The following is a 71,631-nucleotide window of genomic DNA, read 5'->3' as shown; positions in this document are numbered from 1 at the left end:
AAATTCCTCTGCCAAGCACGCAATAGGTTTTTCCTTGCGTATTGCAAGAGCTTCAAAAGGCTTCGAAGGGGGAGATTCTCCAGCAAGGCTGCCAATAACTCGCCATATTTTCGTTATCGGTGAGAACACAGTCAAACTAGCACAGAATGAGGCCCATTGCGACCTGTACAGCTTTTTCTTGTGCCGTCTAATAGCAGAATTCAGCCTATTGAAGGTCGTCTTCAGTTGCCTGTCGTCCTTCTTCCGCACGAGTTGGCGCTCCACCCTTCTCGCTGCGCAAAGGTTCCTGGGTTTTAAATCCGGGGCCGGAAAATGATCAGGTAACTTGACCGCCGTAGTTGCTGCTAGCTTACTAGAAATCATTTTGTCAACAACATCACCAGAAACACGTTCTAGGTGCTTTCTGTACTTGGCCCAGTTGTCCACGTTGCTAATTTTAGGACCGTGCATACGAAAGTCGGCAGCAAACACAAAAATCGGATAGTGATCACTTCCCATGCGGTCAGGCGCTCTTGACCAACTCACGCGGACGTCAGGTGAATGCAGTGTCACGTCTATAGCTGTCGCTGAGGCTGGAGGCCGGAAAAAAGTGGGGCTTCCGTCATTGGCAACACACAGGTCCAAACTGTCAATAACCTCTACAAGTTTGCGTCCACGGGAATCCGTGTTCCTGTCACCCCAAACGGCATGATGGGCATTCAAATCACCGCAGATGATTCTAGGTGCTGGGCAGCGGTCGCAGAGCTGCTGTAGAAACAAATCTAATGCTACCTTCTTCCGCGGAGACACGTACACGGATGCAATAGAAAGGGCTCGAGAGCCGAGCTGTATTCTTGCAGCCGCTACCTCAATGTCATCCGTGCAAAGATCGGCAACGCTTAGAGAAACACGTGGAATTTCTCTCCTTATGTACAGCGCAGCACTTCCTGCAGGAAATGACTTTATGCTGCAGTTTTTATGGGCGACATATCCAGTCAAACATCTCCCGCTTGGCAGGCGAGCTTCTGACAGGGCCAATACTAGAACACAAGTCTCTTTCAAGAATAGTTTGAGTTCAGCTAACCGACTTAAAATCCCAGCGCAATTCCACTGCAATATAAACGGCACTTTTCGGTGCATATGAGATCCACGAGGTTTAGCCCCATCCATTTTAGTTCGCAAGGAAGTTTGCTGCGAAGGTGGAAAATAGGGACTCAAAAGAAAGCACCAGCTGTAGGAAGTTCTTCAGGTTACCAGGCGCCATCGTTGGAACATGTGAACGCAGGGCCCCAAACAAAACATGAAGAAGGTCAGACATACCTTGATTTTTGAGCTCCTTATTTTGCGCAACGCACTCACTTACAACATCGATAAAAGATGCCTACGGGGAGACACTCTTGGCCGCAGTAACCGGGTTTTTTGTCACTTGTGCATATGAGGGTCCCCCTTGCCGTGGAGTCTGGCTGTGATCCGGCCGCTCAAGAACATGGACACTTTTTGCTGGAGGTCGAACAGTCGACTCGCGCGCACTGGGCCTTGGCGTCTTGCTGGACTCAGGTCTCTTAGGGACATTGTTGGGCAACGCAACATCAGACTCCAATACTGGGAACTCGTCTAATCCAGGGACAGGCGTCTCAGTTGGTGGGGGTTTTGGACCAGCAATAAAGGACATCCGACGGTGCAGAGCGCTCACACGGAAGGGGCAGCCTCCGAAACTCGCTAGATGATCGCCACCGTAATTGGCGCAAGCAAAATCTGCCCTGCAGGTTTTAAAGTCGTGGTCGCCTCCGCACCGCTTACAGCGTCGATCCTTTGTGCAAACTTTGGCCACGTGCCCAAACCGTTGGCATCGAAAACACCGTGGAGGAGCTTCAGTGAAATCTGCAACTGCGTGTTTGGTGAATCCCAGATCAATTTTTTCGGGGCGCTCGGAGTTGAGAGCGAATGTCAACACGATAGAGTGGGTAGGTTTCGCAGCCCATTCTTTTCCTGGAGACTCCACACGACGCACAAGTCGTTTCACGTGCAGTACACCTTGTGGTATCAGATAATCAAGTAGGTTGCGTTCTGAATACCACTTTGGTACACCCTTAATAACACAGGTGTTCTTCATGTAGGAATGGGGCAACCGCACGTTAACTTTGATGCCAAACATCTGAGAGCTCTGCAGGAGCTTGTCAACCTGCTCTTCCCTCGAGACATCCAGCTGAAGAGCCCCGTGCATGATGAACCGACTTCGAACCGAAGCTGATCCCAGCAGTGATTGAATGGCCGCGAAAAGTAAGATGGGATTCTTCTCTCTTAAATCAACCCCCTTTTCTGTGGGCTCAACCACTACCGGGATCCCTACCATTCGTTGCTTGCGATGACTCACCAACTTGAAGCCCTCGTTGTCCACATCAGCCATATCGGCCACTGACTCGTCACCGTCCACGATTGTTGACTCAGCCCCACTAAGCGATGAGGTCTCACTGGACGGATGATCGAGTCCATGTTCTGGTCGCTCCACAGCCTGGAAAGCCATGGCCGCCTCTTCCGAGCCAGCCTCCTTTGAATGGCGTGGTCCCTTTAGGCTTGCCGGCGCCGGAGCAGCCGTGCTCTTCCCGTAGGGACAGTAGCGCTTTGAAGATGCTGCCGTACTCGAATATTCAAATAAAACTAGGTAAATTAGGAAAAATTAGCTAAGTAAACAGAGCTGAGGCGACAGGCGATCGAACGACGTCTTCGTCTCAACCTTAAACTGAAACAGCAGCAGCTGTATAACGAGTGGCTCTTCGAGTGTCAGGATTTCCGCGCCATTGCCTTTTCTTTGCTACACGAAAATTTGTTTTTAAGATGATGTAGCCTCATCGTCATTCTACCAATTCCCATAATTACGCTCGGAAGGCAAGAACCAGATCATAAAGTAGTGTTTAATGCACGAACCCCTTTGCCGCGGCATGGTGAGACCTGCATGCCTGTTTTCTTCGGTTTCTCTGAAATTACAAGGTTCCCCAAACAGTGCACACATTTCTCGCGTTGAGCTTGCTTATTCCTTTGATATTACAGTAGACGTTACATGAAAGCAACGCGAAAAATTGAGAACAGAAGCGCGAAAGAAGCGACTTTTTTCATTGAAATACACTGACTGCAGACACCGAACTTCCGGAACAAGCCACTGAACTTCCGGTGGCTTCACTTGCGCCCACTTCGGAAGGCGGGAATACGGCACGTAGCCCCCTAGTGGAGATCAGTGTTTCCCTCCAATTAACCCGGTCCTTTGCCAGCTGCGTCCACCCTATGTCTGCGAACTCCTTAATCTCATCTTCCCACCTAACTTTCTGCCGCCCCCTGCTACGCTTGCCTTCTCTTGGAATCCACTTGGTCACCTTTAAGGGCCAGTGGTTATCTTGCATTCGCATTACATGCCCTGCCCAAGCCAATTTCTTTCTCTTTATTTCGACTAGGATGTCATTAACCTCAATTTGTTCCCTCACCCACTCTGCCCGCCACCGGTCTCTTAACGTTACACCTATCATTTTGCTTTCCATGGCTCGCTGCGTTATCTTTAACTTAAGCTGAACCCTTTTCGATAGCCTCCACGTTTTTTCCCAGTAGGTGAGTACCAGTACACTTTTATCTTGGGGATATGTGTAAACTGCCATTCATTATCCGCCAGAACCTACCATATGCACTCCACCCCATTCTTATCCTTCTAGATATTTCCCTCTTACGATCCGGATCAGCTGTCAATACCTGCCCTAAATAGACGTATTCATTTAGGCTAATAGAAATTTCGCTGTAGAATGCGTAAAGGGCGCAAAAAATGAATGTGGCTTAACTCGGCTGACGCATGTCGTACGGACTGAAAGACAACCGAACCAGTGGCCGATGTCGCCGCGGAAACGTTGGCAGCGTCCTCTTCTCTTTTCCGCTTGATACACTCTTGTTGCCTGCGCCGCTGCTTCTCTAGGCACAGAGTCAGTTCTTCATCGGTTTCATAAACTCGATGAACCCACTTTCGCGACTTCACCCCAGCCAAATTATCCTAGCCGTAGGGATCGTTGGAACCAGTCCAGCGTCTCCATTGCTGGACATGGGGACATGGAGCATAAGCAACGATCCACTGGGCATAAGCAAGAGGCAAATGAGCAAAATGCCCCACACCCCCAGTACGGGGAGGGACTCTCATTACTGGGCGCAATGTCCTTTGCTGTCATCTAGGCTGGCTGACGGCGGTAGCCAGTCTTATTAGGGTCCGTGAATAATAGGTTTCACGGGATTCAAAATTTAGTGTACCTAAGCGCCCCGGTGTCTCACATTAATAAGCGAAAGCTGGCGCATTAGCGGCCGAAAGTTCTGGAGCCACAAGCCATTTTGACATTGCACAGACAACTGTCCGCTTGGGCGTCTCTACGTCACGAACATACTCGGCCTTCTGCTTGCGGCCTCTTTTCGACAGCTTTCCCTGCACGCTGCACGGGCTCGATGGCCCGCTTGCAGGAGGCTAATGAGACTGTCCAGTTAAAAGTCTAACCGTATACGTCGCCAAGACCCTCCCCTGGATTTTGAGTAAAGGATAGGCGTACCACTGGCTCATTTCGTCGGTTGACACTGAACCACGCTGTGAAAAAGAAGAAGCACTGCCGATTCCAAACATTTTGCTGCATCATGGAATGCCCCTTTCAATCCTTCCCGGCGCATTCCAGGGCCCGCAGTCTTAAACCAATTTAGACGGTCTAGTTAGGGCTAGTCTTGGCAACGCCGCCGCCGCGTCCATATCTCCTCTCATTCCCTCCTTTATCCCTTCCCTTAAAGGGGCAGGGACACCAAATTTTCTGGTTCTCCCTTCGGGACTTAGAACTTGCGTAGTAATTCCATAAGCATGGAACACGGGGTTAGAAGCATCAAAACGCATTTGAAAAAATTATTATCGTAATATTTGTAGTAGGCCATTTCGGTTTCGGTTCGTAGTTGCCAGATTTTTTTGCGACGTCAAAACCTGGCCGACATAGCTTGTTTTCTCACGTGGGCACAAAGAACTGTGACGTTTACCAGCAGGCACATCGTCTGCAATCATGTGCTACGCAGTGACACGCACAGACGGACCTTCCGCAAGCCATAACGTCATCCAGTGCCTCCGACTCTGAGCAGGACGAAGGGCCTGAATTTCGTTTTCCGCCGGATACGCACTTTGATGAAGATGACGAGGACGAGGAAGAAACTGCTGCAATTGCAATACATCGCATTTATGTGCCATCGTTTTTGATGCAAGAACAACAACATATCCGGACAACCATTTTGAGTTTGACCCGTTGGCCAGCGGTTCAGAAGAGTCAGGCCTCAGATCCGGATTGAGCCAGCGGCAGCTGGGCGCAGAGGCAACGTTAACTGTTAAGAAATAATGTGCTACGTATCGCTTTGCTGTGTTCTTAGAGAACTGTTTGAGTTCACAATATCACGGCTTTCAAGCAAGTGTTAGCTAGATCTTTCTGTCTTTGTATCAGCAGTCGCCACTCTAAAATCTGACGCAGAAACAACCAGTCCACGGACATGTATACGTACTATCACGATCACAATATTAGGGGTTGAATGTTCACAGGAAAAAAAAAATTATTGCGTCTTTACCTCCTGAGCACGGAATGTTTCATCCACATCCGAGCTATAATTACGCGACTGCGCCGAAAAAAAATGTTTTGCGCACACTCGCGTCCCGCGACCTTTTGATCGCGATAGTATGCTGTCGCATATGTATATTGCCACGGTGCCGCCCCATGGACGCGGATCGCGACATGATGTGCTGCAAGGAAATACCAAAAGAGGCTGCCCACGTGCCTGAAAATGCGGAATGCGTGACATCAAACACGACCTTACAGATTAGGTGTTTAAACATATATACACGCTCTCCAGATAGCGTATTTTGCGCTGTTGGATGACAGGCTTGCCCTCGCCGACGCGCAAGAGATGCATAGGTAACTGGACTTTATTTGCTCGGACACTCAAGAAATGTCCTGAGAACACCTCGCGTGCACTGCAAAACTTCTGTTTCACTCTTGGTATCAGTTACGGCACTTGCATCTGTTTAACATGCGTATAGCTACGTGATTCACAACTAGAGCTCATGTTCTCTTTCTGGCACCGACTACTAAGATTCAATTCATCCCGCACCATTCCAGGCTAGTTTCCAAGTTTCAGCCAGGTTTCTACAATTGTGACACTATTGCCAGCAAAGCTAAGAAACAGTCAAAATGCAGATTCCAACAAAACTTCATCACATGCGCTATTATTTTTTTTTGTCGTTATCGCATGTTACATCCAACCTACCACTTGTAGCCCCCGGGCACATACCTACCATTAAAATCAACACTGATGGAAGAAGGGATTTTCTGTTGTGTGACAATCTAGCAGGGTTCGTTTGGGTTCTGTCCATTACACCACAGCAATGTTTTTGCACCTGCTACAGGTACACTGCTTACCGGCAGTTTGTACAGTGGATCTGGTGTCGCCTGGGAAGAAGAAACCGCAGAGTTCTGCCAAGCTGTGTAGTGACTGAGATAAGGAATGCATTCCCTGCACAACAGTACTGCGGTTCTCGCTATCCTGAGTAGTACCTCCTACGTGAATGACACTGAACTGTGTCATATAAATTTGAAGTGTGTACAGTGATTTCTTCCACATCAAAATGCGGGGACGCCCTATGAACTGCATCTAAACATACATGCAAGCTGGGTGCCTTATTATTACTGCTCAAAGGGCGTTCAAGCACTATCCAATCTGGGCTGGCCTATACTTACATGTAACTTACATGTTAAATACTGCCTTGAATTATACGGCTGCATGAAATTCAAGCTTCAGAACTGGTTTTTTTTTGTTTGCTAAAATATAAGAGTATCCGTAATAAATATATATTCACGCACTCATTTGCGTGTGCAACAGTTCAAAGGAAATAACGAGAGTTTGCTGATGTGCCAAGCCAGCTTGCAAGGTGTGCACCAGGCTTACACATTCCACTAGTTTGACGGCATACGTCGCTACATAATGTGTCTCCACAATCTGTGAGCACCTTTTGCACTAAATCCTGGGAAGCGCTGCCCTTGGTTTATACCGTGCTAGTGCACCACAGCTTCAGTGCCTCTCATGGGATGAAATCAAGCCCAAAAACTTTGGCAAGATGCGTATGTATGTGTGTGTGTGGGTGTGTGTGTGTGTGTGTGTGTGTGTGTGTGTGTGTGTGTGTGTGTGTGTGTGTGTGTGTGTAGGGTTTTATAGCTCATAAGCAACCGAGGCTATCGTGTGCCAAACACGGGGTAGGTAATATCTCAGTGTTCTACCTGCAGACTACTTCTGAAAAAAAAATATTAATATTTGATAAGTCTATGATTACATTCTCTCCAGGCTGTCTGAAAATGGATGCGTTTGTTGTAAAATATTTTGAAATGCTTTTTCAGATTATTTTTAGTTTACTGCATAAAAATATATGGTTTACTGCAACCACTTCGCCACATTCATAAAGAGGCATGTCTTGTCCTCTGCATGGCAGAGATTGCTGGCTGTGTCAGTACCTTCTCAATAGCAGTGACAACCAAATGAGGCAGTGTCGGAAAACAAACCGTCTCCTATTACACTTTGTCTCTCACAAATGAGGCAGTGTCGGAAAACAAACCGTCTCCTATTACACTTTGTCTCTCACTATCGCTGGTCTTTGTGATTGTTGAGATAGAGGGAAAGAGACTACCCCATAAGTATTGACACTACAGAGGGAATCGGTGAAAAAAATTCGTTTCATTTTAATCTGTAAGGCAGCGCTTCACTTAAAGTGTTCAACAGACATGTCAGCAACTTGTACTATCATATATGCGACTGCTTCCTAAAAAGGGACAACTATGCAACAGGTGAACAAGCCCAGGTACAAAAACAGGGTTCATATTCGAAGTGCAGTGCAAATGGCAATGAACAGGAGCGGCTGGCCAAATTTGCGGCACCTAACCGAGATGAGAAGAGCAATAACAATACTTTGTTTCATGCAGCATATGCTTTGTATTTAACTAAAGAGCACTCGCCAAAAGCACAAAGCACCTCAGTGTTCATGATACTGGTAAAAGTACACTAAAGAGCAATGCACGCCATGCACTTCGAATGGCCAACAAATGAACGTGACAGCACACAACACAACATCCTGGAAGTCCTGTCCAAAACTGCAACTGTCAGGCAGCCACTATATGCAGTGTCTTCACAAGGCATTCCAAAAGGTGGCTTCCGCATCGTGTAAAGATGAACAAAAAGGTAGCTTGAAGAGCACACATCCTGAGCACATAGAGTACTAAAACCCTCAAAACACCCACCCACCCATTTCAATCTAACATTTGATGAAACAGCTACAAGAGTTCTCCAGACAGGAAATCGTTCACTGGAGAAAAATGTTTCGTGCAAATTATGCATCTAAATTTCCTAGAAAATGCAAAGGTCAGACAAAATGAGGCTTGGCAAAGTTGAAATGGGTTCATATTTGTGCAACACGGACGGACGAAGATAAAGGACAGAAGAGCTATAATACAAGTGCTGTTGTACTGAAGATTGTTTGAAATACGCAGCTAAATTATGTACACTATAACAGGAACAAAATATAAAAGAGCAAGCTTTGCAAGCATGTATGGCAACAGACATGGCCATTTAAATGAGTGCACTGTGCACAAATGGTTTGTTTGTCGTGGCGTTTTGACTTTTAAAGGTACTTCCAAATAAACTCAAAGCCAGAGAGCAGTATCGCAAATTAATTACGAGGCATATCTTGCCATCAATTTCAATTTCAGGAAGTGTCATAATGCAGCTCTCTGCATGATGTGTCATTAAGCACTACGCCAATAATCACACGGGGTTGCAAAACCAACACCACAAGAAGTTTGTTTTCTAGCACCTCCAACCAACAGTAACGAACAACGCATTTCATGTCAATAATGCTCATATAGCTGGATTTTTTTTCCTGTGGTTGCATTGTCAACCACCTAGCTGTGTCCACTACAGAATAAAAACCCATACATCCCATGTCCCTCCAATTAACCCGGTCCTGTGCCAGCTGCAGCCACCTTATCCCCGCTAACTTCTCAACCTCATCCACCCACCTCGGTCTTTGTTGTGGGCTCCTATGTTTTACTCCTTTTTCAAAATTTAGTGCATTGCCCTGTGGGACCACCAGTCACCTTGCCTTCACATTACGTGCCCTGCCCATGCCAATTTCTTCATCTCCGCTAGGATATCTTCCTGTCTGTTCACGTCATCCCTGTCATTTGCCTTCTCATATCTCTCTGCACTTTCCTGAGCTTAAACTGAAGCTTTTTCTTGGTTGGATTACACTGCACCCAAGGTCACTTCCCACACAAGTGGAAACGCTGAAACAGCCGTGCCCATTGTAACAATGTATGCCAGGTTGAGCACGTTACCCATGTTACTAAGTTCTGCTTGAAGTGTTGTTTACCTATGTTTTACTTTCTCGCGCAGGATGTATTCTGAACAATCTGATGGTGTCAATATTCACTTGAAATGACATTTAAGTTCTTTAATAGGTCCAACAACCTCCCATTCATCAAGTAACTATCACTCTTGTGACTGCAGACCCAACGCGTGCATTTTCATGAAATGCATTGCTTACAGCACATGCTAAATGACTGAAACTGTTCAGATAGGACACAACTCTAGTCCTTTTGTCAGCGAGCCTTCAATGTTATATAACCAGATTGTCTTCCTTAATCATTTTCAACTACTGCCAACCCTGCAATTGCACACCTGGCCCTAGTTAATCTTTTCCCACTTTATTCTTGTTTTGGCTCTTTGCTTATTTTAAATACTTTGCACATAATTTGTTTTTCAATACACCTTCATCCAAAGGACAGTGCTTGTATAATCTCTCTTCTGCCCTCAATTTTCCATACTGCCCACATATAAATGCAGCTATGACACACAAAGACACATGCTGTCCTTTGTGATAGCGACCAGCAGGCGTTTCCAAAAAAAGTAGTGTGGCTCGCAGATGCATAAGACGCATTCTTCTTGGCACAAATTAGATGATGAAAGGTAAGCGGACAAGTGCTCGTTCAGCTAAGCCACACTACTACCAGCATAACACACACATGCTTTTACGTAACATGCAAACATCTAGAAAAACCAGCTGACAGGCACAACGGTACATTGAATGAACATGTGGCACATCATCTGAGTGAATGTTTACATGTGGAACTTGCAGAAGCTGGACTAAACAAGACCGTGCTTGTTCACAAGCATGACACAGAACTCATCAGGCACCACAAGCTGTACAAAAATGCAGAGCACAATGTCACAAGGCAGCTGCTGTAAACACAACTTGACAAACCAAAAAAGAAATGCAAACCAGTAACAAATGGGTATCACGCATGATTTGCAAAGTCAAACAAGCATCATTGAGCAACATGATGGAAACCTTTTATGTATTAGCCCAACATCACTGATGCTTCTGCACCTATCATGGCTTGCGTTTTATCTCTTCACCTAACCTACTGTCCTGCAACTCACACCACCTATATTACAAGAGCTCTGCCTTAAACTATTAATAACTGGCTTTTCACATCATTTTCATTTGAGCTCACAATTGGGCCGATCAGAGTCCCTCTTTAGAGTCCCTCCAGCAATGCGGACAATGTAGGAACTGAAAGCAGCGCAAATATGTAGGTTGCGTTGTAAAGTGTAACCTATGTTCACGTATCGTGAAACTTTGTCAACACTGCAAATTTTGTCTTTTTTTTCTTTTGCAGCTGTTTGTTTCTAGGCTCTTTAGTAGAAGGTTTATGAGCCTGGCTGCTGTATCTGTGTTCTTCGAATAAAGGTTCTACTGTGAGAAGCACTCATGTTGTGTCATCCTTTATCTCGTTTTCACCTGTTTTATGTTTCTAAGGTCACCTGCACACTACAAGGCATGCGTCTACCCACACCATGAAATCGAAGGCTGGAAAGAAGCACATGGGTACGAACAAATCATGTGGGAACATTATCAAGGCTGTAAGATGCGGTGTTGGGAAGAGTTGGTTCATAGGATAAGATGGGTTGCGCATATCGAACGTTCAACAAGAGAGGACAAGACTGGACAGGTGCAAACTAACAACACGTTTATTCGAATAACAGACATATATACATGTCCTTGCCCGCACCGCAGAGCGGCATCAAAAGCAGGTAGGAAAAAGAGGTCCATGTCACCGTGCCATCGAGAAAACAAACCTCATTGTTATGAAGTTTGATCAACGTGTCACTGCACATTTTTTCTTTTTCATTCTTGCCAAAATACTCATCGATTGGTAATAGGGCTTTTTTGTAATTGCATTTGAACAGAATTCAACTTGTTCTAGCAGAGGCTCGCATTTGTGTGCTAGGCAATGTGCCCATAAGTGATGCTGTGCCTGGTTTTCAATTGACTACTCGTGCTCATGAATGCTAATATAGATACGTTGACCTGTCTGGCCTATGTAAACTTTGCCGTAAGCAAAACGACATTTTTTCGTACTGGGCTGAGAGGTGGTCAGAAAATTTTGACGAAAAGATGACAAATTCGTCCAGGTAGCAAAGACAAGTTTTCCGTTTGTGGACTCTGAGAACTGTATCAATTATGCGCTCGAATTTAGTGGAACTATTACACAGCCTAAATCGCATAACGATAGATTTCTGTAATTTGTCTGGTCGTGAAGGCTGTCTTTTTTTGGGATCTTCATCCATTGGTATTTCTCAGAAACACGAGCGCTGTAGAGACAAGAAAAAAAGAGCACGATATTCGATGTAAAAATGTATACCGAATAATACTTCTTTTGCAATATTACGACTCGCGAGGACCAACGACTGAATGAAAGACATATGGTGTGGCAATGCAGCACGTCAACAACTGCCTGGATAATCTGGTGTTTGGAACTAGACGCTCTTACTGGCCGCGACGAATGACCCCAGTTCCGTAAGTTTCGATGTGAATGCTGGCTGCAGATGCTTGGACTAAACTGCAGAATGGATGTCGAAGGAAGAGGCGTTCCTTCTCCAGTATGGCGATCAAGGCTTGAGCGTGGTCTGAGGTGAGGTCGGGCTTGGTGGTACCAGAAAGCGTCGCACTGAAGGGAGCAGATGAGGCGAGCAGGTAGCACGGCTTGTAAAGCGTCATAGGCTGAGCAATTCCGACTGAAGCAACAGGTGGCCAGTAGATATGAACCACATGAAAAAGTTTGGTGTGATTTAACTACTGCAGAACCTTGTTGGAGAGCGAAAACTATGTTATCGGGCAACTAGGCACAGCTTGCGTCTGTAACGTTGAGTGTGCTCCGCACACTGGATAGACAGCGTGCCCACCCTGCAACCCTGGCAGTTAAATTAATGGTTGATCGCGAGAAGTTGGTCACCCAGTGAACGCAGCTTCGCAACCTCTGAGACACAGGCAGTTAACGAGGCGTCTCGCCAGGAGGATTCATGACGACTGCTGCCCTTTAAATTGTCGAGAGCTGTTGCAATTCATTGGCAGCGGTCGAGAGGCAGCGGAGGCAATCTAGACAGAGCGAGCGCACGGCTACGGCATAGCTGCGGTTGAATGAGGTCATGGTTGTCATGTGACTAGGCAGGGGCGAGCGCTCGGTTTCGGTGGTGATGGCGGCTGATTTGTGTCACAGCTGTCAGGCGGTTTCTCCTTTGTTCATAGTTACAGTCGCCCACACAATGCACACGGCGAAGAAGCTACAGAGGGAAGTAGAAACGTATTCGCTTTAAAACAAAGAAGCGATGCAACAGTAAAAATTCCTTGGGACAGAAAATGCGGGCTCAATATTACCAATACATCCCCATTTGCAATATGGACAAAAGACCAGTGGAATGATAACGTAGCAGCCAGGATAGAGGATATGTTCGGCGGCTGCAACCAAGCGGTGAAGTGCTTGTTCAGAGAGGTCACAGTTGTCTGTTTCAGTAACGTCAAGGGTTGGTTGGTCGCACGTAATAACAATGAACGCTGATGAAAGTAAATCCCAGCCAAGAATGAGTTGACCAGCACGGGAAGAGAGCACAGCGACCTCGATGATGGCGGATGCCGCTGATAGTGATCCAAGCTGTGCACAGCCCATAAGGATGTATCCAAGCCTCATTACCAGTAGGTAAATGCCGACTGGAGTAGGGAGTACGTTTTTTTTTCAAATATAAACACTTCTCAGAAAGTATGATGGAAAAAGCATCGCCGATATGAATTATTGCTTTCACAAGAGTTCCTTCAACTTTTACGAACAACATATTAAACAGGGCCGGAGAAGGAATTGTAAGACGAGGTGGCTGTGCAGTTTTATCTGGAAACTGCAGAAGTCAGTTTTCCAGGTGGCAGTCCATGGGCGAGAAGGTGGGTGAAGGGTGTCGGGGAGCGAGGCACGATGCAGAGATGGTGGAAGCATCGTCAGGATGATGGTCAGCAGGGAAAGGGAGTTACGAGGGTCGGTAAAGTCGTAGTTAGGGCGGTACGGTAACAGCAGGTGCATGGCGCGTCGCAGAGGGCTGTAACTCTCACGTTCGTCACGCATGCTCCGGCGACCGACACTGGCGACATGGCCAAGAATGCCGCTGTAAAACATACAGGGCTGGGGTTGGCGCAAACACTACATGCAAGATAAGCAGGGGTAGAAGCTCTTGGAGAAAAAGGCGAGGTTGTGAGCATAGGTTTAGAGTGGGACAGCAGGAAATGTGAGGGTGGTGTTGCAGCAACATCAGCATACGTTCGGATGCAGTTTGAGAGAGGTGACTCTTGGCTGATGTGGCGCATAAAGGAGGCCAGCTCATCCTTGATCACGTAAGGCAATTGGGAGGAAGGAAGAGATTTATTTATATAATTATTGATTTATTTATTTATATATATATTTATTTATTTCGAAGATACTGCCAGCCTTCATTCGAGGCCTTAGGCAGGAGTGGTAAATACAGATATATTCACACAAAACACAGCAAAAAAGCTTTGAAAGATATTTTTCAGCATAGTTTGCGCATGCAAAAATGAAAAAATGGAGACACGCGCATGCAAAAATGAGCAAAAAAATGAAGGCACATGAGTGCTACTTAGAGACCATCGCTGTGACGGGAAAAATGACAACAAATAAATAAACAAAGCAGGTTACACTTTATCTGTTTCCAATTAAAGCTTTACATATCTATGTTTTCCTTTAGCGTGCTGCAGAATGACTGGGCCGGCCGACTTTCCACAGTGTCTGCAGCTAGCAAGTTCCAATCTCGGACCGTTCGTGGGAAATACGAATTTTTAAAACCATCAGTTTTACTAGAATATTCCTTGAATTTTTTTGAGTAATGTGACCGCGTTGGTCGTCTAGTGACTTGTTCAATATACCTATTCTTGTCTACTCCTAGTTTATCATAGTATAGTAAATACATGAACTTCAACCTTTCTCTATAGCGTCTGATTCATAGTGGGTCTAAGCCAGCGTGTTTAACAAGTATGTTTGGGGAAGAACGCCAGCTAAAGGAACTGAATATAAATCTTACCGATTTTCTTTGGATGCTCTTCAACTTGCTGATGATTTTCTGGGTCCATGAATCAAATACAATACAGCAATATTCAAGGATTGGCCTAATATAGGTTTTATACGCTAGAAGTTTTATTTCTTGTGTTGACTATCGCAAACATCTCAGACACACCAGTTTCTGCATGGCCCTTTTTATGATGTAGGTTATGGGTTCATTCTATCTGAGGTCAAATGTTAAAACTATACCAAAGTATTTGTAACTTACTACAGAAGAGAGAACATGTCCGTTGATGCAGTATTTAAAGTGTAATGGCTGCCGTTTTCTTATGACTGTCATTGCTAGTGTTTTCTTTCTGTTTATCTTCATTTGCCATGTCGAGCACCATGTTTAGATAGTGGTGAGTAAAGAATGTAATACGACCTGATCTCTTGGGCTGTTAATTTCATTATAAAGGATGCAGTCGTCTGCAAACAACCTGATGTTCACCGGTATATTCGTTACTACGTCGTTAATAAAGATAAAAAAATAACGAGCCGAGAACAGATCCCTGTGGGGTGCCGGAACGAACATGTTTCAACCTTAAACACAATCCATCCATGAACACGCTTTCTTTCCTTAAGGAAAGATATGCTTCTATCCATTGTAGCAGTGAGTCATTTTTAATATCGGTTTTAATTTTAGAACCAACTTTAGTGACACACGCGGTCAAACGCCTTTTCGAAATCTAAGCAAATCATGTCAATTTGATCTTGCCTATCCAGAACTGCTGCGATGTCTTGAACAGTTTCACCTAGCTGCGTTGTAGTCGATAAGCATTTACGGAACCCGTGCTGCCCACAATCTATGATGCTTTTAAGATGGATAAACGCCGTAATGTGCTTGTAGATAATATGCTAGAATGTCTTAGAACATGTGCACAGATTTTAGATGGGACTGTATGGAGTAATTAGTGAGCGGTCTCCTGTATTGGGTATTGGCGTAATCTTGGCATATTTCCAATCATTTGGTAACTCTGTCGCGACAAGGATTTGCTAAGTAATAAACACCAGTATTTTGAAAACCATTCGGCCTACATTACAAGGAAGGCGTTTGGTATGCCGTCTGTTCCCGGTGATTTTTTAGTATCTAAGTTAAGCAATAACAACAGAACGCCTTCTTCTGATATGCAGACATTATTGGATATCAGAAGAGATGCGTGGGGAAAAGGCTGCAGACGATGAAATGTAGCCATGGAGTTCTTTGTGGACAACCGAGCAAATCAGAGAGTGCAAGTTTGCATCACAAGAGAGGCGGGAATTGCAGGTTTCTTGAAGTCAGAGTGACTGCAGGTCGTCAAGACATTGACACTTGGTGCGAACGTCCAGTATCGTGGAAGGGCCCTGGGCAGCGAGACCAGTGAAGGCAAAGAAGCCGATGCCTTTCAGGACATGGCTATCACAGCCTCCTTCAGGCATGGCGTTGTTCATACGGAAGCAAAGAGCAAGCATGTTCCCAATGTTTGATGTTTAATCCTCTCTTGGAGGATGATCGTGAGTGTCCAAACTTTTACTGAGAGTGCAGGGAAAGCTTTGATGGTGCCAAAGATGTGGCGAAACTGCAACGAGAAGAGGGGCCGGTAAGGAATGGCGTCTTCATGGTTGAGAAATCAAGTCTTGGCCGTATCAAACAAATAAACGGAGAGGTCGATAAGCTTCCATGAAAACGTCCCAGTTGCTGAAAGTGCTTATGCAATCGTACTGCTGCAGCTAGTTGTCAATGTCCTCACCACGAAAGCTCACATAAACAGGAAGATCTTGCTGGCTGGTGCTGACTGTCCAAGTAGGCTGGCCCGGCAGCGCAAAGACAGTAGTCCGTGTTGATCACAGGCTGCAGGTGGAAGGACGGTGGAATGGGCTGAAGACTTGGGTCGACGTGCTCCATCGGGTCAGGTTAGCCGACCAGACGACGATCGGAACTTAGCTCCAGGAGGCTAGGGAGAGTTACAGAGGGACCAAGAGCCACTTCCAGCAGGTGTGAGATTGAGAACGTTCGATATGCGCAGCCCATCTTTCTATTATCAAGGCACCTGCCACTCCAAATACCCTACTCTTTCATCAGGCCTTGCGGCCACTGTGTTGCCTGGAATATAGGCTCGTGCTGTATTCAACTTAACGCTATAGAAATATAAGTCCATGTTCGTCAAATGCATCGCAAACCTCCAAAGACAAGCAGAAATATGTTACTTTGTGGATGAAACAGAGGCATCATGGACCACGTCATATCAGAAATTAAATTTGCAGCACTGAAGAAGCAGGTTTTTTATAAATGGCACTTGACACTAGACAAGAGTGCAGTATGCAAAGCACCAAACCTGCGAGCATAAGACGTGCAAGCAGTAAAAAATGAAGTTAGCAAAACCAACGACAGCAAAGATACCACATTCCGAACAGCAGCTGAAGAAGCGACAAAACGTTCACACCAAGGAACAACGTAAAAGCTGCGCACTTGTACCACCTACAGTCAAAACTGTTCCACCCCTGGCAAATTTGGATCTTTTGTAAGCATGTGTAGAAAAAATGGAAGAGGCAGCAGCCGCTCAAGGCTGTGAGGTCTCCTCCGAGATTCTCAGCAGCAGGATTAGCAATGATCCTCTTTGGCGAAACTCTGCCCCCACTGCATAAACGGCCAGCTCAACATATATAACAGTAGTCCGCATGAATCGTCATGACATGAACTTCAAGCTCGATAGCAGCTTCAGCTGAAATATCACGCAAATGCATAAATTTGGAAATTCGCAGCTCCTATAGATGGCACCAGCTATATCAGTGAAGCACTGGATCTCCAGCAATCTGAGCAAGCAACCACAAGCAACAAGCCAAGCACACAGGCCGGTGGCCGTTATACTCCTCACCCTCAAGTAAACAAGGATGAGGTGTCAGCGCACGTGCGCGATGTGAGCGCACGTGTGCGATATCAGCGCACGTTAAATATCCCCAGGTGGTCGCAATTATTTCGGAGCCCTCCACTACGGCACCTCTTTCTTCATTTCTTCTTTCACTCTCTCCTTTATCCCTTACCTTATGGCGCGGTTCAGGTGTCCAACGATATATGAGACAGATACCGCGCCATTTCCTTTCCCCAAAAACCAATTATTATTATTATTATTATTATTATTATTATTATTATTATTATTATTATTATTATTATTATTATTATTATTATTATTATTAATATTATTATTATTATTATAATTATTATTATTATTATTATTATTATTATTATTAATAATCTGCCTGCCTTCTTTCGTTTCCTCCTTTATATCTTCCCTTACGGCGTGGTTCGTGTGTCTACCAAGATGTGTGCGTTACTGCGCCATTGCCTTCCCTCAAACTTGCAAACAAAACAAATCAGTAGCCGCCGGCTTTCATTGGATTCATTGGCGTTGACATTGTTGTAGAGGAAAGAAGCACAACTGCCTCCCTGGGTCAGTGGACACTTCAATCTCGGTTTCATTTACATGGCGTTGGTGTCCAACTGCAAAAGCCTGCTTTGATTGAAGTGGTTAAAGCGCTCATCTACTAAGCCGCAGTACCAGTATGCCAACACGACCGCGGCGGCCGCACTTGGATGGAGGCGAAAAGCTAAACGTGCCCGTGGGTTGTGCTATTTCAGTGCATGTTAAAGATCCTCACGTGCTCGAAATTAACCGCAGTCCCCCACTGCGGCACCTCTTTTTTCGTTTCTTCCTTTGTTTTTTTCACTCTCTTCTTCCTCCCTTTCCTTACGGAGGGGTTCGCGTGCCCACCGAGATATGTGAAACAGTTACTGGGCCATTTCCTTTCCTCAAAAAACAGTTGTTTTTCTCTCTCTAGCATCACCGCCACGTAGCTCAAAGCACGACGTTTCAACGCCAATGATTATAAACACAATGAACTCCGACAGTTTCAGTTTAAATCCCTGAGCTAATGCACGCTAATTTTCACCATGCAATGTTTGCCAAAGCCGTCACGTAAAAACTAAGCGCACTTCAGGCCTTCTTTCTGAACAACCTTTGAGAGACTGATTAGACTTCTTAAGCTCTGGTTGAATTCATCTGTGCAGTCGTGTAAAATGAGTCAACTATTCACAGGTAGCATCGACTTATTTAACCTGCGTATGGTTTTTAATTGACCCCGTTTATGAACGCATTTGGAAATAACAACGAAACGAAACACATAACTGCAAGTTGTCATGGAGCGAGTTGTCATGCAGCTGATGTATTCCAAGATAAAATAAAATTCTGATTAAAAGGAAGGCGCGGATTGAGAGAATGGCTTAACGAGGAGTGAATCGTGCGGGGGAAGGGACATTTTTTTTGCCCCCTCTGCGGGGAGGGACCCTCACTACATTGCTCTATACGGCTTTGCTGTCACCTGGGCAGGCTGAGACAGCGCTAGGGGTTGGTTCAGAGCAGTTTCCAACCGCTTCCTCGATTCCGCGTTTGTTGTTTGTATGGCGAGAGGTACGTACGTTGGTTGAGCGGATGGTGTTGAAGGATTGCGCAGTAGTGTTCGAACACTGGTTTTGATCTTATGCAACCGTCGTGCGGGACTCGGTTAGCATAAGCTCGGGTGATAGCGTGCGTGCTGGTTTCCGTGTAGGTAGTGGTGACCAGGTGTGGAAATAACATCGGCTGGCTGGTGTCCTCTGCTTTTGATGATATGATGTGCACGGGTGCATATGTTTCACCTGCCGTAATTGCAGCAGACAACTTGAGAGTTGGTGTGGATGTAGGTATGTTTCTTCCTCCTCAATGGAGAGCATTGCGAGTGCGATGGCTGCCCCTTCTGATTCCAGAGTGCTGGTGGTGCTTGCGGTTGGGGTGGCTAATGCCTGCAGTGCAGATAAAATATGCTGGCCGCCGATGCCGATCAGGATGCATAGTTTTCCGCGGCGGTGCTGGTTGCACACGCTCCAGAGCCAACCTGACAGGCTTGGAAGGTTTTATCTCATAGCTTTCAATCCACTGCGAACTATCAGATGGAGTTAATAGTGGCCCCTGCGAGGTCGCTCAGAATCTTGCTCTAATTACGTAGTAGTATTTGACTGAGTTAGGTAGAAGAAACGTTGAACAGATCGCTGACGTCCATTCACTTCACTTAAAAACGTTGCCCCGTTGCAGTTGTATTCTTGGCCGCCTGCGAAAATCAAATGCGCGAAAGAACGTTGTTGTCACGTGATTCGTTAAGATGACCACTGCGCACTGTTTTTCAGGATTGGTAATTTTAAATGCTTTGTTTTGATGGAGGCGGACTAGCGAAATTTAATGAGAAAGCATTTTTACCTCATGAGTGGCGTGGACGGAATGTGTCACGTTGGGCTGCGGACAGTGGGGGTCCTCAGGAACTCTGGATCATCCCGCAAGATCAGTGGCGTGGCCAGAAATTTTGTTCGAGGGGGGCTCTTTTTGCAGCAAGGTCTCCTCCTTATAGAGTTTGTAGAGGAATCAAATCCATTAATCATAATTGCATTGCCATTGCCAATGCTATTGCGTATTAGATGCACCAAACAAGTTCTTGAACGGTGTCAAGACAAGTAAAATATGTGTTTTTTATAAAATAATATATTCTTATGTCCCAAAAACTGTGGTACAAATAACTGATATCAATGACTCCATCTTTTCTGCATATTAAGAAAGTAAAGAAAATGTGTCATGAATTTTGGAACTAAATAAGTTGCAAACTAGCAAAGTAGTGCATGTCGTTGATATGAATGATCAAGTTGAGGACAAATATTTTCGCGAATCTTTGTCATTCAAGAACCTTGCTTACAATTTTGTACATATTCAATGGCCAGGAAAATATTTCAGTGACGCTAGCCTTCGTTCCAATGTATTGCGTGGGCGCAGCTGTGACCGGTCGAGTATTGTAATTGCACGGAAATTATAGTTGCAATACAGAGCACATAGAAAAAGCAGCAGTTCTGCAAAATATACATTAGAAATGCGAGGGCGCAATGGAATATCACAAATGGGAAGATGCAGCTTTAGAAAGGGCAAAAAACCGTCGCTGGAAACAAAGGTCATTGCACGTATACACAAAACATGGCAAGAGGGTATTTATGTATACGTATATTCTCTAATAAATCTGCAAAACTAAGTTAAAGTTGCTGTATATAGTATGTCAAACGAGCCAAATAAACATGTTGGGCAATCACAGATAGTAACCTTTACGCATAGAAATACAAACTATTCTGCAAGAATAAAACCATGATCGAAGAATTTTGTTTATTTATCTATTTAGAATACTGCCAGTCTCTAGTCGAGACCTGAGCAGGTGGGCATTACATGTATCATGTCAAATGATAACATTTCTAAAAGCGGCTGTGCAAAAGACAACTATAAACTAGACAATTCATAGCACAGAAAAAACTCAAAAGAAGTTGACAGATTTTCACAAGTAACTGAAAGAAAAAACATGCTCATTCGAAAACATAAACATTAACATGGGCACAGCACATCGTGTGCTCCTTAAAATAGACAAAAATGCAGAAAATCTTTCTAACCATTACTCTAGTTTTAAACCCGGCTTCTAGTTCGGTACAAATATTTTAAAATGAATCAGCGTTAGTTATGGATGCGTCTAGACGGTTCCATTCTCTTGTTACTAGCGGGAAGAAAGAATTTTTGAAAGTGTCACTGTGATAAAGATATTCGGTTAGCGTAACGCGTGCTCGTTTCTTAATGCACGTTTTTGTGACAGTGATGAATCGATCTTAAAAGTGCTATTCAGGAGCTGATAAAGAAATTTTAGTCGCGTGCGCTTTGCCCTTGTTGATAGTGTTTCGAGCCCGGAGATTTCAGCTAGTTGTGTTGGTGAGTCCTTTTTTTATCTGTTGTAAATAAACCTCACTGCTTTACGTTGAATTCCTTCAAGTCGAGGAATATTGGTTACAGACTGAGTAAACCAGTGTTAGCATATTCTAGTAAAGGTCTAACAAACGTTTTATAAGCTAAAAGTTTAGTTTGTGCTGGCGCAAGACCAAGACACCTTTTAAGAAAAAAACAGCTTTCGTAATGCAGTTGAAGTGATGTTGTCGATGTGTTTGCCGCATCTAAGAACGTTAGTTAATGTAACTCCTGAGTATTTGTGTTCATTGACGAAGGCCAGTGGAGTACCATTGATTTTGTACATGTAATTTGATGGTTCCTTTTTTCTAGTCACTGCAATTGCTACAGATTTCACCTTGTTAATTGACTTTTGCCAATCACTACACAAGTCCGGAAGTTTTTTCAATGATCTGTTAAGTATGGCATGATCTTGATGGCTTCTGATTTCTCTGTAAATTATGAAATCGTCTGCAAAGAGTTTGATGCTTCAGATAATGTCGGTGGATATATCATTAATAAATATAAGAAACAGCAGTGGCCCAAGAACAGACCCTTGAGGAGCTCCGGAAGTGCCTGGTACCGTTTCAGATTGAATGTTATTATAAAAAACGAGTTGGGAACGTTGCTGCAAGAAATCTTCAATCCAAGCCAAAAGCTCCCAATCACCGATGTAACCCCGTAGTTATACGATTAGTTTGGAATGGCATACGGAGTCGAAGGCTTTAGAACAGTCGAGTAATATGATGTCAGTTTGGCTGTTATTGTCAATACTTAAACCTAGGTCATGCACAACTTCTGTTAATTGAGTAACTGTTGATAAGCCGCGGCGAAATCCATGCTGATGAGGTGATAATAAGTTATTGCGCTCTAGAAACTCTGTTAGGTGCTTTTAAATTATATGTTCTAGTATTTTACATGCCGTACTAGTGAGTGATATCGGCCTGAAGTTGAAAACCGAAGAAGTATTGCCTTATTTATTGATCCTGATATATGTTTGGGCCATGCTGCGGTCGCGACAGATGGATAGAATAATAAAAAGAATGCAGAAATCAACACAAAAATGTGTATTTTAGCTGCCTGCAAAGAGGCAATAGTAATGCTGCAAAGAAAATTAAAGAAAGGTATTGGTCTGGTTCAAAAAAGAAGTAAAAGTAGGCAGCTAAAAAAGGAAAGAAAAGGACATACTAAAGCCCCATATGTGCGACAAGTACAACCACTCAATAGCACAGAGTTTTTGTTGGGATACGCCGTGTGGGCCGGGCTTTCAAAGAGTAAGGTCGGGCATATCGGCTGATGATGTGCTCGTAATTTTCGTATTGGCATGATAACCTTCATCATGATGATAACTGTAACAATAAACGGCAGACATTTCTGCGGTTTTAAAGGCTAACGAATGGTCGTACGTTTTCCTAATTACGTGTTTATGCACCTTAAGGAACAGAGCTTTTCACTTGCATCGGTTTTGCTGCTTCGCTATGTAAAGGACAAAGTTTACGAAAAATTTATATCCATAAAGTTTAATAATAATTGGTTTTGGGGGGAAAGGAAATCGCGCAGTATCTGTCTCATATATCGTTTCGGAATTGAAATCCATGCGCTCCGTAGATTCCGCGGCTGCCGCGAGATGCCGCGACGAGCCTGCTGCTCATCGAAACGCCATTGAAACTTTGTGCTCGGATGGGGCTCCTTGCATTCTGTGACTCCAGGTGCATGGGCGTTAATTGCCACGAAACCCAGCCCGAGTTCGCACTGTTCGCGCCGAAATGTATTTTCGAGCGTGAAAGCGACATTGTAGACAAAATCCAGCATGATTTCAAGCACCGGTTGTTGTTTTCGTCTGCGGCGCATAACAGTACGAAAAAGTTTCGAGGGGGGCTGACGCCAGATAAGCCACCCCCTGGCTGCACCCCTGGTTCCTTCATATTAATTTTTAGACCCACCGCTCGGCTTTGCCTGTATAGGACCTCAATCACGCTTTGCAATGCAGTGTTTTATTTACTTAGCAAGGCAACGCCATCAGCAAATCAGAGATTGCTAACGTATTTTCCGTTAGTTTCAAACGCCAACCCTACCTATCCAGTTCTTTGAATATCTCCTGTAAACATATGGCCAATAGTACTGGAGAGACCGTGTCTGCTTACCTGACACCATTCTTGGTGGGTCTGATCTATGGTCTATGGGGTTTATCGTCCCAAAGAGACCCATGGTGAATTCCAATCGCAGGCCCGGAGCGGTCTGCACGCTCTGTGACAGAGCGCCTGAATCCGGCGCAGAGCGCGCGACCTGAAATTGCGATTGGAGTACACTTTCTCTGGCCGGAGCAGGCAGGCCAGAGCATGTAGGGCGCCGCTATCGCCGCTGAATAAGAACGTCACGCAAACTTCCGGTCGGATCCGCCGATTTCGGCGGAGCAGTCCCGACTGCTCCACGGTGCAATCTCGGCTCGGCAACAGCTCCCTGTCTACGACTGGAAGACTCGATCCGTGCCTCAGATCTGCGTTTGGAATACAGTTGCTCCGAAAAGAGCAGGAAACGTTGCTTCAGAAGTGCTCCAACTCTGCGATTGGAAGTCACCATCAGGCAGGGGAGGGCTCCCGATAATTTCGACTGCCTGGAATTCTTCAACGTGCACTGACATCGCACTGAACACGGGCCTCTAGCATTTCGCCTCCATCGAATTTCGACGAAATTCGATCGAAGCCGCGTCTTTCGGGTCAGTAGCCGAATACCACAACCACTGAGCCACCGCGGCGGCTCCTTCCTGACTGGTATTTTACCACTTTTCCTGTGAAGGACAATGGCCAATGTACAACTGTTTTAGATATTCTGCAGTACCTTCATATATGCCTCTTCTACACCCTGGTTACGCAATGCTTGCATGCTGCGGAGGCTTCGACTTAATCAAATGCTTTCTCGTAGTCTATGAATGCTATATGTTTATGTGGATATAGTCTGCGGATTTCTCTATCACATGATTGATGGTGTGAATATGGTCTATTGTCGAGTAGCCCGTCCGAAAACCAGCCTGATACTTTGGTTGACTGAAGTCTAACGTTGATATACTTTGATTAATGATTACCTTATTAAATACCATGATAAACGTACGGTAAGTTGATCGGTCTGTATTTTTTTATTGCGGTGATATTAGAGTCCTTTCATGATTCCAGTACTCTCGAGGTCGTGAAACACTGCGTATAGCGGGTGGTAAGTTTTTCCAGCCCAGTGTCCCCACCCTTCTTCATCAAATCTGTAGTTACGTGATCATCACCTGCCACTTTTCTGTTTGCATTGATTCCAGAGCTTTCTTCTTTGATTTACTTCCATTTCGCTACCTGTGCGATGTTCGAATCGTCCACACCACTGGCTTCCTCATCGGCATCTAGATTATTTAAGGTGCTGAAGATATCTGTGCATAACTACCTTATCTGTATTGGTAATGGCACTGCCCTCTTTGCCTATTAGGGCGTACATCTAATGGCTGCCTAATTTCCCATGACCAGTTTCCTCTTTACTGCTTTAGGCTACAGCTTTTCTTTAGAGCCTGCTCACTCCTCCCCGTATTATGTGGAGGAGCGATTATGGGGATTATGTGGTTGCCTTAAACTTACTGATTAGCCTTGACAGTTCTGTCAGCTCTATCATGTGATGTTAGAGTTTGACGTTTCTTAGGTGCTTCGTCTCCAAAAAGAGCTTATCAATATAGTGTCTAACTTCTTTACTCCCTGCTCCTATTGCGCATCGCTAGCTCGTTGACGTGCTTTTTTCTTACCAGTTTTCTCCGCTCCCTGCTCAAATCTGGGCTTACTCTGCGCCTAATCTTGGGCTCACTACATCTCACCTTGCCGAGCACCTATACATCGTGCTCAATGCCAGGATATTCTTTTCAGATGCGCCATTATGGTTCACTCAAGTCTACTTCCGGTTCTCTCGTTTTCAGAAGAAGGTTTTCATGATGCGTAAACTATATCGTTCTGCGAACTCTACTAACTTTCCCTTGCTATTCCTAAAAACTACACGGTAATCCCTCACTGCCTGGTCGCCTGCCTGCTTCTGCCTATCTAGGCATTGAAGTCGTCCGTCAGCACAAAGTAGTGTGTTTTTATTGCACTTGATGCCAATTCCACGTCTTCATTGAACCTTTCGACTATATAGTCGTCATGACTGGATGCAGGGGCGAAGGCTTGTATCAGTCTGTAGCTCTTAATAGGCTTTTTTACGAAAACTGCCACCCTCTCGTTAGTGCTGCAGAACTCGTCTGTATTCTAGCTATGTCCTTATTGATCAGGAATCTCACACATAGCTCTTGCCGGCACACTAAACTGCGGTAGCATAGTACATACCAGCTCATTAACACTGTATCGTGTGTCTTAACATCACAATGACATCCCCTATAGCATCTCATTTAATACTTGCTAGTCCATCGAAGAGGCTAGCCTCACTGGATAAGGTTCTAGCGCTAGGAGGAGGAGGAACAACTTTCTGTTTAAAAAATGGTTGTGGTTTAGCTCTGGCTAAACCTGGAGTGACGCGAGAGCTGCATCTGGCCGAGTGGAACTCGCTCAGTCGAATTACAAAGTCAGTCCTTCGCCGCTCCGTTTCGCTGGCGTTCCTTCTTCATCTTCGTCCCTGGACGTGTATTCTCTCTCTCCCCCTCTCTTCCCCCCACACTTGACACGGCGCATGCGCACAGCTGTTGCAGCTTGGTCTCGCTGGTGCGCCGCGCCGCCGCCGGCAGCAGCAGCTGCTGCGCACCACGTGACCAGCCACGGCGCCGCCACGAAGCTCAAGGGGTGCCACGCTGAAGGCTCGAAGTGCTAGCGTAGTGTATCTGTCGCTACAAAAACAAAATATCCTCAAGCGTGGGCTCCTACATGCCTTAGAGTCCACGGGCCTCGGCCTCACGGATAGCTCTGCCCCCCTGCCATGTTTGGCCAGCTGGTTGAGCAGCTCGCTGAGCGGCCTCCCATTAGGAGGGGGATGGGTTGGGTGTGGGGGCAACTGGGATGGGTGGGGGGTATGAAGTAGTGTATGAGGGTGTCCTTGGCCGCCCTTCACGTTGAGCAAAATGGGAGGGTCAAGGTAGGGTGGTAGCGATGAAGAAGGTAAGGTAAGATGTAACAGTTTTTCTGGAGTGGCTGCAAGACCACACTATATTTTGAATCTAGCGTTAAACGTTGTCATGTCCAGTTTTAAAGATAGCCTGTCCAGAGTCAGAGATTCTTAGCACCCTCTGCTGCGTCACAGGTTTGTACGGCGCCTTGGTCATTTGCTCAGCAGCAGCTGTGGACTGAAGGCCAGGGGTTAATTGGTGCATTGACATCGCAGGTGGTGACCAGGTACTACACGAGAGTGACTGAATCCTGTTCTGGTGAGAACAAATCCTGTTCTGGGTGCGTTGTCAGCTCTAGTCGCCGGGATCAGGCCGCACAGCATGTCTAGTTATTCAATTCCAGTGACGCTCAGATTTTTCAATTTTTTTGTTTTGTTCGGGCGACAATTGTGCGGCATCAGGATCCTCCTGCACGCGAAGCAGATGCCCTCCATCTGTGCCATCGCTTCATCTAAAAAAATATATGTAAATGCAGTTATATAACGGGACCACCAGAGACAAGTTAAACTGCGTGACGGTCATGGTGACCCCGAGAACAGAGCAGAGAGAAGGAAAAAGAGCAGCAGCTCGACTGGCTTGACGAATCTTGGCGCCCGTATATGCTTCCGGCCTTCTTCCGGGGAATGAAGCCGAAACGAGGCTCGATCAGCAGCCAGACTGCAGCACCGTCTTCCCCTCTCCTCTGCAACCTCTCGGCCGCTCATCCTTGCGAGAGCCCCGAACACGCGCAGCGCGATTCGCCCCGACCAACTGACGGCGGGACAGCGGTGGAGAGACAACGCCGAGGACAAAACCGGCATTCGCTGCGACTCAGGCGGGTGATTTTCTCTCCGCTACACTTTGCCCCGCCGAGCGGCCCATCTGTGTCGGCAAGGGGGGGGAGTGCCCCGCGGCCGAGCAGCGGTCACGCGGGACCGTTCCGCGGGGGGTCCGACCGCGGGGCCCCCTCGCCCAACCCGAACCCTTGCCGCCCGTCGACAAGTTCAAGGCGAACGCTGCTCCAGTGCCTCCGTCGGAGCGCGGTGCATCGACCCCGGCGCCGAGAGAGAAAACGGCCTTCTCCGGGAGGCACAGGACCAGTTGGGGGTCAGCCGGTTTCTGCGCGGGATCACGGGGTGGCCGGTCACGGGGACCCCCTTCCGCATCCGACGCGCGTGGGGAAGGGCGCGGGTGCCTATAAAGAGCGGCCGCCCGCCCAACGACGGCCACGCACGCCCCACCGCCCCTGTTCTTCCGGCCACGGTGAGCATCGGCGCGAGTCCCCCTTTGCCGGTGACGCAACGCCAGGGGACAGCCGCGGGGCTGTCCCCTGGCCGCGGGTCCCGGCGCCGCCGCGCTCTAGTCGGAGTGCCTGCCGCTTGACGCGAGACCGCTTTGTCCTGTGGTTCCTTTCTGCTTGTGCGCTCGGAGAAGGATGCGATTCAAAGGGTGTGTTAATGTGGTGTGTACAGATGTTCATCGGCATCGGCGGGTTTCTGTAGAGACCGTTCGGGACAGGATTCGTCACTCGTGGTGATTGGGCGGGAATGTCATTTTAAGGATGAAATGTAGAAATGTTACTCAATGATATCACTCAGTAAATCAAGCAAGGTAGTGCGCAGCTTAAGTGTTTTTCTTTTATTCGTGGATGGCAGCACTTGAAAGAGAAAACAGGACTAAACCCTTACTCCTATTCATAAACCTATTCCCACCGTATTTTTTTTTTTAGCCAGTCGTGCAAGGATGGTTTCTTGAGGATATCTATGTTCTTTTTATGAAAGCCGAAGGTCGCCCCGAATGATGTCGTGTCCCCCAATATTTTCACTGCACTTCTCCACTTCTCCTCTGCTTCTGAGAGAAACTTTACGTAGAAAACCGGTAAGCGCCTGTTTTAATTTACCCTTTTGCGCGAGTGCTTCATCCCCGGAAAAATATCTGCGGGAGAAAAAAAAAGCGCACCTACCCGGCTTGGATATCTAATACATCAGGAGAAAGAATAAAGGCAAAATTACTTAAAAAGAACTTTGCAATATCAGGATTTTCAAAGCGAACAAAGTGTGTATTACACCAAATCCTCCCCGGACGTACAAGAGAGGCCTGTTCGAAGACACTGCTATGTAGTATGCTAGGCAAGATTGGTCAGAACCACTGGCTCAAACGTGCAATTTAAAATATGCTGTGTGCTTATTAGTTTCTTTTTTAAGATGGCAGAATACTTGGCTCATTGTAAACTTGTACAGGGCACCCGACTTCTCAGTAACACAACACAGCTAAGTCTTGCTTTTGTTCTTTAGGCATACCTCTTTGAATCACCTCTTGACTGAACCAATTTCGCAGTCACCACATCTCTCTTGGAATCATGCTAACGCTAAAAAGGAGACCAAGCCAAATGTAAAACAGCAAATTCCTGGAATTTATTCCACCTGTTCCCAGTACCTTTCTGACTGATGAAACGCTTGATATCATCAAACATTTGCTTTTTCCTTGCGCAGGACACCTGAAAAACCTGCACGAAGATGCGAACCTTCAGAGTAATAATCGCAGCAGTCATCATCCAGGTAAGGTCACACCAGTCCTCCGACAGCTCTGTAAAAAAAAAAAAAACGAAACTCGAACCGGCAGGTAAAAGAGGGCCGCTATAATTAAGACATCTTTTCTCCAAATATGCTTCGTTCTTCGCACTACTGCGTTGAGTGATCAGTCGCGGCTGTGACACAGGTGCTGCGGCGCTTGAGCCTTCGATGAGGGAAGGAAAGAATCTAATTAGAATATAATTAAATTATCATTATCATCATATATCCCAGCCTACGCTTTTATTGAGCATCTTCAGCAGACCAAGTATCGCCAGCCTAAAAGTGCTTTTTAAACACTGTCAAGAGTTTCATGTGGCTGAAAAGTTGTATTCGGTTATATCCTACCACCCTATCGTAAAAGAAATATCGTCGCTGGCACCCCTCACTTGCAAACTCAAGCATCAATAATTGTTTACATAGTACTGTTACACCCGAGGCGTTCAAATACACTGCTTACAAAAAGTTGCACTTTGTCGGAAACTTTAGAGTCGTTTTACTAAAAATGCTGATCTCCTTTCTGCTTTTTTTTTCGTCCTTGCTCAGGTCGTTGCAGCGTACTCCTGCACTTGGAGAGGTGTGGAGTGCATAGACTACGAGGTGATCTCGAATGAAGCTGTAAGTGCTGCTTAAAGTGCGCGGCCGCGAAACTTCATTCGTACTGCTCTGAACAAAGCGCTCGCATTTATTTTCTTCCACTTTACTTCTTTTTGTTGCACGCTTTAAATGATATTCACGGGTATGCGCAGGAGTACGAGGAGCGCCAGTACCCGGAAACAATGTGGATCAGCGTGACAACGCAAGCGAGGGCGCTCTTCGAAGCCAAGCGGAAGAGTTTTCGCAAGCTTATTTACTACATCCAGGGCTTCAACGATCAGAGTGAGTCTTTCCGGTCAGCAGCCGAGCACCATAACCCCTGAGCCACCGCGGCAAACTTCACCAAAATATTGTTCGTAATTAGAAACTCACTAGGAGGCGTAATTGATGCAGTGTCAATGCCTGCCAGGTGACACTGGTAGGAAAAAAAAAATGACAGTGGATGTTATCTGCGAGCAATAAATGGTGTCCGGCTGGTTCGCAGACGTGACCGTGGACCTGACTACTCCGCACCGGACCCTGGTGAGCCGCGGGGCGAGCGGCCGGCGCCTGGCCAACTACACCATGGCCTTCCCACTGCCGGCCAACCTCTACATGAATCCGCCCCAGGCCAACGACAAAGACATCGTCATCACCGTCGAGCCGCCGCGCAAATATGCCGTCAAGTAAGGCGACCGCTGCGGCTGTCTGTGCGGAGTACGCGGATGCAGGAGAAGGAAAGTAGATGGGAAGAGGGCGCTTGATAAGCCGTAGTGCTTACTCGTTTGGACGTCATTCAACGAGTGCCAGAATCCGAGCTCATTGGCGTATTTTAGATTCACCCGTGTAGGTCTTTAATGATAACATGCGTCGTAAGTCGAAGATTGCAGGCCATGTCGGCAGAAACACGCTTTTAGAGACTTGCTTCGATTGTCTAACAGCGTGAAGCCCTTCTTTTCGCCGCCAGTGACGCCAGCCCTCGCGCCTCTTTTCCTCCTCTCACTTTCTTCGAGTGCCTAGGCCCCCGCCTCCGCTTTCCGCATGAACGCCCTTTCACCTCCTCTGATGCTGTTAACACCGAGGGTCGGCTTTTCCTTTCTCCAGGGTGTTCGGGGGGCAGCCCAACGAGCAACAGTGGCTGAGCAAGGCGGAAGAGTTCATCCAGTCCATGCGCAAGGACCGGCGCATTAACCTGGACCACTTCTACGTGGCCCGATATGACCTAATATTCTGGGTGCTGGAGCGCCGCAACGAGATATGGCTGTCCATGAAGTGATAGCCGCCGGCCGCCGCCACCGCTGCCACGATCTCCACCGCGGCGCAGCCGCAGTGCTGCGCGCGGCCCCCGCCGCCCGGTTCCTGCCTTTTCCTCCACCCGCACTACACACCCAAGTCTCGCGAAGTGGCGTTTATTCGTTCCCCCTTTTATTTTTGCGTACAGGGCACCTCTTGGTCAGGAAGTTTGGAGCGCTGAGAAGTGCTCACAAAAGCGCACACAACGTGCGCTGAAATGACGTCTGCGCGTCAATGCACGCCTTCGCTGCAGGCGGCCACTGCAAGAACTATTCAACCTATTCTTCCCGGACTTTTCTCTTCAATCTCTTCAAGTCGCCCATAGCCCTCACAATACAGGAAGCACTTAGCTGCGCTTTGCAGTCGTCGTCCGCGACATGCTGTTGAGGATAATGCGACTTTAAACTGTATTTGTTCGTCCCTTTACCGCGAAAGTTTCCCTGGATACTTCTGAGTCTTGATAAGCCAGCATGTGTCCATCGCCGATGCAGCAGGAGAACTAGGCGGTAGAGATTTTGTTAACGGTGACAAGGTTAAATCGTTTTCGACAACGGTTACGCGTTTACTTTCCTTGTTTATCAGGCAATTTTAAATGCTTACGCTCCAAGCCTCTCGATGTCCGCCGGCAACAACGCCATGAATGCTACTTAGCGTTGTGTTCCTTTATTTGAAAACAAAGCAAAACGAGACACCAAGACTTTTATTCGGCCTCTTAGATATCAATTTATCATTCGTGCCCCCAACGATACTGGGTGGAATTCTCCCTCTTTCTCAATTCCCGTGTCGCTGCTGGTACAGGCACTGAACAGGATCCGTGAATAAGTGTAGACGTTCTGGAACAGGATTTTATCCTCAAAGAGAAGAGAAGCAACAAAAAAGGCCGCGGGCTTCCTCTCATCGCACAAGGGGTCGGAATTACAACGCTGTGCCCGAACGTCTCTCAGTGGAAGTCTGCTTTATGATGCAGATTCGTAAGGGACTTTGCGGACATGGCCAATGTATGGTGGCGTTCCACTCTGGCGGTCCATTAAGATTTTCTCCTGCTGCCAAGGGCGTCTGCGCGGGTGATCGTTTCCTGTTGCGATGCGCTGACACACGGCAAAATTTCGAGCTCTACATTCTTTAAGTTTTCTTTTTTCTCTTTTTTTCTGCTGATTTTTTTTTTCATTTTTTATGGTGGAGTGCGCCAACAAGAGCAGAGCACAGTGCTATACACTATATATAGGACTATGTACAATACCTTACGTGCCGGTCACGGGTATTTTATTTATTATTTATTTCTTCGTTGAGAGAAAAGAAAAGCTGCAAATTTTGTGCTTCTTTCATGCGCAGGCGTACAGCAATGGCTCGCGTTTTAGCACCTCATTCCAAAGAATAGTGATAACTCCGTGTGCGTCTTGTGCACGTATAGTGCGCAAAGTATGTGGTGTCCGCATTCTCGGGGAGCACCTCAAGTACCACGCTACCAGTGCTGAACACTGGACACGCACGCGCCCCGGACGTGGATAACAGTCTGTATCGCTGCTCGCAACCGGAACGCCGTCCGCATCGTATACAGTGTTCTTCACCGTTCCATTGTGTCATATCTCGGGTCACTGCACACAATAAAGTGATCACAAAAGCACTGTCTTGTGGTTGCAACAACACCAGTTTGTCGTATGCTGCTGCGTGTACGGCGATGCGTGGGTCGCATTCTCGAAACTACCTTTACGAAACTTTCTTCACACATAAATGTATAGACCGTCTATAGACAAGGTACTGTCCATTGAAAACATTGTAAGGGATTGTAAAGACCGGCAAACGATAATTGGCTGATCACGATACCAATGACTATAATAAAGAGAACAGCCGATCACAAACCACGCTTAAAAGGGTCGCTGTGGATATCCGGCCCCAGCCGTTCATCTCAGACCGGCGGCAGAACAGTGTGAGAGTTACAAGGTTGAGAAATTATGCGCGAAGCACCACCAACGAGACTGCGATTTCCCGAAGAGTTTGGCGCAAGTTTACGTAGTGCTCCACGTTTAACCGGCACTAGAAATGCTAAGTTGTGCGGATCAGCGGCGTCCCAATTTTTGTTGCTAGCGTTATCATCATCAGTTTTCGAGCATTTAAACTGCAGGGTACAAGCAAAAAAATTTTGCCCGGTGGTTTAGCATTGCTAAGCACGGAATATTGTGCGAATGCACTTTTTTTTTCAATATAGACACCACCGCCACGTACTTCAAAGCTCGATTCAGGGGTCCACTGACCCGGGGAGCCACGTATGCGTGTTTACTTTCCACAAAATCACCGGAGTCTGCAACATTGTCAATGCCACTGCGAATTCTCTCCCTCCTTTCACATATACCTATATACCAATGAATTTGACAAGTCACGACCGTAGCTCACATCAATTTTTTTTTTACATCTCTGCTGCATCAACTATCAGGAAGACAGTCTTGGCCGCATTTCTGCCAACGCATGCAGCGCACATATCTGTGGTACTACCGACACGTAGCTCAAAGCGCGAACAAGGTGCCCACTGACTCAGGGAGCCAGTTATGCGCGTTTACTTTCCTTTTGTGACTGTCTCAGAGGCTTCATGTGCACCTGCGGATTTTTCGGGCAGGAGGCCAATAGTGTTTTTTGCGCACGGATGGAAGATGATGTAGACCACGATGTGCAATGCACAGCGCGAAAGTGTGGCAGTTTAACAAGAGGCGTGATCGGTTGCGGCGATAGCATAGCAAAACTTAGAGATCGCCGCGTGACCACGTGTCCTTCAAGCAAGTAGATACAACACGTTTGAAGATTTCATCAGAAAGCAGGCAGCTATTCAGCTTCGACCGCTCCCATCGAGGGAGAAGAATGCGCCGACTGTATCTCCCTATCTGAAGAGACACCATGCAGTGATCACTGAAGAATATGGGCCGCAGCCAGTAACCAAAATCACTGGATAGCATGTCTGCTGAAACGTAAATCATGTCAAGCCGAGCACTAGAACAGCTCTGAAAATGAGTGAAATGAATGTATATCCTTTATCTTGCCCAACATCCACCAGGTTGTATTCGCATAGCAAATCAGTCAGTAAAGCAGCACTAGGGTCGTATCGCTTACTTAACACTGTTCGGTCTTCATCCCTACAAACACAACTGAAATCACCCGACAGGATAATTTTATGATACGTGGACAAACGTTCGACTAATGACAAGAAAAATACCCTTCTATCACGCTACTTTACGGGGGCATAAGCACAAATAATTCATTATGTTTCAACGCGCCTAAGTTTTTACAGAACGAGAAGACACAACAAAAACACAAAGCGCGAACTTGCAACTGGTTTTATTGGTGAAAACAGGTGATCTTTTATACACGACGTGCGCGTCATCAATGTAAAACAAAGAAACGAAAGAACATACTGGTATGAGCAGTCGTAATTAGATCCGCACAACACGCTCATCGCGATAGCCTAAGCAGGTCAACTTCTTTCTCAGACAACGACAAAGACACATTGCTGGTACACCTTTCGGCCCCGGAGAATTTGATTTCAAAAGCTTCTGCGATCTCTCTTTCTATTTTGTTACTGGAATGCGAAACGGTCGTGGTTCTTTCGAAGAGAGGCTTGCATTTTTTGCAACGATGACAATGATTCGCCAACTTTATCGAATGTGTGATGGAGTTACAGTTGTTAGCGTGCTCGCTTAGCTTAACACGTGTAATGCGACACATGTGTTGTTTATGTCATTCCGCTCTCCTGCGGAATGAAGCATGTTTGGCCAAACGGGCCGTTGCATAAACAAAAGGCTAAGCGAGCACGCTAACAACTTACAAAAATGAAACTTATTTAAACAATAAACAAAAGCTTTGCTATTGAACCCTCAGCAAGAATCGCGTTTTTGAAAAGACATCACCTTCGAGAGCTCGACCGTACTTTGAGCTACATGAGTTAGAGAATTAGCCCAGGTGCCTATGTAGAAGATATCCCTGCCGTAATAGCAGAGCTTCAGCAGTTCCAAACGCAAAGATGAAAGGGGGACTTGATAAGGTTTATGACCCGTAGATTTCTGGCTGAGCAACCATCTCGTCGGGCCCTCAGTGATGAAAGGCAGACTGTTCTAGCTAAAGAAATATTGGAAATTCAGTATGGTGGTTGCACACAGCGATGGTCCTGGTATTATTGATGCTTTCTTTGACTACTATCGGAAGGTGTTTGGGGGTTGTGCGGGCAAAAATGTGAGATCAGATTTCAGTCGCTTATTTGAAGCCTTTAATCGACTTGACGATAAGCAACGTGCTGTAGCGGAGGGGCCAATCACTTTGGACGAAATTAAATCTGCCATTTCTAATCTGACGGCTCAGAAACATCCTGGGCCAGATGGTATCACTAGCGAGTTCTATAAAACATTTTCCACTTGCCTAGCGCCTGTATTGATGGAGGTTTTCCAGGCTTCTTACGATGTTGGTTATTTGTCCCCCACTTTCTGTTCTGGGCATACTATATTAATTCCAAAAAGCATAGATACAAATCGGTTGAAAACAGTGGAGGGATATCGCCCAATTTCCCTATATTATGTAGGTTACAAACTTTTTGCGAAGGTACTTTGCAATCGTCTGCAGATAGTTGTCACTGACTTAATAGGCACGCATCAGGTCTGCGGTATCAGAGGCCGCAGCATCCAAACCCATAATCATATTGCACGTTCAGTATTGGGGAAAGTTTCAGAAGAGATCGGACACGTAGCTCTAATTCAGATTGACCTTGCCAAGGCTTTTGATAAACTTCGTCGCGATTTCTTGTTTGCGGTCTTAGAGCATGCAAATATTGGATATGCTTTACTTAGGGGCATAAGGCTGTTCCTATACAAGGTTAATTGTTAACCAAGAGCTAATAAAACCTATTGCATTGAAATTATTTGTTCGCCGAGGCTGTCCCTTATCACCTGTGTTGTTTGCCCGATATCTTGAACCCCTTTGCCTCAGTATTATTAACAGCGAAACTATCAGTGGTTTCTCCCTGGCGCATTGTGAAATTAAGATTTTAGCATATGCAAATGATATCGCACTCTTTTGTTCTAACAAAAAGAGTGTGCTTGGGGCATTGCACTTGATTGAACAGTTTTGTGAGGTATCAGGTGCGGCTCTTAATTTAGATAAATCCGAGAGGTTTTGGTTGGGCCATATTGGAGTACAATGCCAAGTCATTATGGTGGCATAGCATGGGACTGCGGGACTCTTCACTACCTAGGGGGTCATCTTCATCAAATTCAAAAGAGTGGCGCCTTCTTGGATTCACAGATAGTCTCCATGAGGCTACAAACCCAGGTTTGGATGGGTAAGGAACTATCAGTGTTTGCTCGGGCTCAAGTCTGCAACATTTTTTTTCCTTTGCCAAACTTCCCTCTGTGCTGCAGGTTCTCCCCTGAGCGAGGAAGAAAGTGCAGGTGATGCACAGAATAACTGTTACCTTCGTATGGCGTTCTCAATGGGAAACCATGCGTTGCGATAACCTAATTCTTTTCTAGAGTCTGGTGGAATAGGCCTTGTTCACTTATTCTTGCATCATCTTGTTCCGCGTTTTTTTTTTCTTTTTCAAATCTGCAAGCCACCCTTTTTGAGTGGCTGTGCTTATTAGGCGTCTCAGTGCTCATTTGCCTTTCCTATTCGCACCGACTGGACACGCTCGTGAGGTACCTTTAAAGAGATTCCTTACGGACGTTGCTGACACCTTCAATTTCCACACTGTGCGCTTTTCTTTAGACTACCTGTATAGCCTATCCAGAAGGCAGATGACTCATTTGTTTCCTGTACCGTTGTATCGGCAACCTTTTCTGGAGTTCCTTGATACCAGTGTTTTAAAACATGATAGGCGAATGTGCATTTCTTGTGCTGCAAAAACATATTTCTTTGAACTGCACACATCCATGCTGCCTCTGAAATCATGGCTTCATGCTGAGGAGATGCTTGCGCTATGGACGGTGAACTGCCACCTGTGCAATACACCAGAGATAGCTGACCATTGTATTATTTTGTGCGTTGATGTTATGTTCTCTTGGGACGTATTACAACGAACAGTTAAAAAGGACATTGACATCACACCCTACAGTATCTGTTTTTTGCCTGTGGAGAAAAACTGTTTTGTGCCATATGATCTATTTACGTTGCTGGGACTATTTAGTCTCTGGAAGAGCCGCATGATGGACCGCCACGCCGAATGGCCACGGTCGTCGAAATCTTTGCTTCGTGAGCAATGCGCTTTGGTGCGGGGTGTATATGCTGCCCTGCAAGAGCCGCCCAGCTGGTTCTCCTATCTGGATGCATGTGTGTGCCTCCCAGACTTTTTTATGTTTTGGGTGGTTGGGTCGTGCAGGAGTAAGGTGGCCTGGTGTGTTGTGGAGTAAGCTTGCTTAGATTTTCCATTTTAGAACTATTTTCATGCAATAATAAAAACAATGTTGCGGCGATAGCACAGTGCTCTCGTGCAGTGGCCGGCGAAGCTGATTTGTTCGCGCCGCCAAAGGTTCGAAACTCAGTCGCGGCGATATTTATTTTATTTCTGCGGGCATCCGACAAGACGAAACAGGAACGAAAGAAGGCTATATGTGGCATATGTAAGTGCTTCCCACACATGTGACGCGTTTGAAGCGAGGAACACGAAATCGACACGCGAATGTCAGCTAATACTAACACCATAACATATTCAGAGTATCCGACCCCCCCACCCCCATAATGCTGAAGAAGAGGCAACAATCGTATCATTTCCTCAAACCGGAGGGGGGAGAAAAGCAAGGGCGTCATAATTTCCAGAAAAATACCTTATACAGCCATCGCTACGAAACAAAATAAAACATCGGCATAAGTCGCGACACAACAAATGAATATAATATAAAAACAACGACGTGGTATGAGCTATACGCACTATACAAATCCCGTAGCTTCCTGTTTATCGTCTGTCTCCTTTTTCTCTTGATATTATGTTCGCAGACACTGCCACTCTCACTTCGTTGTAACCATTATAGGCAAAGCGTTTGTATGCCTGCGGCCCCTCTGCAACTGTTACGACTGCAATGAGAATGCAGAGCGTGTCCCCGAAACGCCTACGGAGATGAAGGTTTTTTGGTCTGTAGTTTGATATGTTCAACATGTACGTTTTTGTTGAATCTTTTTCGAGGCGTCCTTTTACACGCAAAAAAAAAAAATGCTACGACATGACACCAACACTCGATGAGTAATGCATAACTGGGTTAGATGATCTACTGAGCTACTGTTCACAAGCTCGCGGGTGCGACTGCCGGCCCTGGTGGCAGTGTGTTTGTGAACGTGGCGAAACGCAACAGAAAAATTCTTCACGGTGCGCAAAGAAGTGATAACTAGAGCAGTTATTTAAAATCGTAACACGCGCCTTTACCGACTTTAATCTTTATTTCCTCAATTACGATTACGCAGGATACGCCCTAGTGTTTAGTAAAAAAAAATTGTGGGTCACTTAAACTCCGCCTTTAAGGTTACGATACGATAGCGTTATTAGGTCCTGGCGGCGGCGCTTCTTGCCCACGAAGACACGGACACAGTTTCTATATTATGTGAAAGAGCTCGCACGGCATTCTAAGTTGTGCGAACGTGCCTGCGTGGCCCCAGCATTGAGTAAAGGCCGCCAGACAGCAGGTCTATCTTACGTAGCATGTATACCTCTTGCACCAAACCACATTGGTCTTTAAAAAAAAAAGGACTACGATGAACGCGGCAGCTCTGCGTGGCGATCTATCATGCGGCTCTTCCACTGACTAAAGAGACCCATGAGCACAAAAAGATCGCATGGAACCACAGAACCTTCCATTGTAGGCAAAAATCGTATAGTGTCGGATGTGATTTGAATGTCCTTTTTGAGAGCCCGTTGCAGAATCCCCCCCCCCCCAAAAAAAAAACCATGGGATTACGAAAAAACCCAAAGTAATGATCGATAGTCTCAGGCTGCTGACACAGGCGGCAGTTCACTGACTATGGCACAAACGTCCTTTTAGCACAAACACAAGTTTCTACTTGTAAGATCCACGTGTGAAATTTAAAAAGAAAGTCTGCGCACGACAGAACACACATCCGTTGCACCTGCTTCAATCATACCCATCAATTCTGTACAAAATAATTTTTGAGTGGGAAACCGTTTATAAACACAATTTTCTCATATAATGCAAGATTTCACCATAACAATAAATATATCCGCATATCACCCCATGCCAGTCTTGTACTTTTTTTCTATTCACGTTTTTGCTATTGTCAAAAGCGTTCCCCGTTGGTTTGCTAGGCAGTCTTAACTGTTCGGTGCGATCGCTGGAAACAGCTTAAAAGAAAGGTTTTGCTACGTATCAGAACAATGGACCATTACCTTCAATATTTCCGCAACAGTGCCCTTACGATATTTTAATTTTCAAAATTTTTGCCTGAGAAAGCTGGCCTTCACATGATTGTCTAGAAAGCCGAGGTAAAGTTACAAATACATCGGTACAAGAAATAACGTCTCAATCAGAACCTGAGTCATCTGGTTTCAGGGGAGACTGTACAGGCACTCTAAGAAAAAAACGCACAGTGAGGAAATGGAATGTGCCGGCAACTTCCATAAGAAAACCCCACAAAGGCCCCTTACGTCTATGACCAGTGAGCGCAAACAGAATAGTCAAATAGGCACTGAATCGTCTATGAAGCACGGCTACGTGGAAGGGACGGGTTGCCGTTTTAAAAAAGAAAAATCTTGAAACAACCTGATGGACAAACAAGTTCAGGAGACAAAGTCCACCAGACTCCAGAGGGAGAAAAAAATTGTCTCGACGCATATGCTCCCACCACTGAGGGCACCACACAAAACTCGCAGAAATACTATGCATCGCCTGCACTTTGTTCCTTGCTCAATGCAACACTTGCATTACGTATATAAAATTAGAAACCAAGAAGATATTGCACACGTGTGCTAGCGCAAACACAGACAGCTCCCTACCCATCCAAGCGTGTGTTTGTCGCCCGAGGTACAAGATTTGAGAATCCCAGTGAGTGAGGCCCACTATTGCGACACTGACGCAAGGGAACGCCCAAATGCTGTAAGTCTTCAGAGTCCCACCTGATGTCTCCAAAAAGGCTTGGTTTTGTACTCCAGTGTCCTAGGGTTAAGAGCCGCACCCGAACTCTCACAAAACTGCTCAGCTACATGCAAAACCTCGAGCACACTCTCAAAAGAAAAGGGCAACGTCATCAGCATAAGCCAAAATTTTAATTTCACATTGCGACAGCGAGAGGCCACGAATTGTTGTTTTTTGATGATACCAACGCATAGGGCTCTAGCTATGAAGCTCTAGCTATGAGTTATGACAGCGGGCAGCCCTTTCTAACCAATGATTGAAGTGGAATAGGTTTAGTAAGCTTTTGATTAGCAATCAGTCTTATAGTGGACGCTTTATAACATAGTTCTACGCCTTTAAGCGAGACATCAACTTTTGCGCTCTCCACGACTGCAAACAAACAAAAAATCGGCACAGACATTTAAGACTGCTAATGTGTGAGAAGTCGTAAGTAAGCCCGCCCGCTCATTCTGTGAACGCAGTCGCCGCGCGCTGCATTGTGATGCAACCCGATATCCCGCAGCTGGCAATTCTACCTCTGCACGTCTCTGCGCGCCAATGGGCGAGCTGGGATCCCGGTCGCGATCGCGGAAACTACAATGTGCAGACGAAGGATGCATTTCTAGATTAAGACAGCGAGCTGTAGGTATTGCACCCGCCTCCATTCCTCCGGCGTCTTGTTGTGTGTCCTCTCCTTTCTTGTCTGGCGTCGCTGCGCGCTACTCCGTAGCAATGAATCCATATCAACTTTCCAAAATAGCCTTTCTAGCCCATTCCTCCATGAGCGTGCCAACTGCCAGACCCACCTTCATCCCCGTCCACCTCGTGGTTCATGTCTAGCCAGATAATAGCGTTCTCTCTATCCTGCAAGCGAATGTGGCAACAAAAAATAAGAAAAATCTTCGTAGCGACCTGTCTCCATTTCTCAACTGCACTGGGCTCTTTGAATATTGCCTTTGTAAGTCTAAATTAATCACCTGGCACTCCCTCAGGTTTGTTTTCTGAAAGGCTGTTCGTGCCCATGTTATTCGAAGACTGACTCTCCACTTCCTGCCAGCGACAGGTAAGAAGCTAGAAGACCGTCGTTAACCTTAACAGCAATGAAATAAAAGAAAAACAAATTCAGCACCTAGAATGACACTTATCGCCTGCTGAAAAATGGGTACAAAACCAGGCTACGGTCGCATATTGTAGCTAGCTTAATGTTACCAATGGTTACCACTGACGGACGCCGTAGTGAAGGGCTCCGGAAATTCCGACCACCTGGGGTTCTTCAGCGTGCACCGAAATCGCACAGCACACGGGCCTCTCAAATATCGCCTCCATCAAAATTCGACCACCGCGGTCGGGATCGAACCCGCGTCCTTCAGGTCAGCAGCCGAGCGCCATAACCAGTGAGCCACCGCGGCGGCTAAAGTTACGAATGAATGCTGCAGTCCAAGCAATTGCGCGTTGCCATGCCTGCCGACACTTTTTTCTTTTGATTTCTCTTTGCAAGCTCACGGAAATGACGTTAAAGCTTCAGTGTTTTGAACAAATTCCAGGGCGCCAACGTCTGCTGCTAAACGGAGCCACATCACGAGGCGCTTACAAAGAAGCCCGCCTCGCTCCTATGGACACCTCATTAAAGCGTGTGCCTATAACTCCCTACAAGTGGCTTTACAGCCGTTAATTCGTCCCCGAAGAAAATAAAACCAAAGAAGAGCAAAGAGAAGGCGGCGACACTGCTACACGTCCCACTAAACGCCAAACAGAGCTAAAGGAAAGGCTCCTCCTTGACAATATTGGGGGCGGACACATTCCGGTAAAATGAACGTTTTCCCTCCGTAACGACGCATAGCAATAAGCCGTGGGCAGTGGTGTGTACAAAAAACAGCAAGTTCGCTTCCTTGCGAACCACCGAGTGGCCCCGCGTACAGCGCCCGTTCCTTCCTCTAGCTGCACATGGGACGGGGCCCCGCTGACCAATGTCGAATTACCTAAGCGCGCATGTGTGCCGCGGTGGTCAGCGTTGCGTGCCGCGTTTGAAGGCTCCTGTGCAGCGCGTGATAAAAGCTGAAATGGCAGTAGGTGGCTGGGTCATTCGTGCTTGCGGTTACGCTGCAGGCGGTTCTTCTTCCACAGGTGGGACTGAAGCGACACCCGGCACCGCCCATTACGTATACAAAAGGAGCACCGGCGGCCTTGTTCCACAATTCTTGGCAGCAGCAGCGGCGCGTTGACACGGGCTGATTGTCTGTTCTACAAATTGCAGGTTAGTTCAAATCGATTTGTTGTAAGGTTTACTTCGTTACCCCTATTACTGCCGCTGCTGCTTCTGCAATCAGTGTTTCTATTCTCATTAGTTCGTTTTTTTTTCTCGTGGTGACTTTCTTGAAAGTATGCCACCTTCGGGGGAGAAGTTGGGAGAAGTCGGCGCTTGGGAGAAGTTCCGTAAGCCACGTAGCGCCCCAAGAATGTCTAACAAAATATATATGCTAAAACAACAAAATATCAACACAACTGTATACTCAATAAAATTTCTACTGTATTTCAGTGCCCACTATACCAGAAATCTCAATGCACCCTCAAGGTTTTATCAACATAAAAGCAATGTAATCTCAACGCGAGTTGTAAACATTGACCAAAAACTTTTCGGTCATTTGTCAACAAAAGTTTTTGTAAGGGCAGGGATGGCAAGGTGTTTCCTTAATGCCCTTTCGAAGACGCCGCTATTTATTTTGTCTGCGGTTCGCAATCTCTACACATAAAAGTTCATCGTGCGGCAAAACATAGAATTGATGACGGCCAAGGCTGTACTTGATCGGCCTACCTGTGCTCTCCTCTTTTTCTGATCACGTCGAGCTGCTAATGTCCTCCACGATTGTGACGTCTCGCCCATGGGAGCTGCCTGCCTCAGCTGAGAATCTTTTTTCGCGGCATTGCGATTGCTGCAGAGTTCCTCTAAATGACAAAGACATTTCGAGAAACTCTGCATTTGACTATCTATGGTGGATGTGTTCAGTAAAGACTGATGATGGGCAAATCAATGCTGCTTGCTTATAAAACTGTCAGCGCCACAAGTGCTGACCAAAGCGATAATTATACGACCACCGCAAGAGCACGTGATCATCCTATCTCTGTTGCGCTAAATGTGTCTTCAAGGAAAAATGGATATGATGCGCTCGCATAATAACTGGTCTTTTGCGTCGGCATACACGCCTAATTCGAATTTTAGCCGTCGGATAAACTATTCTAGACTCCGAATACTACTTACTCGACTCGGTTATCCAATGGAATCAAAAATCCAAATAAGACACCCCTACCCGCGCGCCATGGTAGCGAAACGAACGGGGTCGACGTGCACGCCTATTTGCGCAGCTATACCCCGCGTCCAGCACCGGTCGAGCGCCCAGATCGCTGCGGGCCAGCATGCGGCTCGGTTGGAGTCTGCCTCTAGTCTCTACCTGCGCGGCGCTGGTTTGCTGGGTGGCGGCGGCCCCTCAGCAGCTCGGAGACAACCCGCTGCTCGAGCGCCAGGCCGAACCGACGCCCCAGCCGCCGCGAGCCCCGCAACCGCCGCCGGGATGGTTCAACTTTCCCGGCTTTACTGTGGTGGTGCCGTCCTTCCAGGTTCCAAACTTCCAGGTCGCGGTCGTCAACTGGACGTTTCCCGGATTTCAGGTGGGCCCCTCAGTTTCGCGGCATAATATGGTCTCAGAAACGACCGTCGCGCGATATTCTATCACGTAACAAACCCCCCCTTGACTTGCGAAAATTTCCTCGTAGCTGCACTTCTTACTAGCTTCGAACAACCATGGCAGTTGTTCCATTCGTGCACACGTGATAAAAAGGACTCTTGTTATAGACGCGTATTAGTGATTCGTAATTATAACACTTCAATTTTTCTTCGATAGCATTAAGTGTCCCGTGCAGCGGCAACCCCAGCGTCGTCGGCATGTCGAGAAAAGCAGGTGACCCATCTGCCACCTAGGTCACGTGAACTTGTGACGTCATCACAACCTGCCCATCGGATTGTGAGCAAAGTGCCCACCGTAGAAAGTAGCAGTTAAATTAATGGCTGGTCGCGAGAGGCTGTTCTTCTCTGGCAACCCGAGTCTCACAAGCCCCAATGGTGGCTGTGTTTGAAATAGCCACCTGCCGGGGCAGTGGCGCATAGCTTAACCGCTGCACCAATGCGCCAAGAGTGGTGTGAGGACTCCCCACGATCTATGCATGCAGAGTACAGAATGATCACTTCCGCATATATGAGAATGTAGGCACAACCTAGGCTACAGAGGAGGGGTACTTCTTACGCGGGATGGACTCTAATGCTACCGCATTGTACTCTTAAGGGTAGTTTGAGCGTTATGTGATGGTGAAAGAAGGAACAGTGTCCGTGTATGCGAAGTGATGCGCGAAGAGAACCCCGGGCCGCGGAAGGAACCAGTTAACGCTATCGCGTCGTACCCTTAAGGCGGAGCGGAAGTGTCCCCTCATGTTTTGGCGGAGCTTAAGTGCCCCTCAAGTTTTTGCGTTCCTTAAGTGCTCCTCAAGCTTTTTGCGTTCAGCTCACCTCTTATAAAGGTGAGAGGCAAATTCTCGTGGCGCATAGTAGGTAACGGGTTTTTCACATATTTGATTTCCTGAACTTCCGTCTACAGCCTGTGCACATAATCTTCAGGGTCACTTTTCACTAAAACGGCTTTCTATTAGATTATTCGCACTTGGCGCGTCGTCTCCCCTGACTTAGCAGTTTAGGGGAGACGATTCGCGCGTAAAAAATTCTTGTTTGTGGGCGGAGCAGTAAACCAGCACACCAATTATCGGACGCTGGCGTTATTAGCAAGACTGTTGCCATGTTTTCTGGAAGCCAGACGCTAACAATCCACCGCTTGCTTTGTTAACTTTGTAAAGATAAGAAACGCAAGAGTTATGCTCCAATATCGATATTACAACCAATGGCAGTCAGTCACCAGCGCGATGACAGCGGAAGGGAAATAACAGTATGTGACTACAGAAATCGTCATGATAGTAGTGCGCAGGACTTGCCAGGAATTCACGGTTTCGAAAATATATATTCGTACCTCTGGGTATCCCGCGGACTGTATATGCAGGAAAATATTGTCGCTAAATTACCCTCCTCAGGAGCACCAGGCGTTGTTATTAAAATATGACTGAGATGTCAAAAGCAGAGCAGAACAATGTCAAAAGGATGAGATGTGGCAGCAGTAGTGGAAAGTCTGTGTTTCTTGATTCACTAATCTGGCTTTCACTTCAGCAGCCGAAATTGGCAGGATTTTTTTCTTTTTAGACAGTTTTACCGGCTTGGTTACTTACACTTTCTGCTCACGGAACTATGACTTTTTAAGCCAACCTAGAAAGACTAAACAGGGCGCATGAACAAACATAGTAATCAATGGTACGCAGTTTCATACTCGCCGCTTAACGTTAGTCAGGCAAAGTATTAGGTTACCTTTAACGAATAAATATCAGGCTGAAGTATCAGCTTAGATGTGAGTTCGTGGTCTTCACAAGCAGCAACTGAAGAAAGGTCTGTAGACGTTGACCAGCTACCTAGAAAACTAAATTCCAGTTTGTTACTAAGTTCGAACACAAACGAAACGAGACAAACACAAGTGCTTCCGCATTAAAAAAGAACTCTTAGGCGATCCTTGGTGGATTGCCTGAATGCGTTAGCAGCCAAACGTTTGTTATATCCGTATTTGACACACTAAAGTTCGTTATATCCGAGGGGGCATGCTTAGGTTCGTTATATCTGAGGTTAACATACAGGTTTGGTATATCTGAGGTTAAAATATTAAAGTTCATAATATTCGAGGTGGCATACGAGGGTTCGTTATATCTGAAGTAGTATACAAAGTTCCGTATAGGTAGTATACTAACTTCGTTCATAGTCCGGTGGTGGGCCGTTGCTACCTCCTCACCGTAGCAGGTGGACCACCTGCCCCTGGCTACTGACAGACGGCGGTCGCCATTAAAAGAAAAAAAAGTCTGCGCTGCTTATGTTTCCGCAGCAACGCTGACACTTGAGAACCCCAAAATTTATTCAGCGTAACAAAAATCCAACACACACGTTATCTAACGAAATTTTTTGCCTTCAAGAACTCACATCCAACAAAATTTAAAGACCCAGAGCGCAATTACATACGTGACAGAATATTCTGCAGTGTTACGGAACCGCTGTTTCTTAACATACCAAACATGAACTCCCGGGCTTGCTTGGCCAATTATTAACCCTACGGGAGACTGCGCCTCCTAAATCTTACCATTAGGATAGCGGGTTTTTCATTAAAGTCTGTCATTTTCTCTTCAAGACAACAAGGAAGCTTCAGATTATCTCAATTACACCTTTGCAAGTGAGTGGCATGGAAGCCCCTTGAACGGGAGTCTCAAACTCATATTTCTGTGCGGGCCGCATTCAGAAAAGTTTGCCTCCCGCGGGCCAGAAGCCAGAAAATGACAAAAAGAAGGAAAGAGAATCAGTAACAATGTCGTTTTTTTTTTTTTTTTTGGGGGGGGGGGTATGAAGAGCGTCAATCTTGCCGTGTGTTAAATAAAAGAAAATGCGAAGATAATTGGCCTCGTCAAGAAAAGGTTTTTAGTTTTAATCGCAGGCAGTACCCTTCAGCTCTAAGCATGCTGATGACTTGAGGTTTCACAAGAAACTGTCTTGTCTAAAAAAAGTTTAAACCTCAGAGACACCTATGTCTTCAAACTTCTGTCGTAATGTGGTGCTTGCTTAAAGTTCTATTCAACATCGCCGACTCGCACAGCGAATGTTACGGAGAAAATCTCGAACTGTTTGGAAAAGCTGCGGATGTCTTAAAACCGAATTATTATTCTTCCTCGTGATTTAGGAGTAAATCTGCGAAAAAATCGCAAAAGCCTTCGGCAGCGTGTCCTAGTGGCTTGAGAGTTGGAAAATGGTCCCGTTTATTCGATTTTATATAGCGCTGCTAGAGTTTTAGTTTGCCCTGAAATGCACGAACGTTCTCGCTCATTTTCGTTGTGATTTTTGTTTTCCCTGCTGTTTTACGTTCAAGATGTTCAGGTGATCACATACGTCTGTGAGATATTAACGGTAACCAAGCCACTTCACTCAGCAGTGGCTTACTTAAAATTCCTCCTACAAGAAGCTGTCGATTTCCTCTCTGCGGTCAAAAAATCTCTTCAGCACTTTTCCGCGGCTCCACCAGCGTACGTTTGTGTGGTAAAGATCCCCTTATGATTGCATTCTTCCTCTTGTAACGTAACAGAGCGGTGAGCTGACGGTGGTTGAGCGCTCCTAAACGAATGAAGTTCCCTGCGCCGAGCCCAATGCTCCTGATTGATTTCATATTCAGTGTCTTGCTGAATAGGGCTTCTTTGTGTAAGGTGCAATGCACCTACACCAGCTGTTCAGTGACTCCGAGGCCTGGAAGCTTCGTTCTCAAACGTCTTCAAGACCGTTCCTGCTTCCGACCATTGATGATGCACCGTCAGTTTTCAACACACCATCCGCTCCATCTACAAGCCGGTGCGTTCAACTGCTTCCGGCACCGAAACGATGTCCGCTCCTGTAGTCGTTTTTTTTTTTCATCGGGACAATGTCCAGTAGTTCTTCTGTCACAGTGAGATTTTTGTCTACGTCCCTAATGAAGAGAGGCACACTGTGCGTTACCTGTAATGTTAGTGCTTTCGCCATGGGCGAGAGAAAAGGCTCCGAAGTATCCCAGTAATTCTCGTCGCAAGCGTATTGGGTGAAAGGCTTATCTTTTCGAATTCCTTTTTCATGCTCGGAGAGATAGCACCTGCGGCTTTATACAAGCAGTTTTTCACAAATAACTCATCGGTGAAAGCCTTTGCAGATTTTGCAGTTAGATTAGAAATAATGAAGGTTACTCGTACCATTTCGTCCACTGTTTTGGCAGGTTTTTGGAAAAATTCTTGCTGTTTCCCAGTGAAGCTTTCAGTTGATCCACTTTGTCGTCACGCATCTTTCCAGTTAACGCACCGTACTTGTCATGATGAAAGTACATGAAGTGGCGTCGCACGTTGTGCTCGTTCGGCACTGTTCCCGTCGAGGTTGAAAATGGCGCTTTTCATCTTCAACTTTTCGTTTAGTTGAAGCCTTCGGCAGTGACATTCCAGCACTGAACTTTCTCTGCAAAAGCTTGTGTTCTTATTGCCACAAAAGCAGTAGAAAATATAGAAATTAATGTGGCACAAGCGAAACACAGGCTATCACCGAGTAGTGTTCGGCACGGTGACGCGCCTAATATAGCTTCCCAAATAATGTCACAAAGGGCGAGAAAAATAGGAAAAGCCCTCCCCCAAAAAGCGGGTGTAGTATGCAAAATACGGATTTCAACGTCTCCGAGCGGCAAGTGCGCTATGACACATGCAACAAGTACATTGGCTAAGAGGGCCATTCCTCAACCCAAACTGTACAACTTTGTTGGAATGCTTGCATGGCACTGCGGTTAGCGGTACTCACTGAATGTGCTGAAGGGACAAGCAAAAGTGGCGGCCAGTTTGATTTTGTCTTCATTCTGCGTGCCTTGGCACTCCCCTGGAATTCATCAATCTCGAATTGCTAAAATTAGTAGATGATAATTTCCGCCAGCTAAACGTGCCGCCCTTCACACTTGTAGCTTATTTCACCTTGCTTGCCCTGGTATTTCGAGACGCAATTTTGCTGTTAAACTGCTTAAAACGAAGAAATGTCCATGAGGGCAAGAGTGGGGTTTCAGGAATGAGGGAGGACAAAGCTTTCATAGGGTTGCTGTCAATGACGAAGTCGGTGGCTAGAGCGGGAAGAAATAAATGGTAGATGGGAATGCTTTGTCCTCTTTTCAGTAAGGATGTGAGAGCTTAACAAAGACCACGGGCACCCCGCTCCCCCCCCTACATACATATACAAAAAAAATAAGCCACGCAGCTCTTCAGGCCTACTCATATACACATGCTTTGTGTGCAATCTGAGATGTGCCCTCAGCGTCTTCAGATGTTTCATTAGTTGCCTGTAGTTGCCCGTCTCGTGTTGGGAATGCGACTTTACCGAATGAACAAAGCGGCATTATTGCTGGAACGCCCCGGGAGCCGGGTACTGGGTCAATTTACAGATGTCCTGTGCCGTGGCTACTGGGAAGTGCATCGTCCGTGTCTTTTATTGCCATCTCAATACGTTCGCTTTGTACAAGACGAAAGTTGGTGACTCTCAGTCAGGATTAAATGCAAAGGTATGAAGTTACTGCCTTTCAATGTCCACACCACATATTGCTACTCAGGTGTAATTGTGCACTCCCAGACTACTTTCCGTCTCTGCAGCGAAGGCTACGCAGGAAGGAGAAGGAGGCGGGCCTTTGTCCCTGTGCCGTGGGGAGTGGGTTCGTTGCTCGGTTTAGGGGTGTGGAGGAATGAAAGAGAGAGAGATTGTGTGTGCTGTCCTTTGCCTCGTTCCTTGTGCGCTCTTGTCGGCAGCTGACGTCCTCCTGAAGCTAACAGATTAGGGGACCCCTGCCTCTTTTCCTTACCGCAAAGAATGTTTAGCAAATTTCAGTTCGAAAACAAGTACGGTGGTGAAGCTGACTTGTGAAGCTGGCACGAGCTTTCGGAATAAAAGATTAAACTTGGAGGGCCGGTAGGTCACATGTCTGCGCGCCTCATGTTTGAGACCCTTACCCTAGAATGTCCATCCATTGGCTTGTTGCTTACGCATTCAACGCGCAGTCAACAGCAACAAAATAACAACAGAAGCAAGCCGAATGGTTTCGACGGCATGCCATGAAGGCTGTATCGGAAGTTTGCAGGACACATCGAACTGATTCCTAATCGTGCAGTAGGGCTCCTGCGACCTCCCTGCCGCTGCGCAGTAAGGAGGACAGTCTTCTCTGCAAATCAAAGCTGCTGTTCCCTCACACGGCCCAGCGACTGTTCTGACGAGTGCAAAAGCCTATAAACTTTTGACGCCGAGGATGCATTATTGGGCTTCAAGCTGGGCTAGATGGTTCGTGCCTGGGGAAAGTCCAGCCGGTAGAAAACGCAAAACACAGAAGAACGAAAAATGCGGGGACAAGGAAGGCGAGGTATAGCTCTGCCCTCGCCTTTGATGCTCTTCTCTTTCGTACGTGCTGGGCATATGACGAGCATGAATAAATTAATTCCTTTTTTTTCAGAGCCTACTTGCATATGTTTCGCGGAACTTCTCGCCCGTTTTAATATTTGTTTTCGTCGTTGTACAGAGAGCTGTTAGAAAGACATTTTATAGCTATAGTATGATAACATTATACAACATTAAACTCCACCCACAATGAATTTAAAGACTTCTCATTTAACTGCGAACTGTACTCCGATGAGCCCGTTTTACAATGACAGCAAGAACCGGCCGAACCTGCTAGATATGCTTGAAGGCGAGGGAAGCATCCTACCGGGGGCGTTATAAGCACGAAGTGTTTTTTCGCTCTCGTTGTTGAAGACGGAGCCGAACCTGAACGAACATTTAACCCCGTGCCGCCTACGTGCTGCGTCGCCACCGCAGCGGCGCATGCGCCAACACAGCATCTTCGTAGTCCCGTGGTAGGCGGATCCAGAGGTCGGCGCGAATGTGCGAAGCCCAAGTTCTATCCCGCAACCCGAGAGGCGCACGCACAGTCCTGCTGGTGACACCTGATGAGCGAGGCGACAGGTGCCGTGGCGCTGCCCATCAGCACGGCCAGTAACCAGCTCTAATTTGTCACGGCCGGACTGGAGAGGCGGAGGAGCGCGGCTCGCCGCCGCCGCTCGAGTCCGGCCGTGAATTTGTTCTTAGGAGGAAGGAGTTATTTCCTTCCTCCAGTGGAGGCGGCGGCGGCGTCTGGCCATGGGAAAGTCCCAGTGTTCTGTGCACTAAAGGGGCTTTACTGTGCAGCACGCACTGCCACCCTCTCCTCTTCTTCGGAACATGGCGAGCGCTTATCGTGTTTGTCGCCACCACTCGCCATTCATAAAGAGCGGCCGCCGCGGTGGCTGAGTGGTAATGGCGCTCGGCTGCTGGCCCGAAAGGCGCGGGTTCGATCCCGGCCACGGTGGTCGAATTTCGATGGAGGCGAAATTCTAGAGGCCCGTGTACTGTGCGATGTCAGTGCACGTTAAAGAACCTCAGGTGGTCGAAATTTCCGGAGCCCTTCACTACGGCATCCCTCATAGCCTGAGTCGCTTTGGGACGTTAAACCCTCATAAACCAAACCATTCATAAAGAACGGAAAAGGAAGGCGAGCGCGCTGTCACTCGCGAAAAAAAGCTCAGGAAAGAAAAGCGCGAAGACGCTGATGAGGGACGCTCCCCAAGACTCGAGTGCGGCTATCAATATCTAAGAGCCGTCCCATAGAATACGCTGCGACTTTCCTGCAGTGTGTTTCATGCTTGCATCTACTGTGAATTCACAGACTCATTTATATTGCAGCAGAGACACCTTCAGCCCATCAAACTGTTCCAAGAGACAGATTCTTAATAATGCTCGATTTTAAATAAAATGAATGCAAGGAGGAGGCAGAAATGGGAAATAGTTTTGCCCACTGCCAGCTCCAGTTTTAGAGTGACGAAAATTATAACTTTAGCAATGAAGGAATTAGCGCGTTTTTATCAGTCTGGAGCACTACTAGCTGTGCAGTGCGTAATTTCTAGAGCAACTTCCACTCTCGCGACGGCGCTACTGCGATGACAAAACTGCAGAAATTTTATTTTTAACCTTGGGTGGCGTATGATAAACTTAGTCCATGCGCCAATAAACCCAACATAATTAACTTTTCTCACTTCTTGCTTGATACCACGAGAAGGTGCAAGATGCATCCCTTACAATATTCAACTGACATCACTTCTCTGCAAGTATAAGGTTCGGATATGTCACCCAATGCGAGCTGACAAAATGAGGAGGAGTTCTGACATCTTTAAGGATGCTATCCGCCTCATGTGTGTACTTACATAATAAATTGCTTTAAAACTCGCTCTGATTATCGATCACAAGCACGCGAACATCCCGTGTTAAAATTTCCTAGCCCCGTGGGGGAATTCGCCTTCCGATCTCCCCGCGCCTATCTCGAGAAGATAAAAAATGTGGCATCTTCGTAAACTGTGCGCCATAAGACGTCATGAAACGCGCGCTCTCAGTTTGTCGATCATGAAGCATGGCCTTATTTAAAGCCCACTCGCGATGAGTTGTAATACAACGAGAATTGTTTTTGGCAACGCATTTATTGCTCCATTTGTCCGATACCCCAGATGCCTCAGGGCCCATGGATGCCGTGGATGCCTCAGATGCCTCAGATGCCTCAGATGCCTCAGATGCCTCAGATGCCTCAGATGCCTCAGTTCAACTTCACTCTTCCCGGGTTCGGCAGCTTCCCAAGTCTACCCAGCCTTCCAGGTCTTCCCTCCGTGCCTGCCATGCCTGCAATGCCAAGCTTCGTAGACCTGTCCGGCGATATCCCCGACGTGCCTGATATCCCCGACGTTCCCGATATCCCAGATGTGCCAGATGTCCCTGATGTCATCGGGGGCACGGGGGCTTCGCGGACGATGTCCGTACCTCAAGACCTACCCCCATCAGCGCCGATATCAAGCGACAAAATTCCAGCCGCAAGTTCGATAGCGAGTGACAGCGAGAGGTCGTCGTGAGCGAGCAGAACAGACGGAGCCAGTAATACCTGTCGAAAACGTGATGCCGGCATTGTAGTATTCCAGAGAAAATTAAGAAAGGCTGCACTGTATAAGCGAAGCGTTCGAAGCCGTATGACTCCCGTTTGCAGTTTAGTTCAAAGGTGGTCGACAGTTAAACTCGCAGGAAGAGGGTTTAGTTGTGTTATGAAGAAGTGTGCGACCAGTAGCACGGCGCAATCAGCGTAGGAACGAAACTCTGTGCAGAGGGGTTGTATTATTGTATTATGGATAAATTGGACCCAATGCTGCAGAAAACCAGGCCATCCAGGTCCTGAAGCGCAGTCGACTAAGAATGCTCGATCGGCGAAAGCTTTCACTGCCATTATAAGTGCACCAGCTTAGCATCCAGCGCGCGAGATTTTGTAACCCCCCTCAACTTTAGTCTTCCGAAAAAGCTCACCGGCAGCGAGCTCTGTGAACAGACTGTCAATAAACTAGCATACCACGTTTTTTTTTTTGCCCTCACTGACTTCCTGCCTGCATAGCATTGAGTAATGAAAACTTCTGTTGAATGCACCGGCTTTTGGGCCGTCATTGCGTGCTGGCAGATCACGTGTATTGAGAGAAGTTTAGCTTCACTCATCTCCTTTCTCTTTGGTGCCGAGGTGAGTTGTTTTCTAGTTTACAGTCTTCTGCCTGCATATACTCCACCATTCGGCCCATAGCTCAGGCGGCCCAGCTTCTTTGGCGGAAACAAAATAACTGCGACACGAGCGCCCGCGGTGAAAATTATGTACACCACGAGGCTTGTTTGCCGCCGCTTCCATGTTCGCGCTTCCATCGCTCGCCCAAGCAAGCGCCGTCGTACTCGCTAACAGCGTGTGTGAACGATCGCTACCTCAGACGATTCTAGAGTTTTGCGCGGTTGGTTCGGAACGTAAAAGAACGATGCAGAATAAAAACTTCACTATGTGAGGTTTTTCTTTGACGTGCGAGTTGCCATACATCAAGCGGTTAACAGTTTAATAAACGTTTATTAATAAATTAGCTGCTGCAGGAATAAAAAAATCAGTATAGTTTTTCCTTAGATTTAGATACATATGCGCAGCATTTCTGACAATTTCTTTTTCGTATTTAGGACTAAATTGAGTGAGAAAAACGTTTAAAGCATAGAAGAAATCGCAGTAAGTTGGGTGGGTCCTCATTCCAGGAACCCATTGGCTTTTGTGGTCGCTATTGTCCGGTTCACCAGCGAAAGCGTGTTCTGAATGTGAGCTGGACAGCGCCGCCTCCCAGTCATCAGTTGTTGGGTTATTGATTCTTGGTACAGCTGGATTGTTCTGGCATGCCCACACCATGTGGCATAAGTTAGCCACTTCACCGCAGAAGGCGCAATGCGGATCGTACGAATTTGGAAGCATATAGCGGCCATTTCCTTAGGATGACCCCTTGCTCACTGTACAGTTCGGCGTATACTTTCCTTGCTAATCTCATATGTTGGAGTAATTCTCTATAGCTTAATAATGGCTCTGAAGAATTATGTTCCTGCGAATGTTGGGGCACCCGGGGTAATAGCGCGCAGTCTGCGGCGTGAGCGCCTTCGTTTCCAACATCCGCAGAGTGCCCTGGAGTCCATATGACTATGGGCAAAGTCTGTTTCTGCTTTAGTATTGAGTATTCTGCTTGCGTGTTTACCAATCCTTCCTCTGATATCGTTTCGACATAAAGTCTGGGAGTCCGTAATACACAAGAGCCCTTCCGGGAAACCATCGCCAAAGCAGTCGCCGCCTCCTCCGCCTGGCCGATTCCCTGGCATCGCATTGATGCCTCATTAACTAATTTCTCTTGCGCATCCGTGCATACTATGGTTGATATCCCGTTGACCGGTCCTGCCGCGTCCACGTAAATTGCCACTTCCATCCCACCTCACGTTCCCCTGATGGCGTTCGCCCAAGCCTTCCTTCTTCCCTTATGAAGTTCCGGGTGCATATTTCGCGGAATGGGCTGTACCTCGATCTTGCTTCTATGCTGGTCTTCCCAGTTCTCTCTGTCCGCCGTAGGCCAAATGCATGGGAGCCCTAGTCTATTCAGTACGACCCTTCCTGTCCTGCTTCCTGATAACCGTATCCTCTGCGAAATCAAATGGCCTTAAATAATTTCGTCTAAAGTATTGGGAATGCCCATGTGTAGTAGTCTTTCTGCTCCTGCGTTGACCGGGATACCAAGTGCTATTTTATATACTCTGCGTATTAGATCGCCCAGCTTGTCCTCAATTTTCTTCCATTTCAGATATGGTACTGCGTAAGCGATCCTGCTTACAATAAAAGCCTGCAACTTTATGGTGACTTTTGCTCCAAGTCCGTGTTTGTGGTTTGATACTCTACTGATCATTCTCGCCACTTGCTCAGTTGTTGCCTGCAATTGCCTAATCCATTCCGCGTTGTTTGCCTTGCTGTCAATTAACGGACCTAAGATTTTTGCAAGTGGTACCTCTTTAATTTGCGTCCCTCCCATCCCCCAGAAATACTGTAACAGAGTGAGAGTCTCCTTTATTTCTAAATATTAGGAACTCCGATTTGTTAGGTGCGCATTGGAGTTCACAACTATTACCGTATTCTCGCACGGTATCCGCAGCACATTATAGTCTTTCCTTCATACTCCCAATTGACCCTTCGGAGGTCGAAATCGTAATGTTGTCAGCACTGCAGCGCGTGCTTGACACCCCGTATTCTGTCCAGCCTACTCGGTAGTCATAATAGGACGATGCTGTGGAGCAAAGGTGATAGCACTGCCCCCTGCAGTGTGCCCCTACTTCCCAGTTTCGTGTACTATGACTTCACTTCTCCGACATTGAGCTATAACTCTTCGATCCGAGAGAAATTCTTTAATATAATTATACGTCTGCGCACCACATTTGCATTCATGTAAATTTTTCGGTATGATATCAAGTTTGACCTTATCAAAGGCACCTTTCAGGTCTAATGCTAGAATTGTCCTGGTCTGATAGCTTGTCGATTTCTGTCGATTTCTTCTTTTAGCTGTAAAAATATGTCTTGAGTCGAAAGGTTTGGTCCGAACGCGAACATCGAGTTTGGGAAGAAGCCACTCTTATCCAAATGTCTGTAAATTCTTTTATATACTACTTTTTCCATCAACTTGTCGGTGCACGACGTTATAGCGATAATGGCCTCAAATTATCGATACATATCTCTTTACAGGGTTTCGGAATAAACAGAGCTTCTGCTATCTTCTATTCGTGTGGAATTTTTCGTTCCGAACAGCATTTGTTAAAGAAGTCCATGATAGCCTCTAACGACTTCTCGTTCAAGTTAGCTAGCAATTTGGTGGTCACTCGATCTCCACGAGTGAAGCACGAACCTCACAGATTGCGATCTCCTTGTCCATTTCCTCATTATGTGTGCCCGTGTAGTCTTTCATTTCCAGACCGACACCCTCTGATTGTACAGGTATGTACTTCTGTTAAGTTGTGCAATGAGCTCCCTTTCGCTCCCCTTGAAGTTGTGTACAGCCTTCAGCATATTTGCTTTGTGCTCTCTTTTGTCCTTTCCTGGGTCCGTCAGCCACCTCAGTATGGACCAGGTTTTATTGAGGTCAAGTCTGCCATTGAAAGAGTCGCAGAGGTTGTGCCAAAGGCAGAGTCGCAGAGGCTGTGCCAGTTATCCTTGGCCAAATTTGAGGCATACTGCTCCACGTACTCCGTAAGTTCTGCTATTCTTTTCTTTAGTTTCTAAATTAGCTTTTGCCTCTTCCACCTCTTTGTGAGATAGATGAAATAAATGCGGGTCAACTGCCGGAATGTCCTCCGATGTCTTAACCTTCTTGGCGCAAGTTTCCACGTCCTCCAAAAGCGTTTTCGCCCATGCATCATATTCTTCAATGCTGTGCCCTTCGTTTCGCTCCTGCGCTCCCTGACTTTATCCCAATTCGTAATTCTCGCTGCCCTCCCCCCCCCCTCTTCCTGCTGCTCTTGTTGCACTCCACCGCAGTCTGCAGGATAAAGTGATCGCTTTGCAAGTTCTTCAAATTCTCCCAGGCTGCACGTCTTAGATTTTTACCTAGGGTCAGATATGGAGTAGTTTCTTTACAGACACTATTGCCCACTCTGGTAGGCTCGCTTGGGTCCGTTAGGAACGTTAGCTTTTCATTCGTGATTGCATCTGCTGAGTGTTTTCTCTTCGCAATCTCATACGAGGAGCCCCATGATTGCGGCGTTGAAGTCCTGTATACAATTATAGCAGTGGACCTCCATTAGCTGCAATCTTGGCTTTTCTAATAGTTTTCTCTAATTTTGGACCAGAAATACCTAGTTCTACCTGAAATCCACTAGGGTGATGAAGTGGCAAAGGCATCCGGTTGTTAGGTCCAGTGATGCTGGATACAGAGGTCGCATTTCGGTATGTCTTAGCTGCAATCTTGGCTTTTATGGAGGAAAAACGCTAAGGCGCCCGTGTGCTGTGCGATGTCAGTGCACGTTAAAGATCCCCAGGTGGTCGAAATTATTCCGGAGCCCTCCACTACGGCACCTATTCTTCCTTTCTTCTTTCACTCCCTCCTTTATCCCTTCCCTTACGGCGCGGTTCAGGTGTCCAAAGATATATGAGACAGATACTGCGCCATTTCCTTTCCCCAAAAAACCAATTATTATTATTGGCTTTTGAAATAATTTTCTCGAAATTTGGACTAGAAAATACCTAACTCTACTTAACATCCACTATGGTCACGCAGTGGCATAGGTATTCCGTTGCTAGGCCTAATGTTGCTGGATGCGGCGGCCGAATTTGGGTTTTTTTTTACTAGAAATACCGAAATGCGGCCGCCGCATCCAGCAACCCCGGGCCTAGCATCCGGGGCTCATGTTAGAGCGTCACCGTAGCAGATTTTAGAGATATAAGCGTCCGTATATTTAATGAAGTTACAAGAAATGATGCTGAGTTTTCAATCACTACCCTAACAGAAATATTGCCTATATATACCCTGCGACGAACATCACTTGCTGGCTGTAGAAAGGCAGAGAAAGCATTATGGAGTGCAAGTAATGACGTTAGTAATGCGTACCCAGATATTGCTAATGCGGTGAAACTAAATATAACCGCATACGAATTCACTTTTTTTCACCAAACACGTACTATGAGTGTGAGATGTATCTTGTCTTTCTGCAAAGAAGAGCTACGCAATTGTATTACTTAGTTTGCTTATTATACGCTCTTTGTTTCCTCCTTTCGCCTGGAATGAACACTGGTTTTATTCCTCCAGTTTAAAATTTTCCACAACCCTCCAATACTGCATTTCTTTCCCTATTTCTTCTCTCACTCCCTTCTTATCCCTTTCCTCGCGGCGCAATTGAGGCGTTCGCGTAGGAGTGAGTTACTGCACCTTTCCTTTTCCTGAAGACCAGTTTTAATGCGTGAGCATTAGAGCGGACCTGACGCGGAGAAAGTGAAGCCCTGCCCGCCGGATTGTTAGCAGACTGACCACCGCGGCAGGTGGCAGTTAAATTAATGATTGGTGGCCAGAAGTCGCTCGGGAAGAGCAACCTGAGTCTCACAAGCCCCACCGGTGGCAGCGCCTGCCATCGCAGGGCAGTGACGCATCGCTTAACTGCGGCACCATCGCTCCAGGAGTGGTACGAGAACTCCCAGGGATCTGTGAATGTAGAGTACGGGGCGATTGATGTCGCTGCGTTATAAAAAAAGACGAGAAAAAAGACGCAAAGAACGAAAAATGAAAGAATTTAAAAAGTAATCGGTGTATGGTCAATGAGCGTAGTTCGTAAGGGCGACCACTGACACATTTCCGTCGTGTCTCCCAAATGAGCGCCATTGAGCCTTTAAAATTAATTTGCTTTCTTTCACATACTTTTTCTACGCTTTTCGCTCTTCCTCTGCATGGTTTGACATCTTTGCATATTTTTTTTTCATGAAGAAATACATACTGTACAGCTGATAGTTTTGAGTATGGTGAAGCAAAATACTTTGTCAGAAGGTAATTATTGCTCATTGTGTGTTTCCTCGCGGGCAATAATTGCAGTGAAGCAGGTTCTTTTCTCTCTCTCTCTTCTTCTGCCGATTCAGCCGGACCCCTCTCGAAATTTTCAGTACTGAATTTACAGCTATACAGAACGCCTTCTCACCACATGGCGGCCTCACTTCACCGCACCTGGATGCAACCTCTGTCTCCGCTGCGTCCACCGCTTCTCCCGGCTATCCCACGGGCCCCCTCTTCCCCCCGTGGTTCTCACCAAGCGGTTCCTCCATTGCAACCGCTCCTGCACACGGCCGGGAGCAACCATCAAATTCCTGGAAAGGCCGCTTGCCCCACTGGGGATAGCTGCGAGAGGATCAGGTGTCCCTTCGAGGGCACTTTCCTGTAGCCAGCGTCTCTCATCTTCTGCTGGCCGCCTGACCGGCGCCAGGCATCTTCCACATGGTTTGGACGCGGCAATCACCCTCCCCCCCCCCCCTCCCCAGAAAAAAAAACCAACCCCACCTGCAGAGAGGACTGGGAGGCGGCCCTACTCGCCTGCCAAGACCTCATTACCCAAAAGGCCTTGGTTCAACGGGAGGGGGTGGCGTTGCTTGCCAATGGGGCCCCGGAATAGGGGCTCCACGTATTATTGTGAGGGGAGGGGGCCAATAGGGCCCCAACCCAATCACCCCTCTGTGACCATTTAATGGTTAATAAATATTTTTTCACCACCACCAGCCTGTCGACTCAATCGCCAGCTAAAGAATCGTTGTGCAGCATGTAGCGTCCACCAAACATGTTCAGCGCACAAACCCACACACGCGGCGCTCGATCTTAGTAAGCCTCAATTCATGCAAGTTTGGGATGATAAGGATATGTTTAGGGCTCCGGGAGATCCATGCGAAGATTTTAAGAAGCATGAAAAAGCACGAAAAGACGTGTGAATTAAAAAAGCAAAAAGCTACCTTACGATTAACACAGAGGAGTAGCGCAGAAAGACAGAACAAGAAGAATGGTCGATACGAGCGCTAACTGGCAACTGCTAGTTCATACGAAGCAATGTTCTCAAGGAAACAAATGCAGATGCCCAGCGCTTTGCACTCTTTGTTGTCAGTTAGTGCTCATCTCGTCCATTCTAATTCCGCCGTTCTGTGCTATGGTCAAATACAACTCAAGTCGAAGCTACAGATGCCCCTCAAAGGAGGCCCTCCAGCCAATGACGTCGACTGATTTTCATGACGTCGCGGTTAATTCGATTAGGCCGTCGGCAATCCCCTTTCATCTGCCACCCGCTGTGATTTCACGCTAGCGGGTCCAAGGGTATTAGCCACGACAGAATTGGTCGACGCCATTGGCTGCATGGCATCCTTTGAGAGGCATATTTGCCACTTCGTTCTCCAGTTGTGTCAGACTATAGCTATGCCTACGAATTATGAACAACTACCTAAAAATCGCCCTTTGCTCAAACCCATACAAGCACCCGCGGAGCCGTTTTCAAAGCATGAACCCGACTGTTCATAAAATAGATACCACCGATCATAACAGAGAGGAGCAGCCCCCGTCACGCGAAATCTGAAGCAAACGTACACGTCTTTGTTACTTTTGTGGTCACGGCGAATCTTTTCGTTGTCCGACTGATGCTACTCAGTAACGCCGTGGGCCAGCTTTGCTCTCCTCGTTCAATCAAATTTTCCCCATAAACCATGCATTTCATTTCACCGCATCGTAGGATAGCTACGAAAGAATCGCTGGTAGACAGCTAGGTCGTCGCAGGGCCGGAGATAGGCCACTTGAATGAACCATGTTAAAGCAGCATCAAGCTCATGGCAAGCATACTACCTCTGTCCACTCCCTCCCCCCCCCCCCTCTTCCCGGCATTGTGGACATAAAAGTAAGGCACAGTCAAGACCAAAGAGTGTATGACGGCAGCATGCCCGACTGACACGCTTTCCGGATGTTATACACTTTTAGTTGACAGAAGAAGTCAATGTTGTCTTGCTCCATTTGACAAGCTGCTCAAGATTAAGAGCTCGGTATAAACACGAACAGTGAAAAATGATATTTGACAACTCATACATTTTCTCTGACATAATTTGCGAATGAAACTTTACATAACGCATGAAAGCAAGCGGATCGCTCTGGTTTATTGCTGCACTACTTGGCGGCGGCGGCGACCGGTACATCTCCGGCCCGCTCCACGACACCGTCCTGGCCGACCACTTCAGCGGCGTAGTTGGAAGGCGGGATGTTGTTGCCCACCTCGGCCCTGCTGGCGGCCTCCTCGCGGGCGTAGAAGCTGGACGGGTCTTTCCTTGCGTAGGCAGCGGCCGCCTCGCCGTAGTCATACTGCGGGTAGCGCACTTTCAATGACTGCTGCCCTTGGGTGCCGTAGTCCTGTTGCCACAAACCCCACTGCTCGGGTTGCTGCCGAAGCGGGGGCATAGCGGCGCGCCGCTGCTTCTGGTAGCCCTGGCGCTGGTAGCCGGACCTGTAATCGTAGCCAGCGGCTCCGTAGTCCGCCTCCCTGTGGCCTTCGTCAGCCTTGAAGCGCTCCGCTTCCGGCTCGAGCGGAGCCGCGTAAGAGGCCTGGTAAGAGTCCGGCCGCCTGGCCGCCTCAGCATACTCACGCGCGGCTCGCCGGTGGTAGTTGTCCCAGCTGATCTCGGTGTCTGCCGAGTAGTCCCCATTCGGGTAGTAGTAGCGCGGGTTGTCCAGGCGCCGCCGCCGCCGGAGACTCAGGGCGGTTCGGCGGAGCCTGCTGCGTGGCACTGCGTCGTAGGTGGCGGCGGGCTGCGCAGCGACGTACTCCTGGTGACTGGCCGGCGCCAGTGCGGGGCTGCCCAGCAGCGGCACGCCGGCCGATTCGGCCACGATGACGGACCTTGCCGCGGGCTGGGCCTGCTGGTTGTCTTCAGCGGCCTGCTCCTGTGCTCTGGCAGTTATGACACCCAGCCCAGCAACCAGTACCACCAGCAAGAGCCGCAACGTTAGCTTTCCGACGGGCGCCATGGCGTTCCTCTTTTTCTCCTCTCTGTCCGCAGCACGCGCAAGCCGCGGGAAGATGCTGGCGCCAGAGGCGCTGCACGGACGCACGGAGAAGAAAAACAGTCAAAACAATGAGCGAAGGAAAGGGTCAGGGACCACAGTAGGCGCATTTCGCAAACATATTGAAAGAAAGGGTGGGGCTCTAATCCGAGAACCTGCCGGAGAACTTGGCACGTATAAGCCTCGAGCTATAGTGCATCCTGCGCGGCGTGCAAGACGGCGTTCTGTTCAAACGTATGTCAGGGACCCAATGATTGCTAATCGGTTTGAATATGACAACTTCGCAATCTCAAATCTGTAAAGTGAGGTTCAGTGTTGAACGCACCGCTCTGAAGAGGACGACGACGGCCATCGAATACTGGCACGCTCTTACCAAGATGTTTTAAGTCTAAGTAAAGCTTGTTCGTTCACTATATCCACTATCGCTTTTACCATTTTTTGTCGAATGAATCTTTGACAGATTGCGGGACTGCCGCGCTCTCAACTTCGCAGTTCAGCTTTATATGGCACCCTTTCCGAGAACAAGCGGCATATAACCATCGGAGTTTCGTGCGTGTTGTGAGGGGGGGGGGGGGGGGGGTAAAATGATTGCGTTGCTAATAGGGCGGATACCACCAACCCCAGAAAGGGCTTCACTAAGCAGGTCGTCGGCTGCTTAAATGGAGGCAGATGTTTATGCAGGCTACAGTGACGAGGTACAGTTAGCACATTACGTTCTAATTTTTATGGAACCCTTTGCAGAAATTGGGATTCCTGCACAGATCGCTGAAGGAACGTGAATTGTCGATCGAGGCTTCAAAGCTCATCGGCACCAAGCCAGGAGAAAGAAAAGGAAGAGAGAAGAAGCAGAGAAGGATGTGCCATTAAGCCTGAGGTCATCATCATCATCATCAAGATAGAAGGGGGAGAAAATGGAGGGATGCCAAGAGAAATGGAAAGAAGAGAAAAAACATTACTGGCCAAACAAGGCTATGGATTACTTACAACACGACGGCTCTCGCCGAATGTTTCAACTAAGCTGTAGCCTAGTTTGGGCAATTTTTTGCTGTTTTCCTTTTCAGCGACGACAGAAGCACAACGTAGCCCCAACGCTCTATTGCTAGTTTAGTTTCGGTTTAATAATAATAATAATTGGTTTTGGGGGGAAAGGAAATGGCACAGTATCTGTCTCATTTATCTTTGGACACCTGAACCGCGCCGTAAGGGAAAGGATAAAGGAGGGAGTGAAAGAAGAAAGGAATAAAGAGGTGCCGTAGTGGAGGGCTCTGGAATAATTTCTACCACCTGGGGATCTTTAACGTGCACTGACATCGCACAGCCCACGGACGCCTTAGCATTTTTCCTCGGTTTCAAGCACTGTATCTGTTTTACGTATCTGTATTTATTAGCGCTCTACTTAAGCCCTTCCCCTATAATTTATTGCTAAATAAATATTATGAAAGAAAACGGAAAAATAACGACCCTTTCTTTGATGATCTATAGTCGGATACAACTCAAGAACGCAACGGCTTTTCCTTTCCCCGTCAAAGGACCCCCCTTCCAGCCAATGGCGTCGGCCGATTCTCGTGACCCTGCTAGTATGACAATGTAGGCAGTGGCAGATGAAAGGGAATAATCTCTATGGTCGGCGATAGACCCTCTCTCCATTGTGGCGCAGCTCCCTGCATGCATTGTAACTTATATCCGACTATAGCTAACCTGAGCTAACTTACAGCCCAAAAGTGATTATTACCCAACACGTAACGACGACGTCTGGTATGTGCCATCTTTTCGCGCGAATTACGGCCGCCAAATGCTTAAGTTCACAGTCACCAACCTTTATAATTTGTCCGGTAAGTCCTAAGGGCATGATTATGCAGTTTTGCCAGCTGCGGACTTCCTCCAATTTTTTTTCATGGTTTATGCTTATTTCTTCCGCATTTTAAGTATTTGTGCACCCAATTCATGTTATTGTAACTGTTCTCACTTATTTAAGCCTTTCAAGTGAATGTTTAGCTATGCACGATAATCCGTAATGTTGAACTGCCCGTGCTCTGTTGCTGCCGCTTTTTCAGTGTGTAGGGGTGCGCCCCTCTGTCAAGCCAGTCATAGGCTTTTTGAGTGCACTCCTAACATGCTAGATATTGAAATAATGAAATTTTTATTGGTAAATTACAAAATTATTTCTCGTGAGCGTCCTGCGTACTTTTCTTGCGATTTACCTATCGATTATGTCAATGGCAAGCTTCATTTCTGCAAGACAGTCATGGCCTCTAAAGTAAACTATTAAACGTTAAGAAATAATGTGTTATTTAGCTAGTTAAGTTGCAGTAATATATGTAATGGTTAGGTAGTTGGTTGTGCATACTTAAGACTACCGCGCGGTAGCAACACGGATAAGACAAGAAAAGGACGCAAACACAGGCGCTGACAAACAAACTGCTTTATTGCCTCAGCCTGGCGCGTATAGGCATCAGGGTCGTGGCGACACAAGGAAATAAAAACAGCTCTGGCATCTATGGCACGATTATTTCACCCTTATCCCCATTCTCTCCATTCATTCAAGTTGTTATTGTAGTTCAGAAACAGCAGAACTTTTTTGCTCAGACGTACGGAAGCCAGGGAATTTTGAAATGGCATGCGCTTCAACTATCACCCTTGTGGTGTGTCCCGGCACTTGCACAGAACAGCTTTCTTCCGAAGTCAGGCTTGCAGTCTTTGCACTGGTTGAAGTGTTTGATTACTTCTTCCGAGTTTACATCTTTAAGACTTCTTTTGTGTTCTTGTAGTCTTGCATTCAGACCCCTCCCGGTTTAGCCGATATAGATGCTAACGCATGACAAGTGGATGGAATAAACATTTTTTTCATAATTTACAAGATGCGGACAGTGTCTCGTCATGCAGTCGGGTTCTCTAGGGTGTCATAATTAACCCTTTTACATGACTGGTGCAATTTCTTTTAGGACCGAAATGAAAAAAAAAATCAATTCCTGCTCTATTTCCTATGTTCTTCCGGTTGTGTGAACAGCATGCAGGTATAGCGTATCACCGAGACCTTCCTTCCACAGGATTCTTTCCTTGGCTTTCTGAGAATGCTTTCCGCTACAGCAATTAGCAGATGTGCTGGGTAACCGGCTTCCACAAGGCGATGCGCTTCGCTTCCACATATGAGATACCACAAATTTTGTGTTATCTCGTATGTGGAAACAAGCATATTGCGGCGCCGCTCTGTGCAACTGCACCTCACGAGATAAAAGCTGCGAAAGGAATGAAAGCACAACAGAACAGGAGTGATTTTCAGCATATGGTTATCACAGGAGAAGGAATGATTCATTACAATGTGTCCAGATTGACGCAAATGCTCCGGAATAAACCTACCCTTGGATACCCACCACTTCATCAAACCAGAGCGAATACGAGCTGGTTAATGTAACACACGCAAAAAAAAAAAAACCTCACGCGCAGACAGTGTGCAGGTAGGTTGTTGGTTCCGTGAACTATGCTCCATACCACCTATGGTTGGCAGCACTGTGGAAGGTGCATCCCTCTCATCCAATCAAGGCTGCAGGAACGCGGCAAAGCAAATAGACCCTCAAAGATTTGAGTAGTGTTGTGACTATCTTTGAAACAACTATTGCAGTAATTGAAACGGTAGATCAGGTTGCTGTTTTAAAAGTCAGCGAGCATATCATTCACTTGTTAGATTAGGTTAAATTTGTAGAGAAAGTCCGCACGAACAAACCACTGCAGTGGCCACACCGCATGCGTAGCGGTGCGCCGCGATTCGTAAGCGTGGCGTTCGCCGAGTTGACCGAGTGTCCTGCGTGCAACCGCTGGACACACTGGTGTTCTTTCCTCCCCAGTGACGGAGACACCATCCGCGGGATGACGAATACGGAGGAACACATTTGCGCAGCGCTCAGATCGCCACAGCCTCCCCAGTAATGCAAACAAGTTGTGAGATGGAGCGCAAGGCAAGAGTAATGGTGCGAGGTAAATGGTGATCCATGACATCAGTACTACAGCGCGACACTGAAAAAAATAAGAGCACAACGCCGCTTGAGCCTTACTCTGGCGATTTTTCCCTAGTTGCGCTGTCGTACATTTAGTCTTGTTCCGTGAAATTTCCCAGTTTCCGCGCAAACGTTGTCCGTGGAGAACTGCACAGGCCTGCGCGTGTACTTACGCCAAGCAGCGCCCCCTGCACTAGCTGCTGACGAATCGCGCAAACACTCAAAAGCAGGGGAAGGTTCCAGTGCGACACAGACGATGACGCGCAGCCACGAAAGTCGTTTGGTTTATTGGTTTATTGGGTTTATCGTCCCGAAGCGACTCAGGCTATGAGGGACGCCGTCGTGGAGGGCTCCGGATAATTTCGACCACCTGGGGTTCTTTAACGTGCACTGACATCGCACAGTACACGGGCCTCTAGAATTTCGCCTTCATCGAAAGTCGTAGTAATCTGCAGTCATTTCCACTATAGCTGGACGAGTCTGCTGCGGGGTTGCACTGTGCGTCGCGATTCAAGAATGGTAGCGCGGGAGCGTTCTTCTTCGGGCTTCTCAATAAACTGTGTGTGCTCCCTGTTTCTGCAATCGTATGCATGTCCGCCTCGAAGGACGAGAATGCAAACTGTCCTGCCTATTTTCCCGGTGTTGCTGATAGAATCCCTTGCAGCGACTGCCCCACCCTCTACGTCGGGGAAACCGGAAGCTTTCAGCGACGCATAATGTGATGTAAGAAACAACCGCTCATCAAAGAATGCGATTGCAGAACACGTGCAGTACATCGGCCGCAAGATAGGCAGGGAGGAGGCAGAGAGAGAGAGAAAACCATTTATTGAAACCTCAATGAGATTAGCGGTGGGCCGTCGTCTTCATCGTTGAAGTCTGGCCTTTTCGCAAGGTCGGGCCCCTATTCCAGGGCTCCGCTGGGTCTTGCTGCTTCGCATGCGTGCTGCACAAGGGCCCTTTGGGCTGTAAGCTCGCTGCTGGTGAGCAGACCCTCCCATTGCTCCGCACTCGGGGTTTTGAGTTTGTGGAATGCATAATTGCGTTTGCACTCCCATGTAATGTGGTATAGCGTGGGGGTTGCCCCGCACCACGGGCATGTGTCCCTGAATTGTGTAGGGTACATTTTGTGTAGAATGTATAGGTTGAAGAATGCTCCTGTTTGCAGTCTCCGCCAGTTCACTGCTTCTTGTTGTGTTAATGAGTTGTGTGGCGGAGGGTACTTGAGCCTCAGTCCTCTGTAGCAATTTAGCAGCTCCGCATATACTGACTACACTATGGTAGGGTTCTCTAGGGTCTCCAACAGCAACAATCTTGGCAACCGAAAGAAACACTTCGGCAAGACTAAATTTGGAGTCCATAATCATTCAGACGGCGGCCAACACGCTGAATAATAATATGGGCACGCTACGTCATATATAGGGCAAAATATTACGAAGGACGCTGAAACCTATATAGCCTTTCCTTTTTCCGAAGCATTCCTGTTGTGAACAAGGGCCCCGTATGGCACCCGAAACGTCATTTTCGTTTTTTGACTTGGTCAGTGACCCAATCTTCATGTTAACAATGCTTAACCCTGACCAGACGATGTTCCGTCGAACGTTAGATTACATACTTTTCTTTCTTTAGACAAAAAAAAAACCTGCTAGCACGTAGATTTACCCACCGAACGTTGTCTGCGCTAGGCAGTGCGAAAATGGCACCCAGTCTATGCGACAACAAAACTGAAGGAAGTCTGGTGCCCGAAGAAACCTAACTGGCCCTTCTGTAATGAGTTTCCGGCAATTCTAAAGCATTGTACGCCAGGTTGATGAGAAATCTTGAATTTATTAGCGTATCCCGTTTTCACGTGTTCGCGTATGGGTTTAATCGAATTGTTAGCACTGCTCTACCTAAAAAGCACCGTGTGATAATAACTTCTCTTTCTTTGCGTCATGTACCACACATGTGAAACATAGGCGCAACGACCCAACCACATTGTGTAATATTTACTTTAGGAGGCATTCGTTGCCTATGTGAGCAGATACAAAATAAGACCGCCACAATGGCTCACAGGCTGTGGCACTATAGGCTGCTGATCCCAAGGTCGCGGTTTCGTTCCGGGCCGCGGTGGCCGCAATTCGATGGCGGCGAAATGCTAACACGTGCGTGTGGTGTACGATGTCGGCGCACGTTGAAGAACCTCAGCTGGTCTGCGTTACCCTGGAGCCCTCCACCACAGCGTCCTTGATAGCCCCGTGTCGCTTTGACACGTTAAACCCCAAATATTACTGTTATTATTACAAAATAAACGATGTACAGACTGTTTATTTTTCAGAATCCGAACATTCTTTGTTGCACGCGACGCAAATAAGCAAAGAAAGGCGGGCTTGCGGCAGCTGTGGAGATGCTTAAGAGAAAAAAAAATTAAATAGCGTTTACACAAACGGGGCAATGCGGAAATGCATGCACTTGCTGGCATGCGATAATTATTACGCACAGAAAGATGCTACTGTATGGAAGTGTGAATACGATGAGATGATTTTGTACGTGTTATGCCGGTGCGCTGAAATTGTTCTAATAAAAATATATAGAGCTTTAGGGCGGCTTCGTCACGCTCTTCTTCAGCAGCTGCATCTCGAATTCTCTGTCGGGTGGCTTTAGGTATATGCCTCTCGATGTCGCATTTCGGGTTCTTGGTGTCTGAGATGAGAGCCTTATGCTTGCTGGCATTCTTTCGTAGAATGCTTGGCCGACGGCATACGCGGAGAATTAATATGATGTTATTGTTGTTACATGCAATATCAGGACCTTCCCTGACTTTCCTCTTGCCTTACGTGACCGGGTCGAATTCAGCCTTCTCGGTGTACGGCCATCATCACTCCCTTACTCCGCACGCACATCTAAATTCCTGAAGGTGCACAAGTCATGAAAGGGGTAACCAGTCAGGAGGTTGAACTTTAAAATGTACTGCTCTCTGAGCAGAGACCTCGTTGAACGCGGCGGTTCTGCGTGTTTATACATAATGCGGCTTTTCCACACGCTGAAAAGTCCTGTTAACACGAAAAGTTCTCATTGAATTCCTGGGTCTTTCATCAGAGGCAGAAATATTATAGCGTAAGGCGTACGCCAATGTCCTTTAAAGTCCGCCGAAGTATGACCTAAAAGAAAACAGCTTCACGACACTAAGCAAATCATTTCATTGCTCAATAGTTTCACGTTGCTCGCACAGGTATAGCAATTCACTGACTACGGCATAAAAGACCCCTTGGTGCGAAAACACGTCCTAACGCGTGAGGTACCCGCTGAAGTTTAAAAAAAAGGTTTTTCCTGCCTACTGAATTTATATCCGCTGAACTTGATTTAATACACTGGCGTGAAGAAAGGCTAGGTAAGGCTGCAGGTATATGGGTATAGGAAGCAATGACTGATCATTACCACTGTCACCTGTCTTCTAAAGAGGCCGTTCAGGTATTCTAAGGAAAAGCGATGAGTAAGGAAACCGAATGCATTGGCGCAAAATTCTCTCACGATCGACCATGTCCAGAAAAGACAGATGACCACTTAGACGCCTATCAAGCACAGCTTCCAAGAAGTGGTTTGGGGTTTTGAAAAATATAAACCCTTAAACAAGTAGGTGGACAAAAAGTGCCCGACATATTCACCAGACCATGTCAATGGAGCAAAAAATTTTGTCGGCGCATAGGCTCTCTTTGAGAGCGACACAGAAAAGTCGCAAGAATTCTATGTAGCGTATATAGCTTCTTCACTTGCAAGTGTCGCAACGCAACATCGCAACGAAGATGTTGCAAATTTGTTTCCGCGCAGACACGAAGTGCTCCCAGCCCATCCAAGCCTGCTTTTTTATCATTATCTTTATATCACAACAAAAGAGGGCGACGTCATAATGATTGGCCAAAATCATGATTTTACATTGAACTAGCAAAAAGCCATGATTCGCCGTGTTTTTGAAGATTATAGGTGCTCGAGATATACAACACGAGTTACAAAGGCGATGTCGAAGAGGTTTTTTGGCAATTGGTCAGCGACCCAAGACTTGCTCAATCATTAAATAAAATAAACATGTTTCGTAAGCTCTTGGTTGTTAGGGAGAGCCACTGCTCCCATGCAGCTCTTGTTTAGTGAGGGATGGTCGGTTGAGAGGCTCTCGCATATTCTAACACCGTTTAGTAGAGGGCCGGGGGCTGCTCAAAAGATATGCGTTGAAGGTGCGCCGAAAGGGGGGGGGGGGGGGGGGGGCGGTGATTAAATTCCATCTACGTTCACAATTTTTTTTCGATCCTCAACCCATTTGAACCCGTTCGAACCGGTTCCATCCATTCCGAACCGGTTCGAAGCGGAACGGAATGTCACTCCGGTGCCGAACCCGGAACGGAACTCGAAAATCGTGAACCCGAACCAAACCCTAAAAAATTCCGGTTCGACACCCTGGTTCTAACGTGCAGCCAGTGACGACATGGGAGGCCGGACCACTGAAAAATCTGCCGAGTACTTTGTTCAGATGGCGAGGGTGATTTTTTAGTGCGAAAGCACTATTGGCCTCATGACCTGGAAAATGCCGGTGTGTGGTGAAGCCTCTGGAGTTGGTCACGTGATGAGGCAAATGGCGGGAAATAAACGAGACTTTGAATGAGGGTGACCTTGGCCAACCCGGAGAAATAAAGCAAATATTGCCGCGACTATTTCGAACCCGTGTGGCGTGTACAGATCAGCTTCGCGGGACACTGCACGAGAGCACTATGTTATCGCTGCAGCCGATCACGCTGCAATCCACTCTCGCGATGTGCATTGCACGTCGTAGACTTCATCAATTTCCATCTGTGCGCAAGTCACGAAAGGAAAGAAAACGAGCTTGAAATCACGCTCTCAGGTACGTGCGTTGTTGTCCACCTGCAAAAACTTGCATTCGCTAAACCGGCAGCAAATTTTTTTTATTATACTGCGGTCCGCATTTTGCCCTCACGCTGGTATGTGAAGCTCTCGTCACTTCACTTGGTTCATTTATTTTATTGTACAGCAGAGAAAGACGAATGATGTCTATCCGGAATTTAGGCACCCCACAATCTTCTGTCACTCCCCACACCCCACCGCTACAGTGGAGTGTACGATATTACGAGTGTCTACCCAGCCGTTCCTGTCGTGCCTGCGCGCTGCAGAAAATGAGGGCTTTAATTGCTCCGTCCGCCGCGACGCATACACAGGCCCACCTTAATCGTCGGAAAGAGTTAAAATATTGAGAATAAATGAACAAATGCGTGTACGGAAAACTGACGAAGCGGCGCTGACACTACGCAGACATGACACAGACGTACGTCACTGCTGGGTGACGCGACGCAACGTTCACGCCTTAAATAGTCTCTCGTGATAAAGTTCCCCCAAGGTTTGAAGAATACAATGATTTTCTAACGGTCAGAGCTTTTTTCATTCCTACCACGACCGTTTCATAAAGATGTCCCATTTATCAAGCCGCTAGGAAACGATTACTTGTGCGAATAGGATTGTTTGGAAACTGAATTGAAACAGCTTCCGAAAGCTCTTGCGCGGTACGGGACAGAAATAAACTGCAAGGTTAAAACAGATGGTCAGAAAATTTATAATCCCATTTTACGCTCCCAAAGATATACAGTGTTTCACCTATCTTTCAGCAATTTTCTTAGAATCGGCTTTTTGAGTTACAATAGGGCTTTTTTCGGTAGAGCATTATCAACAGTGTAGTGCATCATAAAACAGTTAGGACGTGTTAGCTGGTAGGCTGGCTAACACCGAATGGTTAACTATTACTGTTAGGCTCCTTAATTATTGAGAGGTGTCCAACGTAAGTGATGTGCATATCAGTTATTTTTTATGATTTCGGAAACGCGATTACCCACGCCGCCACGGCTCCGACAAATCTGGGGCCATTTCTACCGACAATCGAAAATCTTACGCCCGCGGAGAGCGAACAGCGACGTCCATCAAACAGCGTCACTCCGTGGCGCACGTGTCACGCGACAATCTTCGCACTGCCCGCGATGCGGTGCTTACCGCTCCTCGGCACTTCGCTGCTGCAGAGCGGGCAGAGCAGAGATTG

At 46.9% G+C, this 71,631-nt stretch overlaps 3 protein-coding genes across 3 annotated transcripts; 2 read left to right on the top strand and 1 right to left on the bottom strand.

The window, feature by feature from the left end:
• Window positions 1–28,915: 28,915 nt before the first annotated feature.
• LOC144096575 (heme-binding protein 2-like) lies at window positions 28,916–30,821 on the top strand. The gene is made up of 5 exons (XM_077629401.1): window positions 28,916–28,957; window positions 29,516–29,587; window positions 29,719–29,848; window positions 30,051–30,231; window positions 30,650–30,821. The coding sequence occupies exons 1-5, from the start codon at window positions 28,916–28,918 to the stop codon at window positions 30,819–30,821; spliced, it is 597 nt and encodes a 198-aa protein (XP_077485527.1).
• Window positions 30,822–43,335: 12,514 nt separating this feature from the next.
• LOC144116624 (uncharacterized) lies at window positions 43,336–52,638 on the top strand. The gene is made up of 2 exons (XM_077651214.1): window positions 43,336–43,587; window positions 52,165–52,638. The coding sequence occupies exons 1-2, from the start codon at window positions 43,336–43,338 to the stop codon at window positions 52,558–52,560; spliced, it is 648 nt and encodes a 215-aa protein (XP_077507340.1). The 3' UTR covers window positions 52,561–52,638.
• An 8,013-nt stretch (window positions 52,639–60,651) lies between these two features.
• On the bottom strand, window positions 60,652–61,566 carry LOC144096559 (uncharacterized). Its single transcript, XM_077629400.1, has one exon. The coding sequence runs from the start codon at window positions 61,534–61,536 to the stop codon at window positions 60,682–60,684; it is 855 nt and encodes a 284-aa protein (XP_077485526.1). The 5' UTR covers window positions 61,537–61,566; the 3' UTR covers window positions 60,652–60,681.
• Between the last annotated feature and the right edge of the window lie 10,065 nt (window positions 61,567–71,631).

The sequence above is a fragment of the Amblyomma americanum genome, chromosome 1 (genome assembly GCF_052857255.1).
Source record: "Amblyomma americanum isolate KBUSLIRL-KWMA chromosome 1, ASM5285725v1, whole genome shotgun sequence".
NCBI classification, from domain to species: domain Eukaryota; kingdom Metazoa; phylum Arthropoda; class Arachnida; order Ixodida; family Ixodidae; genus Amblyomma; species Amblyomma americanum.
This window is presented reverse-complemented; position numbering and strand designations above follow the sequence as displayed.

Bases quoted from the DNA above. Each gene is read 5' to 3' on its own strand.
- LOC144096559 (XM_077629400.1), bottom strand. From the start codon at position 61,536: ATGGCGCCCGTCGGAAAGCTAACGTTGCGGCTCTTGCTGGTGGTACTG.
- LOC144116624 (XM_077651214.1), top strand. From the start codon at position 43,336: ATGCGGCTCGGTTGGAGTCTGCCTCTAGTCTCTACCTGCGCGGCGCTG. The intron at 43,588-52,164 runs GTGGGCCCCTCA...CCGATACCCCAG, and splicing joins GGACGTTTCCCGGATTTCAG to ATGCCTCAGGGCCCATGGAT.
- LOC144096575 (XM_077629401.1), top strand. From the start codon at position 28,916: ATGCGAACCTTCAGAGTAATAATCGCAGCAGTCATCATCCAG. The intron at 28,958-29,515 runs GTAAGGTCACAC...GTCCTTGCTCAG, and splicing joins TCGCAGCAGTCATCATCCAG to GTCGTTGCAGCGTACTCCTG. The intron at 29,588-29,718 runs GTAAGTGCTGCT...GGGTATGCGCAG, and splicing joins AGGTGATCTCGAATGAAGCT to GAGTACGAGGAGCGCCAGTA.